This window comes from Periplaneta americana, chromosome 12 (genome assembly GCF_040183065.1).
Source record: "Periplaneta americana isolate PAMFEO1 chromosome 12, P.americana_PAMFEO1_priV1, whole genome shotgun sequence".
In the NCBI taxonomy this organism is placed as follows: domain Eukaryota; kingdom Metazoa; phylum Arthropoda; class Insecta; order Blattodea; family Blattidae; genus Periplaneta; species Periplaneta americana.
The window spans coordinates 147,587,206-147,659,294 of NC_091128.1; the positions used below are offsets into that span (position 1 = coordinate 147,587,206).

Consider the following 72,089-nt stretch of genomic DNA (forward strand, 5'->3'; position numbering starts at 1 on the left):
GGAACTGTAATGATACACAGTAGTCCAGAAGCCTATGTGTTCTAACGCAGGTCATAAAGAGATGAGGGTGTTGGCGGTTCTTTTGTATATTCGGAGAGAGCTGTTTCGGCTGCAGCTCTAATGCAGTCTTATGGGACGGTGAAGAAAACCAGTTTTCTGCTGCCGACTACCTTACGTTGAGCTTCAGAAACTGCCGATCACAGATCCGAAAAGTACACCACAGCTAAAATTCTCGAGCAGTTCAAGGCTCCTACAGACAGTAAAATCTCGAAACGAAGGAGAATGAATTGGAAAAATAAATGAAACAATGAACTAGATTACATAAAAGCACGTTTTACATTTTTAATTTTTTCTGGTCCATTTAAATGGCGGTTCTGCAGCTCTGCAGTCATTATTGTAGAGCCGCCCCTGTCCTGGACTTTCCTAATGGCATATTCTAGAGCGAAGTTAAAAAGCAAGGGTGATAGTGCATCTCCTTGCTTTAGCCTGCAGTGAATTGGAAAAGCATCTGACAGAAATTGGCCTATACGAACTCTGCTGTACGTTTCATTGATATACATTTTAATAATTAATCGAACTAGTTTCTTGGGAATACCATTGAGGTCTAACTACATGCGCAGTTTGAGGGGACGTTTCAACATAGCTCTTTAACAGTTTCCTGGTTGTGTGTCATTATCATCCATTGTACATGCACTACTTTTTTCTGCATTGTTACAAACCCCAGATGAGTCATAAAGTAGATAAAACAAAGATAAAGAAGTACCGTACAGCACAGGGGTGTTAACTATGTTATATATCTATAAACTACTGGAAATTCACGTCGTTAAATATATAAATACTACTCGACTCCATATGAGAATAGACGTAGTTCATCTTTCTTCTCACAAAATTCCGCGTTGCCAGAAGGAGCAATATAAAGAGGAACAATAAATTGTTAATAATAATTATTCGACTTGGAAGGCAATGTTAACTTCAACGTGAAAGAACTGAATAAATTGCGTATTATAAGACACTGTCATTTTCTTGTAAGAATGACTCTAAATTTCAATTTCCTTTTATTTAATGAGCTAAAAATCAATCACATTTATTTTAAACTCGTATTTTATCAAGGCATAAGTGCCAATTTATTATACCAGCAGTTAGAGAATTAATTTCTGAGACTTCTTCCTTCAAGAAAAATTATTGATATTTTTCTTATTCTGTACGCACTAATTTAATTTGTATTCTCTCCGCAATCAAATTGTACTTCATTTTTAAGTTAAACCTTTGTTTTGTGTTCTGGATCATAGTGGTCAGCCATAGATGTTGGCCAGATGTTCCACTTGTGGAATAGGCCTATATATATTTCGCAAACTATTTGCATTAGAAACATAACGGTATTATTGTAATTTTATTTTGTTTAATTTCTACTACGCTTATGGCAATTGTTCAGTGGCGGTCCCTCTATATGAGCACAGGAGCACGTGAACACCTTAAAAACCAACAATAATCGTACATATTACTGTATTAATATTATTACATCTATTACTTTCCAATGTGTAATGACGTTCCTACATATTTCGTCTCGAGAGAATGTCCCGTTCGTGTGTCGTGTGTCTTTAAATCTCTATTGGACAGATTGACAGCAGTTCGCACAATTTTTCCGTAGCAGGGTGGAATAGCCTCAAGCGAGAATATTTTCTGGTTTGGTACAATGGTTACAATAGCTCTGGCTCGCACAGGTCTTAACGTACTAGTGACAGAGAAAGAGAGATGCTCCATCTCCCTTGGGTCTGGCATCCTGTTCCTTTCTCCCTCTTTCCTCGTTTTCTCTCTTTACTGTTTCTTTTCAAAATACCGATACGCACGGGGGCTGATTCTGTTGTCTTTTGTTCAGCAAAGTAAGTAACACGCGTGTGTAAAGTTGTGAGGGTGTTAAATTAAGAGAGGATTAAAATATTTCTCCGTAGCACAATGACATAAGAGCGATTAAGTACATTGGCTATGTTGGCAGTAGAAAAAAAAAAAAAACTTGTTAACAACATTAGAGTTATTGATAAATTTGCATCTCTCAAAACTAGGCGCATGGAGTTTCTCTACAAATAAATCTAGATCTTCAACAACAGCAGTGAAGGTGAGTCCTATGAATTAATTTTACTCTACTCTTGTTTAATGGTTTTAATTTTGGTGTATATGCGTAGATTTGGTACATGCGTATTAGAACTCGTTTTCTGACGTGTGACTCACCTATATGAGAATAGCCTATATCAGTGTGTTCATTACCGATAATTTTTTTTTTGTGAACACCCACCCAAGAAAGGCACGAGCCGCCACTGCAATTGTTCCATTAAAAATAAATAAGCTTCGTGATGAAAATATTATTTTTCCTGATGTATTCATTCTCTGTAGGCTAGATTTGTGACTGCTCTTAAATCTAGCGAAAACAGCTCGTCGATAAGGACACCTTGTTGCCGAATGAGGTTGTATTTTGCCCTTCAGCATAGCTTTGGATGACGTTAAGTCTTCGCAGACGTTACGAGTTTTTACATTAATATAATGCTACTGGGAACTTTGACCGACCTACACTCTTTCAGTCCTGTCTGGTTGCGATAAGAACTCTATCCGTCTATCGCGCATAAAAATTTAATATATCATCAGTCACCCATGCACTTCAGACTTTAGTCTTCAGCAGTGTTTCCCAAACGTTTCGTTCGCGGATCTCTTTTCGCTTCGAAAAATAATCACTGACTCTCCTCATATTATTGCTCATATAGATACTGGATGTCAGTATGAGAGGTATCAAACATTTAAAATCTGCGCTCAGATGGACATACTGCAAGGATTTCCGCTCCCCCCTTTAGGAAAATAAATATCCCACATATTAAATTTGTATTATCGGTATCTATTTGTGTGCATACGGCATGAAATAAATTTAGTGTACCGCTATGTAATCAGTGGCGATTATAAAAAAAATGCAGATGCGATTAGTTACATACAACAAATTGACACAATCTCAGTGAAGTAGCTAAACGAATTCTCAAAAGAAAGCGGAAGACTGAAATATAGGACACAGATTAATACAGAGGGTTGTTTTTGATCTCTGGAAACGAATTTGAATGACGTCGTGTGCGTCAGGGATCACACCGAAAGCTGAATTGCGGTCAGAGTGACAGATCAGTAGTGAGTGATTTCATAATCAGAGTGCATGGTGTCTCACAGTAACAATGCCAAGAAAATCGAGTCTTGCAGTGACGATCACTCATCAGCTTTTTATGAGAGTTGAACAGTTCATTTCTAGTTGGATATCTTCTAGTTTCTTTCCCCTACTCCGCAATTTACATGCACCCGTCATCAGTTTGCTCCGTAATTTACATAGTGAATTAACGACCGAGCTAATCTTATTCCGGAATCTACAAACTTCGTAAACCGGGAACTCTAGGTTGCAAGTCTGCGACCATTCAGTTCTCTCTCATGTTCTTTCTGTCATCATATTTAAATTAACAATGGAGCAATTCAAATATTTATACTTACTTACTTACAAATGGCTTTTAAGGAACCCGAAGGTTCATTGCCGCCCTCACATAAGCCCGCCATCTGTCCCTATCCTGTGCAAGATTAATCCAGTCTCTATCATCATATCCCACCTCCCTCAAATCCATTTTAATATTATCCTCCCATCTACGTCTCGGCCTCCCCAAAGGTCTTTTTCCCTCCGGTCTCCCAACTAACACTCTATATGCTTACTTCAATAACCATTTTACATATTATATTACACTAAATATGCCAAATTCCTTTATTACTTTACGATATATATATATATATATATATATATATATATATGAGTATTGTTAGATAATAATAGTGCTTAATAAAATTTTAATTAAAAATTATTACATTTTAATTTCACTGTAAAATTGTTTGAGCTGCAATATATATTCTATTTTCGAACGTAAGTGATTGTGTCAGTGACTCTACTGAAGTACTAAGTTATTAAATTATTTCTATGTTAACACTCTTACATATTAATTTATCATTAGTAATGGTTGTGTTGTATTAAAGCTGTTGTAGACATTTTTCAAAGTTTTTTTTTAATCTGCATCTGTTGAAAAGTCCAGAAATTTCATATCGAAGTATTGTGAAAACCTTGCAAGTTTTTATGACGGAGATCTTATTTATGCACAACTGATATCTATTTTGCTGCATAGGCCTATCTGAAAGTGAATATGAAATCTTTGCAAGAATATGCTGGAAATGATCAGGAATATAAAGATCTTAATATTCATAACCTGTATAGTTAGGCTACATGAAAAATGAGAATATTTTGCCAGCATTCCCAAATACGGAAATTGCTATGAGAATGTTTCTGACATTGTTTCTGTCCAATGCATCTGAAGAACGTTTATTTTCCAAACTAAAATTAATAAAAGATAAACAATAAATCGCATAGCAGGCTTAAAAAGATCACGTTTTATGAGTACTGAACATGAAATTTGGCGGAGATTAATTTTGAAGACACAGTTCACTATTTTTCTTCCTCAAATTGCCAAAAAGTTTCCGGTTCTCTCTAGAAACTAGTACAGTATTTAAGTTAAGGGAAGAGTGTTAATAAGTATATGACTGTGGGTGGAATTTGTACCTGGGTTCAACATCAAATAGGTGAATTATTATTTTTATTACCATTACTTATTGCCATTATTATTATTATTATTATTATTATTATTATTATTATTATTACTATTATTATTATTATTTATTATTATTTTTTACTCAGAGGGCCCATATTACTTTCGTCGGAGGCCCACACTTTTCTTGATTCATCCCTGGTGCAAAATTTTTAAAATCTATTAAAAACCATAAGACAAATCATGTGAAATTAAAATGAAACTTTATCGCGTATCAAAGCGAACAAAAATACGTACAATTAACTCGATTAAAAAAAACTACTGCTTACAAAAGTCAATTACATGCAATTCAGAATTAATTTACATATAATCAAATGTAATTTTGCCAGGACTTGTGCATAATTACGTCAGAAGTACATGTAGCTAGGGTATGTACTGGGTGTTCATTTCAAAGTGTGTCATGACATCACTGTTGTGAGTCAGCGATTTGAAGCGAGTTTCAGCTTTTATGTCAGAGAAGTTGTCTATTATTCAAGGCATTCAATCTGAACTTGAGAACGTGTGCGGTATAACTTGAACGTCTTAGCAACAGATGGCGGTCTGTAGGGTCTGTGTGCTACCATAACCTCTTTCGAACTGTGTTTTGCGCGGGCAAGTCGTACGCAGGGTATTTGTTATCATCGGTTGCGTACGGCAACATTCCGCAACACAAATCAAATGCTCCGTGTCCATGTTGACCGTCCAAGTTAATGTTAATAAATACGTAAGTAATCGTCTTAACCCTCTCGCCATATCCCGACAGTAAGAAAAAAACTCACCTCAGTACGTGTTTCCAAACAGTTCACATTCCTGTCACTACCGGCGTTACCGTACCGGCAAGTTGCCGTACTTGCTAGGCAACTTCTCTTGCACATAGGTAATACGCCTCTGCGGAAGTGTAGGAAGATTGAATTCTCTAGGCTCATCGGCTAGCCACATGACGGCATACAGCGAGCCATGACACACTTTGAACTGAACACGCAGTATAATCCAGGTTCTACTGTACTTCGAGCCCTGACTGTCAGGCGCGTGCTACTTTCAAGGTCGGCATAGCGCCAATCGAGTGCAGAGTTTGCAGCATTATTTATAGACATAAATAAATGAGTTTTGGTATGTAAAAAATTTACATGTCGTTAATTCGATGTTAGGGTTTGGTAAGGTGTGAATTACCTATGAAAGATAGCACAAAGCCTCGAGCAATTACTCGTAAATAGGGTGACCAGACATACCGCACTCTTTCAGAGGCCCAAATACTCTATACTCTTTTCTGTCTGAAAATGTCTCCAATTATACTCGTTTCTTTATTTTTTTTTTACAACTTTTAACTTTTTTTTCTAATTTAACCTCTTCCCTTACTATATATTTTACCAGTTTTGTGAAAAAAAGTGTCATTTTTTTTATTTTCGTAAAGAGGTCATTTAATATTGCAGAATCACTGTACATCACTATTTTCTTACATACTTAAAAAATCACTATGATATAGACAATGGGACTCAAACGAGTTAACTCGGGTTAATAAATTTTGACACATGTTAGCAACCCGAGTTAACTCGGGTTAATCAGGGAAGTGGTTAATAATTTTTATTTTTAAATTCCAAATACACTGCTCAGAATGTTGTTAAAAGTTAAACATAATCTAATCTAAGTTTATTTAGGTGCTTTGGTATGAGCCATTCAATTAATTTTAACGCTACTAGTGCAATAAGATCAACTTCTGCTTCCGCGTGCTTATTCATTTATCAGGCGGCATCAGTCTTACGTAGAGGTGTTTACAAATGATTGAAGCGGTTTCAAACAATCAGTGTAGGTATATTATTTAACACATGATCACAGAACTGTACAGTTATACAGAAAAACTCACCAACTTTTCTTGACATGTTACAGATGCTCGATATGTGTCTCTCTAGTGACTCTGAACACAAATCAACTCTGTTATAAAGTTAATCCCACACCCGATGTAGTATGTTTGTCAATTTAAAGAAAGGTGTTAATGATGTGAGCCCGAAATTCTGGCAGATCGGTCGGTAATGGTAGCACAAACACTGAATCATTCACATACTCCATACAAAGAAAAAGTCACAAGGAACTAAGTCGGGAGTGCGTGGAGGCCATAACAGCAGTTCGTGATCATTCCTAATACGACAAATCCTTCAGTTTTGCAGTCTGGCGCATATTCTCTCAACTGTTTCTTCATTTTCTTTTACCGAAGTATATAGCATACTGTTTTTGTGAAGAGATTTCTGATCACTCTACCCGTAAGTCACTATTTCGGACCGTTTGTGCTGCCTCGAAAATATATATTAGGCCTACTTAACCACACTATACCAATTGGTGACGGAAATTGGTATTTTGCCGAAATGAATCCGAGTATTCACCATGAGATTACCTGATATTCTTAGTACTGATGTTGTTATCCCATTTCACCCTAACTCCATTCTATTATAATTCGATAGTATTCCCTGATCGACGGTCTGCTTAAACTTGAATAAACAGCAAGCCTTGGCGTAGTCTTCTGATGTGGGTTGTGAATGCACATAAATGGGAGTCAACAGAAAAAGTCTACAAGGTTGCAATGCGACGTCTTAGTGGCCTTTTCCTATAGCAGATCTATTAATATAATTATATTAACATTAACAGATTGATCAGTTTAATGGACTTTCAAGACAACCACGTTTATCAATTTCACTATACTCCATCTAACGAGTGCAAAAGAAGTCATGTTATAATCCTTATGGGTGCTATTCATAGACATTTCGCTAGCCCGCGCTACGAGCGTGCTAAACTAGCCCCGGCTATCGACTGGTTACTTGTAAAGGATTCATATGATATCATATGGCTAACACTGGTTTATGAATACAAAAAACGTTAGTTCGCTGATCATCTATCGGAAGCCCGCGCTAAGAATGTCTATGAATACGGCCCTATGGAATTACATTGGATCAACTGTATTTCCATGTAGCGGTCGTTACCAAAAAATGCCTTTTCGACTGAGGAGGCTCTGGTGGTTGTTCTCATTTTATGTTGCTATTTCATAACATGGGAATGGTCGATGTGATATACAGAGGGTCGCACCGAAAGCCATGAGCAACACATTGCTATAATTTCAATTTCAACAATGTAACAAAAACGATTATATGACCATAATCTACAGACTTTACACTATGTATTGACATATTGTGACATCATTAACTTCTATCATGTGATCACAGGCAACGTTTGCAAAATGGTCGTCAACGATGATTCGTTTCGACAGCGTGCTGTCATTAAATTCCTTGTTAAAGAAGAAAAATCTACTGCTGAAATTCACCTCAGACTTCAGCGTGCATACGGAGCTGTGTGCATGGGGGCTAGTAGTGTTAGGAGATGGGTGAAACATTTCAAAGATGGGAACACGAGCATCCAAGATGAGCCACGTAGCGGTCGCCCTCGAACTGCCTCCACGGAACGCAACAAGGAAAGAGTTGATGAGTTCTGGGATGCATTTTGGTTGAATTTCTTGAACCTGAACAGATCATAAATGCTGTCCGCTATATTCAGACAGTTTTGAAGCTCCGTCGTGCATTGCGCGAGAAACGCCCTGGAAAGAAGATCATCCTGCAACATGATAACGCGTGGCCTCACACTGATCGTGTCACCGTGGAGAAAATCATAACTTTTGAGTGGGAAACTCTTCCGCAATCTCCCTACAGTCCCGACTTGGCACCCTCCGACTACTATCTTTTCGGTTCTGTAAAGGAGCAGCTGCGAGGCCAACACTACGAGATGCTGGAGGACATCCGGAAAGTAGTACGTCATTGTCTTCGGGAAGATGAAACGGACTTCTACAGCAAGGGAATTTTTCAAACTTACAGAACGGTGGAAAAAATGTGTGCAAAGAAATGGAGACTATGTTGAAAAGTGACAGAAAAGTCTGTAGATTAAGATGATGTACCTGGTTTGTCTAAAAAATAAAAATTAAGATTTATAATAATAACGGAAGTCTGCACAATGTGCAGGATAATATATTATTTTAGCTTTCGCTGCTGCAGAACTTGGTCAGTGAAACTAATCGGTTTTACACTCCATCACATGGTATCTTCCACATAGTTCGTCACACAGTAAACACATGCACTCTTCGTTCGGGTCGTGAAAGCTGGTGTTTATAACAATGAGTTGTCATGACTTTCAGTATGATTCTCGTACTACTCGTGTATCTGATCAGAGGTAAGAGATCGATGCAGCATCTAATGCATGCAGAGACATCTGTCAGTGTAAACTGTTATGCAAGGAAAACTGAATGAGAAATGGCTGTTAGACTGTTTTACAGTTTAACCTCTTTATTAGGGACAGGGTTCTTTTAAATACTGTCAATTTAAGATAAGGGAGTATGATTTCATTTCCATTTCGAACAAAGTAATATTTTATCACTTTTATCACTCTTGAAAATCTATGACTGCTCCAGGTTTGGACTGCGAACGTGTTATCCAATGGCAATCATTAGATCATCGAGGACGCCATTGTCGGCATTGTGCCGTGCTAATTGGAATTAATAAGTTTCTTGAATACAAGATTTATTAAATAAGTACTCATTTGATATCACAACATTGCATGAGGATAGTCGGCAGGAATTTAACAATTTACTAAGTAATATTTTCTTCGATGCATAGTACATCGTATAGGTCTACAAGAAGTGTAAGTAGGCCTACGTTGCTACAGAGTTCAAGTGCCAAGGACGCCTGGAGTCGCGTGGTAAACAAGAGACGATTTCTCTCTGTAAGAACTAAATAGTTATCCATAGGAGCAACACATGTTTCACGCTATTGTTAATTCTTTGGCAAAAGTTTCGACAATGTACAGGCGAATTGTGAGTGACTAGCGAGCTGAAACACGATTGTAACCTGTTTTAAATTAATATTAGTTAGGATTTTCCCGGCCATGAAATATCATTTCGATTAAGTATTTGGTGCTCCCAAAGTTCGAACCTTGAGACTGATTATTCTGATTGTATATAGGGTGATTCACGAGGCTTTACCGCCACTTACGGAGCTTATTTCCGAAGACATTCTGAGCAAAAAATGTCATATAAACATATGTCCTAATCTCAATATTTTCAGAATTACACTTATTTGATTTGAAGTTGTTGAATCTTACCTGTCCCATGCCATCAGTAGGCTATATGTTTCCTAAACACGTGGCCATTGCTCTAAGGATAAGTTCCCCATTAAAATAAGCATTTCCACTTTGTTGGGATGCAGACTGTTCCTTTGGTTAAATTTCCAGTTCTGGATAACAGTCTTTCTGAAGGTACTGAAGATCCCAGTGAACATGGATACTTCCTGGCCAAATTACTTAGCTGTGGGTGAATTATGTATGGTAGTAGGAACGGATGAGTGGAAACAAAATACTGGATTTGTTTAGTTAAGTATGAAAAATAAGTACGTGCCTGAAATTTGTGTAGTAGTTAAATAGGGATGTAATGCAGAAAGTGTACTTGATAGTAAGATTGAGTTTATAATAATTATAATTAAGGAATACTATCTTGCACGAAAACTGGTTCAAGCCAATATTAGAAAGAGACTATCCAATGTCTCAGCTCTCATTACACGTGAACTCTATTCTACGCTCGGTTGCAAAGGAAGAGTCGTGTGAGTCGTTCGTTTATGAATCAAGACAATACTTGGAATCACAGACTGGGACGAATTGTGAACGAACAATGAACGAATCCATGATTCGTAATGTCTGATTGAATTATTGGAATAGACTCCTGAAAAAGAATCGTGTTGCCCAACTCCAGTTTGAAACTCTTATAATGTTATGAATGGTGTTCCCTTTTTTCGATACTTACTTACTTACTGGCTTTTGAGGAACCCGGAGGTTCATTGCGGCCCTCACATAAGCCCGCCATTGGCCCCTATCCTGAGCAAGATTAATCCATTCTCTATCATCATAACCCACCTTCCTCAAATCCATTTTAATATTATCTTCCCATCTACGTCTCGGCCTCCCCAAAGGTCATTTTCCCTCCGGCCTCCCAACTAACACTCTATATGCATTTCTGGATTACACTCTATATGCATTTCTGGATTCGCCCATACGTGCTACATGTCCTGCCCATCTCAAACGTCTGGATTTAATGTTCCTAATTATGTCAGGGGAAGAATACAATGCGTGCAGTTCTGTGTTGTGTAACTTTTTCCATTCTCCTGTAACTTCATCCCCCTTAGCCCCCTTTTTTCGATATTACCAATAATCGCCTGAACTATTGATAGTATTGGAAACAATATGATTATCGATAGTTTCTATAGTTGAAGTCATGACCACCATAACTAGCTAGCTCGTTGCTATCAATAGTATATATAGTACCAGGGGCGGACGCAGGATTTTTTTTTCGGGGAGGGATTTGAGGAGATAGTAAAAATGGAGTAATAAGAAATAAGTTTATATATTCACAATTTGTTTCCGAGTCACAAACATCTACAAATTGGCCTGAGTAGCGTAGTCAGTATAGCCTTGTGTGCTCGAAGTTGCGGGTTCTACCCCAACCCAGCTCGATGGCATTTGAGTGAGTTTAAATGCGACAGGCCTCATATCAGTCGATTTACTGGCATGTAAAAGAAGTCCTGAGGGAAAAAATTCCGGCACACCGACGACGCTGATATAACCTCGGAAATTGCGAGCGCTGTTAAATAAACAATAATTTTTTAATTTTAACATTTACAATGACTGCAATACAAAAACAATGACAGAATGACATTTACAGAAGAAGGCGACGAGGCTTCTTAGACATTTCATCCAGTACTTCATGAGCTTTTACTTCTACATTTTTATATATATACACCAAGGCCAGTCCATTTAATCTGTCTGCTCCCATCGTGCTTCTCAAGTAAGTCTTCAAATACCGCAACGTTGAGAACGACCGTTCTGGTGTTGCTGTAGTTACAGGCAACGTGCAGAAAAGTTTCAGCGCCTTGCGAGTGCAGGGAAAAATAATTTCATTGCACCTGTTCAAAGATGATCTAAAAACAGTAGGTATTAGGTGAAGATTTTTCTGATCAAGGAAATTTCTCCTCCACATCTTCAATTCATTGAAGAAAGACTCTGATGATGCAACAACATCATTGGATCACTGATTTACTACAGCCTGAACAGCAGTTTCTAAATCTCGCACTATGTTTTTAAGCAGCAAAGTTTCTATGTACTTTAGGATTCCCGTATGATTTAAAACCTGTCCTTGAACTGACTAATGAAATAGTCTAAGAAGAGAAGGAAAATTACAAGCCTAAAATACTCTTCATGACTCTCTGTCTTGAAGTAAGAACGCTGTGTTTGTCTTCCTGCAGTTCTTGGAATTTAACATTTTAGCAAAGAGAATTTATGTGGAAAACTCTCTAATTCCTATGTACATTCACAAATTAAAATTAATATTATTTTTGTTTCTTGTTTCGCATTTTTCTCAAAATTTCGGGAGGGGATATATCCCCTTGCATCCGCCCCTGTATAGTACTATCGACATCGTCCATCATAATTTCATAGTCGAAGTTGAGTCGAAGTTTTTCCGGAAGATGTAAGAAATAGGCTTACATTGTTGCCTTGCTTCATACTATCGCTTATCTTTGCGTATTTTGATAATGCGGCAGAAATCTTCCTCGTTGCAAGAAATGTATTACCAAATACTGTAACAGTATTTGGTATTACACTTCGCAAATAAGTCAATGTGAGTTTATGTTTACAACGTATTGTGTAAGTATTCTCAGAATTACTCGTAGTAAAACTGCGTGACGTTTCACAATTACTTCGCAGCAAATCATGTGAGTTTGATTCAAGAGAAAGTCTGACTGTCCACTAAGGTTCCTCGCGTGTGTGTGAGATAATGAGATGCAGAACTTACCGCATTGGTGTACGCAGCGAGTAAAGAAGAGTTTAACGCTATGTGAAAGCCACGATCGGGGATTAGAATATCTATGACATGCTTATTACGCAAGTTTTGAGTGAAAACTATTCGATATAATGGCATTGTAGAGTAAACCGGTTCTTCTATATGGCTGTGAAACTTGGACTCTCACTCTGAGAGAGGAACATAGGTTAAGGGTGTTTGAGAATAAGGTGCTTAGGAAAATATTTGGGGCTAAGCGGGATGAAGTTACAGGAGAATGGAGAAAGTTACACAACACAGAACTGCACGCATTGTATTCTTCACCTGACATAATTAGGAACATTAAATCCAGACGTTTGAGATGGGCAGGGCATGTAGCACGTATGGGCGAATCCAGAAATGCATATAGAGTGTTAGTTGGGAGACCGGAGGGAAAAAGACCTTTAGGGAGGCCGAGACGTAGATGGGAGGATAATATTAAAATGGATTTGAGGGAGGTGGGGTATGATGATAGAGACTGGCTTAATCTTGCACAGGATAGGGACCGATGGCGGGCTTATGTGAGGGCGGCAATGAACCTTCGGGTTCCTTAAAAGCCATTTGTAAGTTGTAGGTTTAATAGATTCCAAACTGATGTTATCTCAAACTCAAGTAATCCGTACGGAATTTTAATAATAAAATTTTAGTTCTTCAATAAAGAAAAATAGTGCTAAATGAGTTTAATCTGTTAATAAAATAACACAGACGTAGGCCATGTCAACTAAACAGCAACGAAGTCTAGAATAGTACATTATGCAACGAGCCTATAATAATAATTAAGACGCGAGTATGTTTGTTTATGAAATGAGCGCAAGCGAGTTTAATAATTTTCATACGAGCGTCTTAATTACCATTATAGGCAAGTTTCATACGACTTTTTATGCTCGACCATATTTCTAACTTGAAATTATTCAGAAGTATTCATTTTATTTGTATCTGACAGAAGATCGAAAGTGACCTTGTTCATAGCTCGTGAATTGTGAGATGTGCGCAGACGCGAAAGTATTGATTTTTTCCGAGGAACAATAATGTCATTGACCTTGATGTAATGTAACATGAACTAATTTTTATATAACCTGGAAATTGATTTAGAATTGAAAAACGAGATGACAAATTGAATTTATTTGAATATTATTTACAATTAACGCTAATTATTATAGTAACAGAACATAACCTTCTGCGACAGTATTGGATTTCCAGCCTCCGTGACGTTTCCCTCGTTGTCTTTCGATTGCATATCCGAGAATAATCGAAAACCTGAACTTTAATGAATACTTACTTACAAATGGCTTTTAAGGAACCCGAAGGTTCATTGCCGCCCTCACATAAGCCCTCCATCGGTCCCTATCCTGTGCAAGATTCATCCAGTCCCTATCATCATATCCCACCTCCCTCAAATCCATTTTAATATTATCCTCCCATCTACGTCTCGGCCTCCCCAAAGGTCTTTTTCCCTCCGGTCTCCCAATTAACACTCTATATGCATTCCTGGATTCGCCTATACGTGCTACATGCCCTGCCCATCGCAAACATCTGGATTTAATGTTCCTAATTATGTCAGGTGAAGAATACAATGCGTGCAGTTCTGCGTTGTGTAACTTTCTCCATTCTCCTGTAACTTCATCCCTCTTAGCCCCAAATATTTTCCTAAGCACCTTATTCTCAAACACCCTTAACCTATGTTCCTCTCTCAGAGTGAGAGTCCAAGTTTCACAACCATACAGAACAACCGGCAATATAATTGTTTTATAAATTCTAACTTTCAGATTTTTTTACAGCAGGCTAGATGATAAAAGCTGCTCAACCGAATAATAACACGCATTCCCCATATTTATTCTGCGTTTAATTTCCTCCCGAGTGTCATTTATATTTGTTACTGTTGCTCCAAGATATTTGAATTTTTCCACCCCTTCGAAGGATAAATCTCCAATTTTTATATTTCCATTTCGTACAATATTCTGGTCACGAGACATAATCATATACTTTGTCTTTTCGGGATTTACTTCCAAACCGATCGCTTTACTTGCTTCAAGTAAAATTTCCGTGTTTTCCCTAATCGTTTGCGGATTTTCTCCTAACATATTTACATCATCCGCATAGACAAGAAGCTGATGTAACCCGTTCAATTCCAAACCCTGCCTGTTGTCCTGAACTTTCCTAATGGCATCTTCTAGAGCGAAGTTAAAAAGTAAAGATGATAGTGCATCTCCCTGCTTTAGCCCGCAGTGAATTGGAAAAGCATCAGATACGGACTCTGCTGTATGTTTCACTGAGACACATTTTAATTAATCGAACTAGTTTCTTGGGAATACCAAATTCAATAAGAATATCATATAATACTTCCCTCTTAACCGAGTCATATGCCTTTTTGAAATCTATGAATAACTGATGTACTGTACCCTTATACTCCCATTTTTTCTCCATTATCTGTCGAATACAAAAAATCTGATCAATAGTCGATCTATTAAGCCTAAAACCGCACTGATGATCCCCAAAAATTTCATCTACGTACGGAGTTAATCTTCTCAAAAGAATATTGGACAAAATTTTGTAAGACGTCAACAAAAGTGATATTCCTCGAAAGTTACCACAGTTGGTTTTGTCCCCCTTCTTAAAAATAGGTACAATTATGGACTCCTTCCATTGTTCTGGTACAATTTCCTTTTCCCAAATAGCAAGTATAAGTTTATAAATTTCGCCATATAATGCACTTCCACCCTCTTGTATTAATTCTGCTGGAATTTGATCGATACCTGGAGACTTGTACTTTTTCAGATTTTCTATCGCAATTTCGACTTCTGAAAGCTTGGGTTCAGGTATAAATGGCTCAGCAGTTTGTATTTCAATTTCGTCCCGATCATTTCTATTTGGCCTATGTACATTTAATAGTTGCGCAAAATAGTTTTTCCATCTATTCAGGATTGATGGAGAGTCTGCAAGCAAGACACCATTCTCATCCTTGATCACGTTTTACCCTTGGCTGATATCCGTTCTTAAATTCCTTTATACCCTTATATAAATCTCTAATGCTTTTATTCTTACTATTTGTTTAATGAATAGATGTACTTTAATGACATGCATTAAAGGACTGCTACCAGGTGTATAATTACTACATTTCGGCATGGTCGAGCATAAATATTATTTTGTTACTGCATTGGAGGTTTTAAGTATTAATATTTAAGTGATAGTATTTTCAATCTTCAGTCTTAGTTTAAGTGAAGTACTTGAATACTGATTTCCAAATTCAAATCTGCCCTTAGTAATATTATTTTACCAAATTCGAAGATACATTTGTATTAAAATTACTATGAGCGCCATGTTATGGTCTCTTCAGTGATTAGTTGGGACCGTATTCTGTCTCAGAGCGTACGGAGATTAGGTTAGTTATTCATGGATTACATTGGTGTGACGTCATATTTGGCGCGTGGCACAGGTACGTCTATATCAGGGGACACTTGCAACTTGTTTGTGCTGCAGTTGACGTTCTATTCGGTATTAAGGATTTTATTCTCTCTCAAGGTTAGGTACCTATTACACATTGCAGATATTCCTGACCGTACAGTCAACATGAAACAGGACCACTGAGGAGAAAATAAAAGGGTTCATTCATTCATTTTACTTAGGCCTACTTTCTTACTTATTTGCTTATTAATTCATTGATTGATTGATTCATTCATTCATTCATCCATTCATTCATTCATTCATTTTACTTAGGCCTACTTTCTTACTTATTTCCTTATTAATTGATTGATTGATTCATCCATTCATTCATTCATTCATTTTACTTAGGCCTACTTTCTTACTTATTTGCTTATTAATTGATTGATTCATTCATTCATCCATTCATTCATTCATTCATTTTACTTAGGCCTACTTTCTTACTTATTTGCTTATTAATTGATTGATTGATTCATTCATTCATTAATTCATCCATTCATTCATCCATTCATTCATTCATTCATTTTACTTAGGCCTACTTTCTTACTTATTTGCTTATTGATTGATTGATTGATTGATTGATTGATTCATTCATTCATTCATTCATCCATTCATTCATTCATTTCACTTAGGCCTACTTTCTTACTTATTTGCTTATTAATTGATTGATTGATTGATTGATTCATTCATTCATTCATCCATTCATTCATTCATTTTACTTAGGCCTACTTTCTTACTTATTTGTTTATTAATTGATTGATTCATTCATTCATTCATTCATCCATTCATTCATTCATTCATTTTACTTAGGCCTACTTTCTTACTTATTTTCTTATTAATTGATTGATTCATTCATTCATTCATTCATCCATTCATTCATTAATTCATTAATTCATTTTACTTAGGCCTACTTTCTTACTTATTTTCTTATTAATTGATTGATTGATTCATTCATTCATTCATCCATTCATTCATTCATTTTTCTTAGGCCTACTTTCTTACTTATTTGCTTATTAATTGATTGATTGATTCATTCATTCATTCATCCATTCATTCATCCATTAATTAATTAATTAATTCATTCATTCATTCTTTTTTTCATGTGTACTCTTCTATACTATCATACCAAAGATGCATATAGGCCCTACAATAACAAAAAAATCAAGCTAAAAACGAAATAAAACCACACGAAAATAAATGCAGACTACAATCACACACACTTTAAATGAGTAATTAAGTATCATATTATAACCTATGGGATGAAGATAAATGCAAAGAAGACGAAGATTATGGTTATCGGAAAAAAACCAAAGAAGTTAAACTTGCGAATTCAGAATGAGACAGTGGAGCAAGTGAACAGCTTCAATTACTTCAGTGTACTACAAGTAGTAACATGAGCTGCTACCAGGAAGTCAAAAGGAGGATGGCAATGACAGAGGACGCTTTTAATAGAAAAAGGAGCATTTTCTGCAGACTCTGAAAACATAACTAAAAAAAAACTAGAGTGAAGTGCTTTGTGTGGAATGTGGCATTGTATGATGCAAAAACATGGAGATTAGGACGAAGTAAGAGAAGCGAATAGAAGCATTTGAAATGTGGATATGGAGAAGAATGGAATGTGTGAAGTGGACGGATAGAATAAGAAATGAAGCTGTGTTGGAAAGAGTGAGTGAAGAAAGAATGACGCTGGAACTAATCAGGAAGAAAAGAAAGGAATTGATTGGGTCACTGGCTGAGAAGGAACTGCCTACTGAATGATGCGCTGAAAGGAATGGTGAAGGAAGAAAAGTTCGGGACAGAAGAAGATATCAGATAAAAGACAACATTAAAATACATGGATCGTATGCTGAGACTAAAAGGAAGGTAAAAAATAGGAAAGATTGCTGAATGCTGGGTTTGCAGTGAAAGACCTGCCTTTGGGTAGAATACTATTAGGTCCCCTACTTTTTCTAGTGTTTATAAATGATCTTGCCCCCCTAATAAAAGATGTAGGTCATCCCATATTATTTGCAGATGACACAAGTATAGTAATTACAGCCAATAACTCCAACACATTCCAATCTTCAACAGAGGAAATTTTCTTCAAAATATGTGACTGGTTCTCAGTCAATAAATTAGTATTAAATTGTAACAAAACTAACATAATTCAATTTAAATCATGTCCAAATTCAACGTCGCAAATTTCTAGCGCAATAATTAACAATAGATCCCTATTAGAAACAACAACAACGAAATTTCTTGGCTTAAAAATCGATAATGTGTTAAATTGGAAAAATCATATTAAAGAAATTACTCCCAAACTAAATTCAACTTGTTTTGCTATTAGATCCATGCAAAAGATAGTAAATATCAATACCTTAAAAAACAATATACTTTGCATACTTCCACTCGGTAATGAGTTTTGGAATAATATTCTGGGGAAATTGCACAAATAGTAACAATATATTTCTATTACAAAAAAAAGAGTAATTAGAATAATAGTAGGAGCCAAATGTAGGGAATCGTGTAGGACTATTTTCAAAAAACTACAAATAATGCCCATGGCTTGTCAGTATATCTTTTCATTAATAACCTTCCTCGTATGTAATCGTGAAAACTTTGTAACTAATTCAACAGTTCATAGCATAAATACACGTCAAAAAAATGACTTTCTTACTCCATCGGCAAGTCTATCGTGGTATAAAAAAGGAGTGCGTTATATGGCAGTAAACATTTTTAATAGCCTCCCTATCGATATAAAAAATGAAACTCAAAACATAAAATTATTTAGGGCCAGATTAAAGAAGTACCTAATTTCTCACGCCTTCTATTCTGTAGGTGAATTCATGACATTCAATAACAACACTTCATGAAATTGATACTAAAACTTTGTGTTGTACTAGTAGACTATATTGTAAATCTCTTCTGTATATATTTCATCTAGACTGTGACTATAAATTAAGATTTTATAATAGTATTAAGTTTTTTGACTTGTTCCATATTCTAGCTGTAAGCATGTATGAATACCATGGAATGTTAGTAAATAAAATACAATACAATACTATGAATTAAATGAATGATTAATTAGCAAGACTAAGGTATTAACGAATATAAACAATAAACTTGCAATTTTTAAACTACAAAAAACACAGACACAAGGTCCATGGAATAAGACATAATTTTCCAATTTAATTTTGAATTGTGATCATTTCCGGCAATCCCTGACGTCATTAGGTAAATAATTCCAGAGACAAATAGCAACTGCTTTAGAGTAAGTAAAATTCCAAGAGGCTTTGTTACTTACGTAAAATTGGGGAGGTACACAAATTTAATTTATTTAATTACTGCAAAATCATTGGTCTTTCCTCTGTGGAGAGAGGCTCGCATTGTGTGCCTATCAAGTGTTGGTCCACAGCTATACACCTTCCCCGCACCGCACTGGATTGTAAGTACGCAGGAAAAGACGAGATAAACCATAATAAAGAAAGAAGAATTGTTGCAAGAAAATTACGATCTACGTCATTAAAATGTAACATTTCTTTACTTTGTTTTAAATTTGGCATCATTATCATTACGCGGATTATAAATTCAACATCAAATGATTTCATGCAAACTGCTGAATAAATCTTCCAACAGGCAGTTATGAAAATACGCGTATGTCGTTAGTACTAATTGCGTCAATTATCTACTTCTACAGTATGAATGAGTGTGCATTATGTTCAAGGATGATAAGTTTTTGCCAGAGAACTCCTACTCTTTGCTCACAAAGCTGTGTTCCCACAGCTCCAGTTATATACAAAATAACATTTCCCAAAGCACGAACGATACTAAGACAAATTGATCTTCAGCAACATAAAGTCTGAGAATAATAGGCTAAAACAGTATCTACGTTTCTATTAAAAGAACTCAGTTCAGTGAAAGTGACATTATGTACACAGATTTCATTTCCTTTCATACAGATTTTCATACATATATTTACAGTGTGACATGTATTGTGGGTCCCTATCACCACGGCATGTAGCGTCCTCAGGTTGCGGATCGAGGAGACGGTCTCCAGATATGGAGGGTAGCTGTGAATATATTGAATAAGCAGTTGCGGACAGCCGATGAGGGGTGGTCCTCCAGCTTGGGGGTTGGGCGAAGGGCTAACAACCCATCACCGTAAAAAACAGCTTGTTACGAATCCTTCAAATAAGCCTCGGAATGGGACTGATTCTCTGGCACGACCACAGCAAAGGAATACGGTTTTGTATCATCTTTACTTTTTAACTTTACTCTAGAGTATGCCATTAGGAAAGTCCAGGACAACAGAGAGGGTTTGGAATTGAACGGGTTACATCAGCTGCTTGTCTATGCGGATGACGTGAATATGTTAGGAGAAAATCCACAAACGATTAGGGAAAACACGGGAATTTTACTGGAAGCAAGTAAATAGATAGGTTTGGAAGTAAATGCCGAAAAGACAAAGTATATGATTATGTCTCGTCACCAGAATATTGTACGAAATGGAAATATAAAAATTGGAAATTTATCTTTTGAAGAGGTGGAGAAGTTCAAATATCTTGGAGCAACAGTAACAAAAATAAATGATACTCGGGAGGAAATTAAACACAGAATAAATATGGGAAATGCCTGTTATTATTCGGTTGAGAAACTTTTGTCATCCAGTCTGCTGTCGAAAAATCTGGAAGTTAGAATTTATAAAACAGTTATATTACCGGTTGTTCTGTATGGTTGTGAAACTTGGACTCTCACTTTGAGAGAGGAACAGAGATTAAGGGTGTTTGAGAATAAGGTGCTTAGGAAAATATTTGGGGGCTAAGAGGGATGAAGTTACAGGAGAATGGAGAAAGTTACACAACACAGAACTGCACGCATTGTATTCTTCACCTGACATAATTAGGAACATTAAATCCAGACGTTTGAGATGGGCAGGGCATGTAGCACGTATGGGCGAATCCAGAAATGCATATAGAATGTTAGTTGGGAGGCCGGAGGGAAAAAGACCTTTAGGGAGGCCGAGACGTAGATGGGAAGATAATATTAAAATTGATTTGAGGGAAATGGGATATGATGATAGAGAATGGATTAATTTTGCTCAGGATAGGGACCAATGGCGGGCTTATGTGAGGGCGGCAATGAACCTCCGGGTTCCTTAAAAGTAAGTAAGTAAGTAAGTATATTTACAGTGTTGGCCTACTCGTAAGCAAATAATCTGGTTGGGGTTTTTCTTCCGAGGTTTTCCCACTGTAAGGCGAACGCCTAGTAATTTCATAGTGAATCCTCGGACTCTTCGCCAATTAATGCCACATTAGACAACCTAGCAGTTGAGACGGTGTCGCTAAATAACTGATTAAAAGAGCACTATCTCAATATTCATAAGCTACGATATATCTTCGTTGGTTGTACAAGGTGAAGCGTAAGAAATGTCATTAATTTCAGGGGGTTATTCCTTGAGATATTTAAAACAAAAAAGGTTTAATACAATTTTTCTTTCGTACACTACTTTTTAACACTTGAATATAAATAATTCATTGAATGGCGATCTTACTCGCGTTAATTGAAGAAGCACCGAAACAGCTGTAAGCCGCACATGCTTACACAATTAACACGAGTAAGATCGCCATTTAATCAATTATTTACAATTTTTCTCTTTTTTTTCTTTTCCAGATAAAAATTGTATTATATAAAACTTTAGGCCTATATAGCGTGATTTGGAAAAGTCATTGATTTAATTCTCAATATGCTCAGTCAATTTAAGAGAGCACTATACAGCAGAATTTATAACCCTAACATATCTATCTCAGGTAAAATAGGGTTCTCTGTAAAATTGGAGTATAATAAATATACAGCAGAATCTATATTATCCGTGGTAATGAAGGGGGTGGACTGGACGGTTTATCGAAAAAATCGGATAACCCGTACCATAAAATATTTTCATAAGTCCATACTACAGCCTCATAATATTCCTCCGTAGTGTTGTGTTTAACATGCTAGATAGTGAATCAGTAGTTCACTAATTCAATTTTGGTTTATAAGGGCCAAGGAAGTTCCCTATGATGATTGTTTGCGAAAGGATAGGGGTAGTAGAGGGCTCCTGTTGTAGATCTACATACGTTATACACTTTATCATTATTTTCCATTAAATCGTGCACAATTGTAACACCAATCACGTATTCTGATGCGAAATGAGCCGCGGTTTTTCTTTTCCCAAACCTCTCAATTATTTGTATTTTTATTTTGATACTTAGCAAAACACTTTTGACACCCGTGGAAGATATTTTACATAGAAGTTATAAAGTACGGGCATTCGAGCAGTAGGACAAGGACTGAATGCTGCACAGATTTGCTATACAGGGTGTAACAACTTTAATGTTTAGAATTTCTGGAACATGTTCCCTGACACATTCTACGTTGATTAAACCTAACATACCTATATCCGAAATTGAGAGGTTACAGAGATAATAGAGCTGGAAAAAATAGAACTTCTTGCAGCTCCAAGCATTATACCGTTTATACAAAGCCTATTTCATGGCAGTACTAAGTAGAGATACATAAGAAACATTTGAAAAGCAGTGAATGAAGGAAATTTTACTTTTAAGAAAAATTAAATTAAAATTGTTTAGGTTGCTAAGGAAACGAAACAGACAACAGTTTAAAATAACAGTTGTGAGAAAAATAAACCGTATTGTGACTAGTCTTTTTATTGAGTTTTGACCATTAAAACATGCCTTTTGTGTACACACATCAGGAATATGCCGACATAGTTTATGTGTATGTACTGTGTGATGGCAATGCAACAGCAGCTGTTTTGGCATATCAAGCACGGTTCCCAAATCGTAGGATTCCTAGTGCACAGCTATTTTCACGTGCCTATTGGCAAATTTCAAGAAGTACAGTGTTTGGAATCTTAAGGACATTTTTTTTTTCAACTTTGCACTGCTTCTTTCATACTCACAAGTAGTTGATATTAAAATGTAATATGGTAATAATAAAAATAATGACATAGACATGTCACTTTCGGAAATTGGTGTTACTTCTTTCAGTATTCAGCGATAAAATTAAACTCAAAAATTTAACTTTGGGGTACAAATACTCCTAACCTATAGAACTTTGGATATAGGTATGTTAGGTTTAATCGACGTAGAACGTGTCAGGGAACATGTTCCAGAAATTCTAAACATTAAAGTTGTTACACTCTGTATATTATGCGGAAGTTCTTAGGACTACCTATTTCTTTGAAAGCAGGTAGTGACTATTTTACAAGTTTGGAAAAACACTTTCAAGTAACATTCTTATTGCTTGCAGTAGTACTATGTAAAGGTAAAGGCTTTTAATAAAACACTCTAGAAAAAATAGGATTATAATATAAGGTATAGTACTAAGTTTCTTACATGTTTATTTCCGTAGTAAAGAAAGAAAGAAAGAAAGAAAGAAACAAACAAACAAACAAAAGAAAGAAAGAGAAAGAAAGAAAGAAAGAAACAAAAAAAAGAAAGAAAGAAAGAAAGAAAGAAAGAAAGAAAGAAAGAAAGAAAGAAAGAAAAGAGCAACAGAAAGACAGTCGGATATTCCGCCGATCGGTCAATAGGATGACGGATAATCGGGGTTCTACTGTTTTATAATTATAAATGAATGAAAGAATTTTAGTTTTTTTTCCTTTAAATGTGCAGACATTTGATCCGAACAAATGTAACATTGAAAAATTAATTTGTAGAACGAAAAGTTATGGTTTTGTTATATAAAACAATTTTTATCGCGAAAAGGAAGAAAAACTAGCAAAGTTGTACCTATTGAACTTTTTTGTTTGAAATATGTCAAAGAATAAGCCCCTGAAAATAATAACATTACTTACGGTTTACTCTGTACTCGTATATTTGCCACCAAAGTGCCCAACGCCCGTACGGTGCCGTTTCTGATCCTAAATCAGCGGTGACCAAAGCGGGTGTCGTGATTACATCGTGTAATCACAGACATTCAAACGGGTACGAGGAGTTTCCTGTGTATTACTGTGTGTTTCATTCACGTACTGAAGGCAAGCAATGGCGGTATCACAGTCTACTATATACAGTCACGAAGCTTGAGTTTTGAGGGTGCTAGAAACAATAGACTGTGACGGTTCTATTTTGCATTGCCTGTAATGAGACGATATTAGCGATCCTAGTGGTGAGCAACTATCTAATGTTTGCATATTTACTACGTATTGAGCTTCGCGACTGTATATACTAGACTGTGGCGGTATCATGTCGCTCTACAAACTCTGTCTCTACAAGCAGTAAGAGGTGGTTTCGTAAAGAATGAGAAGGAGAACTTTTTTGTTGTTCTGTCGGACAAAATGTAATATGTTTACTTTGCTCAGCGGTTCAATTAGGAGTAGGTAGAAACATTAATTGCCAAGCTGAACAATTTATTATTATTATTATTATTATTATTATTATTATTATTATTATTATTATTATTACTGACCACTAAGTATGTGATTCTATAATTCTCCTGTACGTGCATGAATATTGATATTTTTATATCTTCTCCCTAGAAGGATAAAATTATTAGGTGAGGGTAACTCTTATTAGTTATTCATTTAATAATAATATTGTAGAAAAACTGTTGCAATATTATGTGCCAACGAACTGTTAAACGCCAGAAATTGACATGTCTTAAATCATAGCCAGGAAGAGAAAGATGAGATAAATAAATGTAAGGAAGTCAGGTACTTAATGGGGTTTTAAATATCTCGTGCTCTAAAGCCTTTTAATAGAACAGAATTTCTCAAAAGAGTAATGATTAAAATAGCTTAAGTAACTTGTCCATAAGAAGTCTTTAATTTTGAATAACTACGAATTTCTCGACCAAGTATCGAGAGAAGAATTTAGACAATTCCTGATTACATTCAAGAGGAAGGTTAAAAAAAAGAAGCAAGAAAAATCGTATATTAGTCACTGGTTCTTGATGACAGCAGATATATTACTGATACAGCAAAGCTTGAGATTTTTATCCGCGGGATTGATCAAGATGTTAGCACAGGAACAACCACTGGTTGTAGTTTTCATGCCAAGTACCTTTCCTCCGTCTCCTTCATAGGCTGTCTGGCGCATGTAATCACTGCAGCTCGAGTTTTGGTCACCGCTGTCGTAAATAATTGCTACGCGTAAGAAATTTAAACACACAAATCACACTTCTCATATCGTTGTCCTATCTTTGCCGTATATGATTCCATTAAATCTATAGAGTGCCGTGATTTGTCATCCAATAAACAGTAACTGCATGCACATCCTCGTCTCATTTCTCCCATGTAATCCTACGTAATAATAATATGCAGCATAGTAAAGCTGTGCACCTGTCGACAGGTGATTGCACCCACACGTAGTTCTATGCAAAGATATGCATAGTAAAGCTATTCATCTATAGATTTTTTCCACTGTCGAAGGGGTGAATAATGACCTTGGGTTTCTATACATATTTTACTACATAACTGCTTTTATCTCGGACACTGCCTTAATAAAAAAAAACTAAGATGCGGTTGCACAACTGATCTCAGGTTACGGTGCATGGCCAGTTGCACCACCCTTTCTCTACAAATACAGCACGCAAATAAAAATGTAGCATACTTTTGCTTATGTAATGGTGTAGTGATTTACTTAATTATTTTTGCAAACTATAAATACTGTAAATTATAGAGACTATAGCAATTATAGGATGATAGTGATTGTGGTGTTGTTAGCGGTGGTAATGGTCATGATGTCCTGGTAGGTATGAAAAAGAAGTAAAACTTCAGGATATTTAAGCTACTAGGCCTATATCGTATTTGAAAATTTTAAAGTAACTTCTGGTTCAGTTTTCAGAGAATATATGAATTCTCATTCTCTCTCTCTTTCACAGTTCCTTAACTCAAACGGCTAGGGAAAGCAATGAGTTCATTCATTTTAAATAATAATAATAATAATAATAATAATAATAATAATAATAATAATATGTCGTTATATCGTTATATAATATACCTAATAACTCGTACGTTGCTTTCAATGATTATGTAATAATTCCCATGTTTATCTAAAAATGTATTATTCTTACGTCCTTGAATGTTTCTCACAGGTGAGTAGATGTTGCGCCTGAGTCGTGGAATCAATGAAAATCACGGTGATAGTTTAATTTCACTCAACTGTTTCTTATATGAAAGAGATTTTCATCAGACTTTATACCGTAGTAGTTAAACGTAATGTATTTGTTTTGTATACAAGATTTCATTACATTTGCATAAAAGAAACTACCCCATTATAGAGGATGAATTTAGACAAATTTAATAACTTTGGAATATGTATGATAAGAACTTTCTTGTGTTAAATTTTAACGTACCTTGTTAACATGTTTCGACCTATTTTCAGTCATCTTCGGAACTGGTCGTTGTTGGTCTTGGCGCCTCTTGTTTTCTGTGTGGGTGCGTTCGTAGTGTAGAGTCAAAGAGTGTATGTGTTTTGAAATTGAGTTGTGTGTTGAGAATATCGTTGGGGTGTGTTTTTGTGTGTCTGTATATTTCATATTGTTCTAATGTGTTGAGTTTCTGGCTTTTTGGTTGGACGTGCAGTATTTCCATGTCTGTGTTGATGTCTCTGTAGGTGTGGTTGGCATTTGTGATGTGTTCTGCATATGTGGAGGTGTTTTGTAATTTTTTTATGGCTGTGATGTGTTCTTTGTAACGTGTTTGAAATGATCTGCCTGTCTGTCCTATGTAGAAGTTGTTGCAGGTATTGCATTTGAGTTTGTGTACGCCTGTGTGGTTGTATTTGTTTGTTTGTGTTGTTTGTGTGTTGAGATGTTTTTGTAGAGTGTTATTTGTTCTGTATGCGATGTTGTAGTTTAATTTCTTGAATGAGGTTGCAATTTTATGTGTTTTTTTGTTTTCGTATGTTAGCGTGGCGTTTTTTTTGTGTTCTAGTGTTTGTGTTGTATTCTTCTGTTTTTTGTGGTTTTGTTTTGTCTTACGTATTATATTGTCTATTATGTTAGGGTTGTATCCGTTTTCTTGTGCTACGTATTTGATTGTGTTTAGTTCTTCGTTGTAATCCTGTTGGTTCATTGGTATGTTGAGTAGTCTGCCGGAACCACAAAAAACAGAATAATACAACACAAACACAAGAACACAAAAAATACATCACACTAACATACGAAAATAAAAACACACATAAAATTGTAACCTCATTCAAGAAATTAAACTACAACATCGCATACAGAACAAATAACACTCTACAAAAACATCTCAACACACAAACAACACAAACAAACAAATACAACCATACAGACGTATACAAACTCGAATGTAACACCTGCAACAACTTCTACATAGGACAGACAGGCAGATCATTTCAAACACGTTACAAAGAACAATCACAGCCATAACAAAATTACAAAACACCTCCACATATGCAGAACACATCACAAATGCCAACCACACCTACAGGGACATCAACACAGACATGGAAATACTGCACATCCAACCAAAAAGCCAGAAACTCAACACACTAGAACAATATGAAATATACAGACACACGAAAACACACCCCAACGATATTCTCAACACACAACTCAATTTCAAAACACATACACTCTTTGACTCTACACTACGAACGCACCCACACAGGAAACAAGAGGCGCCAAGACCAACAACGACCAGTTCCGAAGATGACCGAAAATAGGTCGAAACATGTTAACAAGGTACGTTAAAATTTAACACAAGAAAGTTCTTATCATACCTATTCCGAAGTGATACAGTGTTAAAAGTTGTGTAATCAAGATGTATTAATAACTTTTCTTCTATCTTACAGATTTTGATCAGTAGTTACAGGTAACATATTTTTGTTTTGTATACAAGCTCCCTTCACGTTTGTGTAAAAGAAATTACCCCATTACAGGGGTTAATTTAGACAAATTTTCTCCTTCTTACCGATTTTGATCAAACTTTGTACAGTAATTACAGGTAACATATTTGTTTTATATACAAACTCTCTTTACGCTTGTATAATTTAACAAGGTTGATTTGATTGCTATTGCTAGTATTTTACAGTTACATGTTGTAATTGAATTTCGGCAGAGTTGTCTGTAATTTTTATGGAAATTTGAGGAGGATAGCAGTAATTCTTTGCTTGTACAGTTTTCCAGTACGGAGGATATATGTTTGCATTACAATTAATTTCTGCTCTTCGAATTGATAAATGGAGATAATTAATTTGTTTTGCGTAATAAAAGCCAAGGTTTTCTCAGGAGTTCGTGTAATAGGCTTTTTGGCAGCTGAGATGTAGGCCTACAAATACGGAAATAAAATTTAGAGCTCCCATTGTGCAAGTTTCATTTACAACACACTACGCATGTGCAGTAAACAGGAACCCCTTTATATATACTACTTGTGGACAGTTGTGTGAAATTGTTGCCTACATACAGGTGAACTGCCATCAAGACTCGCTCCAAATTTTTTATTCCGTATCTGTACGTTCGTTTTATTTTTGTGACACGCCTTGGTGTAATAGCTGTAATTTCCTTGACAAGATCTGCAGCATCTCTCTTTCCTTGATCTTTCAACCTCATCTGTGTAAGGAAGTGACGTTCCTCCTTGTTTTGAAATTGCAGTGTGTTCCTAGCTTTCCTTCTCTTAGACCTTTCAGAAGATTCAGAAAAAGTTTCCTTGGTCTACTCCGAGATAAATCTCTTTTCTAGTACCGGGAATTGGTTCAGTATTCCTACTAATGTGGATACATGATATATATATATATACAGGGACATCATTTTATTTTTACTAACATTTTTAATATTAACCTGGCTATACCTTTAGAGAACCGGAAACACCGTTCGCTACCTCCTTCCACGACTGGAGTTCGATGATACCGGCGTAAAACACAAACAAATCACTTTACTAGGTATAGGAGGGAAGAAAAGTACTTCATCCATTTACGTAAACTAGGAAATATCGCAATTTTGAGTTCGATAATTTTCATTAGGTTTTTGTTTAATCAAAATGCAGTACTGTATTAAGAATAAGTGTTTTTACTCACGAACTGAGCTATTCATGCGAACGTATTCATTATGCAGTGTATATTATACTGTCTACAGCACATTAGCGTACAATATAGAGAATGAAGTTCAATTGAAAAATAATCATAATATGGATATTTAAACACATTTTTGAAAATGGTGGCCGTTCATTTCGATACAGGCTTCAGTTCTTTTGTGCATATTATCGCACTATAGACTATTGCATCTAATTCCAATTGCCAGTTTCGTCCTTCGTACTAGTAACTCATGTTGAAATAATTCTGTACCTACTCTACATACTGTAAATTCAATCTTCACTTCTACCCGACCCGAAAATATAAAATTACTCAGACATGCTATCTATTGTCCGTCCAAGTGGTTATGCCGCAGGATTGTAGAAAGGGAGGAAATCACGTGACAGTTAATTACTTAACGAGGCCCATTTATTTAAGTTATTTTAAACAGTTGTATAATATTACGTAAACGTCCAATTCGTAACAGAAATTAATGTTTTCATAAAAGAGCTAAGACAACCCTGCTTTTACAGAGGGGCTTGCAGAAGCAGGTGGGGGAAGCCGAGATGCGACGTAGGCAAACGGACAGTACCTGTGCGAAAATATGATTCAATATTGAAAGTTCTTTCGGCATTGGAAAACGCGAACATATTTCTGGAACGTACTATACTCAATAACTCAGTGCTGTTTACTATATGCGGCCTTGATTCTGTCTGGAGAACAGTTTAAACTTCATTAGTAGAAGGGGTGGGAGTGAAGTACATTAAAAATCTCAGGTACAATAAAAATTGAAGTAAAAATAAAATGATGTCCCTGTATATATAATTTATGTAACTTCGCAGCTAAGATGCTGACAATCTTCGAATCCACGTATGTCTACGAAATTCTTTTAATGAACCGGATGAAAAGTATTGCGTGTACGCGTCTAACAGGTAACTGATCTCGTAACTGATTTACGTTTGTGTAGACTACACAGTGTAGTAACAGTTACTTATTGGCTTTTAAGGAACCCGGAGGTTCATTGCCGCCCTCACATAAGCCCGCCATTGGTCCCTGTCCTGAGCAAGATTAATCCAGTCTCTATCATCATATCCCACCTCCCTCAAATCCATTTTAATATTATCCTCCCATCTACGTTTCGATTTAAGTGTGCTTAAATGCGACAGGCTCCCCAAAGGTATTTTTCCCTCCGGCCTCCCAACTAACACTCTATATGTGCAGTAATAGTATTTATCCTAATATAAACAGACTCGTTGTTTAATGCAATGGCATGTCACATTAGTTTTGTAGGCCTATATCCCTAGGCGGAAGGGAAACCAAGTTCATGTAGTTACCCGTTGAAGTAAACACAGGAACTACATCCGAAATATTGTTGAAGGAGTGAACTCGATCATCTATACCTCCCCTCCCTTATACCCATGTCCGTTCTAGGCAATTCGAATCCACGATCATAGCTTCAACTCCATGTTATAAATCTGCGTCTTAGCCGTTGTGAAACATTAAGCGAAAAGTGATCATAATAATTTTATTCTACATAGGCTACATCTTGATCACACAACTTTTAACACTATATCACTTTGGAAAATTTAACACGAGAAAGACACATTATACGTTTTCCGAAATTTTATTCTATTAGTTCACACCTGTGGAGTAAAGGCTGGTTCACAATAAACCGGGAATGGAAACGACAACGAGAACGAGAACGTAAATATTGTTAAAATGAATGTATTTAAATGTGGGCATTCACAATTAATGAAAAGTGTACCGGAGCCCGGAAACGGGAACGTGAAAATTAATTTTGAATGTTCACATTTAAATACATCTAGGCCTATTTAAGAATATTTCCGTTCTCGTTCGTTTCCGATCCCGGTTTATTGTGTATCAGTCTTAACGGTTAGCGCGTCTGGCCGCGAAACCAGGTGGCCCGTGTTCGATTCCCGGTCGGGGCAAGTTACCTGGTTGAGGTTTTTTCTGAGGTTTTCCCTCAACCCAATATGACCAAATGCTGGGTAACTTTCGGTGTTGGACCCCGGACTCATTTCGCCGGCATTATCACCTTCACCTCATTCAGACGCTAAATAACCTAAGATGTTGACAAAGCGTCGTAAAATAACCTACTAAAATAAAATAAAAATTATTCTATTATAATGTTGTAAGTATAAAGCAATGATTTTCCGTTTGTTATATGTCAAGGCAAAATTAATGTATATTCTATTTAATTTTTCAGTACAGTAGGCCTATACGAAATGAAAAACAGTACTGTGATGGAAAAAATATAAATTATTTACCAGTACTCTTACATTTATAATTTTTGACACAAAGGGTGTAACTTACTAATCCGTCTGTTTTTTATAGTCGACTTTGCTGAGGATTTTGTTCGTATTCAGTACCGTATTTATGATCGGTATTGTCTTTAAAGAAGTTGGCATAGCATGTATTTTCTCTTTACACAGGCACTTCGTTTTAATGTATTTCAGACGCGTTTAAAATTTCGCGCTCTTCCTGCAACTCGTCGCTCAGATGTCGCTGTTCCTGCTGACATTTTTTTTAGCTCCATCACCAGGAAAGCAATTATCAGGCATGAGAGGTCTCCCTACGCTCTTGCTATCAGTGGTTCAATGGTTGTCCACAGCGTGCGTTCAAGGAGAAAGAATACGCCAGAGGAGAGAGAAGCCGGGTTTTACATGTGTGTAGTAATCAGTATAGAGTAGAGTAGGCAAGAAGTGCACGTTTCAGTCGTTCACGACGATCAGTATGACAGCTGATGCGGAGCATGAAACGCGAGTGCGTACACGCCGAACTAAAAGTGTATCTCGCGCTGAAGATTTGCAGAAAGAAGAGGCCCGTGTTCGAGAATCTCAACCAGATAGACCGTAAGTAACAGCTTTTCATTACATAATTCAGATTTCTGTCACTCGTATGAAATGGGCGTTAACTGATCTCCACATCAGAACGGAAACATTCGACTTCAAATGTAGGAAAACGCGGATGATTCAAATTAGCCTAGATGTGTGTTCGGTTTTATAGTGTAAATATATTTTATTTATGCATGTGTGGAAATATTGGAGTATTTATATTATTTAAAATTTGGTCTATTGAAAGGGCCTACGTGCGTATAATTATTACTTTATTATTACACACAGTGGTAATTGAAATGAATTTGAGTATCTATGAAAACTTCACATTTGCATTCCTCTTAATAACGTTTCTCGCATTAAGAAACCATCAAACCAATGACTGTAGCTTATGCAAGCCTATAGAATACCAGTTTACACTACACTTACAAAAAGAACTTTTTGTAAAATAATCTCCAAAACTAAAATTTTACCTACTTCTAGTTTTAATAAATAATAAGCAAAACTTGAATCTTATTATTCTGAAATTCCTTATTTATCCTTAGTTTTTTTTTTTCAGAAAAAATATTCCTGTTCTGTATTTTCAAAAATTGTAAAGACAATTTATTTTATAGTGTTGTTCGGTATTTAAGTTTATTTAAATAAAATTGTTCAAAGTCTTGTATTTATGAATTGAAAGGGACTACTTTAGTTAGGCCTACAGGTTTAAATGCTTGAAAGTATGAATAAATTTTGGAATGAAGGAATATAGCCACACAGAATATATCACTTCCGCTATTTTAACATGGACGTTTTCATAACAATAGATAATTATTATTTTATAAAGAGTAAAAAAAAAAAACTCTCTGAATTTCGTAAGATGTTATAATTACTTGATTTTTTGTACACTCTGTATCTACCGGTTTGTCGGCCTAGTTTGGCGCAGTTGATATAGCGCTGTCCTTCTATGCCCGAGGTTACGGGTTCGTTCCCGGGCCAGGTCGATAGCATTTAAGTATGCTTAAATGCGATAGGCTCATGTCAGTAGATTTACTGGCACGTAAAAACTCCTGCGGGACAGAATTCCGGCACACCGGCGACGCTGATATAACCTCGGCAGTTGCGAGCGTCGTTAAATAAGACAAAATTTAAAACTTTTCTACTGGTTTGTAGCTTACCGTTACGGATTTACTTATAAAAAGTACTAGCCTAGTTTAACTTACAAGACTTGGTTGTAATTAAAATTTCATCCCAATCAACTGAATTTAGCATTTTTGCAAAAGACTTTATCTTAGTCGTAGCCAGTATTTGTTATGAGTCATTGATTTTTATTCGGAAATTAATTATGTTTACCATCTATTGTGAGAGATAAAGCTTTTCGAACTATGGATTAGTTTGACTGTTGATAAGATTACCAATACGGGTAGTGTATTCCACAAAACCAAGAAATTTAGAAGCATTATGTTTTGTAAAACACCAATATGGGAAGAACGTAGTACCTTACATAAGATATAAGCTATTACCGTAGAATGCTAGTGGCTCAAAGGTGAAAGCACATGAAAGTTACATAATTTCATATTGAGACTATGAGGATTCACGTGAAAATACTTCTGAGAACTATTACGACCCATTCCTATGTAAATACTGTTGACTGATAAATTGAGTTTAGTAGATTACAACTAAACCTACAATTTTATTACTGATCTTAGACTAAATTAAGTTATATTACGTAAAGCATCAGCTATGGAAACTTCTTTAATCGCGAATGTTACACATGAACTTATGGTATTGCAATAATACTAGGTAATTTCCAACTAGATGCACAGTATAAATTTAATAATAATAATAATAATAATAATAATAATAATAATAATCTTTGTCATTGTGTGGGGAAACTTCACTATAGAATTGTCAGTATTTACAACCTTAATGCAATACACTTCCTTACTTTGTACCTATAAGATATATAATTAATACTTCAAAGCATACAGATATATAATTTAAAATATTAAATGATATAAGTATTACTGTATTTACAAAGTTTTTTAAATAAGACTGTTTTACCAAGACTTTTATCAATATTACAGATATGATCTATAAGATTAAATAATATCGTATCCTATAGGTCAGTGTTCCGCAACTGGTGTGTCTTCACAAGGTGAAAGGTTGAGTAATTTTTCCATTAGGTTCGGTATGTTTGCAAAGTGCCCTGGGTTCGCTCTACATTTCTTCTGCAAATTTAATTTAATTTCGGATGTTTCGAGCTATACACACAAATCTAACTTAATGGAGTGGCATCTTACGGAAATGCAGTGCTTTTTTTCTGGCGGAACATGCTGGAACAGCACTCTGGCACTTTTTGTTCTATCTTTCATTATGTAATTGATAGATATGTCAATAATTACATTTTTAACATAATTTTTCTTTGAACTCCACTTGGGCCTTGAAAGCCTTAAAGTTGGACGAAAATGAGATTAAAGATGACTAAATTCCTGTGCACTGGACAGTAATAATCTCCCATCTTATATATATATATATATATATATATATATATATATATATATATATTCTACACAATTCTGCCACCTTTTTCTCCAGAAGAAAAGCATTGTGGAAATGTATCAGAATATTCTATAGCCAACTAAATTCATTGGCAGATCCATCACTTTCATGGCTCAAACACTATGCGCTGCTTGAATGCCGCTATGAATCCCAACCTTTCACACAATCTTGGTGGATAGGCTATAATATAGACTTAGCGAAAGGAGACAATTGCTGTTAGGTTTACCAGTATATAGATCAGTTCTTAATTATGACCTTTCACATGATATTTACAGCCATATATTCTGATGTTCCGTTGAGCTGGTTGGCGGAGTTTGTATAACGCTGGCCTTCTATTCCGAGGTTGCGGGTTCGATCCTGGTCCAGGTCGATTGCATTTAAATGTGCTTAAATGCGACAGGCTCATGTCAGTAGATTTACTGGCATGTAAAGGAACTAGTGCGGGACAAAATTCCGGCACACCGGCGACGCTGATATAACCTCGGCAGTTGCGAGCGTCGTTAAATAAAACATAACATTTAACATTCAAGTTTTGTTACCATATGTATTATAGTCGGTTTAGAAAAAAATTTCAAACCCCCCTCCAGCACCAAATTCTGGCTGCGCCACTGAATTTACCATACCTACTTTTAAATTGCGGAAAGTGCGCCAAGATCTCTCCACATTTTTTTTTCTTACCTGATATAACCTCTGATTGAGGTTCTTGCTAATACATCTATTATGAGGTAGTACATCTCACTTGATGTTATGACATGTCAGAGGAACAGCATTAATTGTTGCATACATCTGAAGTCTGGCTAGTTAACTAATTAGTCAGCGATGTATGTATTGGGGAGAGAGAGAGAGGAGCTGGCCACCCCACTCCATTATTTTTGGGCTTAGTTGCCTCAAGTGATGGGTTATTGGTGTCTGAAGTTCGCACTGTTGACTGAACACTACCTGATATGACGTAACCACGTATTTATCAAAATATTCATTTTACTATTCAGAACTGTTCTTTTTAATCTTGTGTTAAGAATCCAAGATTCGCTTCTTTATAAAGCTTTCAGTAACACGTTCTTGTAAGGTATATATTTTTGTGCAAGTTTTTACTAATCTATTTATATTTTGATGTCTGTAGGCCCTAAAGTTACGGTAGTAGAATCGACAAAAACAACCAGTTGGCTAGGTCTGCGAGACTTTCTCAGGTTTTCCGTGATATTTCTTAGGAGTACGCTCCGAAAGAAATGAAATGCTGATATGTTTATTCTTCCATAGTTCATATTTGTTCCAATATTCACAACCCAATGACAGTCACTTCATGGCTTAAAACGTTTTGTTTTGCCTAGTGCATGAATTGCAAATTGTAAACGAGGAATGACTATTACAGACTATTCCACAATTAAGATATTGCATGACTTGACAGCTACAGAAAGTTGTTTTGTGGTTTAGTCACATTTGCAATCGCTTAGTCATACTTAGTGATAAGCTGCCTTCTTCGTGTGTTCAACAGGTTAAGTTCTTTCCGGTCATTTCCCCTCAGACGTTCTTTAAACTTCCTCGAGTGAGACAGTGTAAATACAAGCGAGATAAGTAGTCATTCACCTTCGAGCACATACAGTCCAAAATAGATTTCTGATCTCTTGCGCAAAAATTTGCGCACATTATTTCATTCACTGTCTTGTTTACATATTCTTTGTAGTTCTCAATGTGTAAACCACATTATGACTTTCATTGTCTCGTTATTGTAATACCAAGTTGTTAAATATACCGTAGTTAACAGAATTGTAATAAAACATGTGGCAGGTATGGAGTTCAGAACTAACAAGACAAAAATAAAAAGCAATCTTCTCAGATAGGAAGAATCTGTAATACAATAATATACCTAATCTAATTTTATCGTAGGTACCAATGAAGTTTAGCTTCTTTCCCATGGTATCCCTATTTGGTATAGTTTAACATCCATATTCTTAGTTATAGGATTTTGAGACATTTCTTTGCATTGTCCTTTACATTATCACAACACAGATTTTCAGGCTTTATGCTGATTTAGGCTAGAAACTTTTATCTAAATTTTTTTAATGTTGTACAATCTAGTTTATTTTACTTAAAAGTAAGTACGTTGAATTTTAATTTTAGATAAAGTTGTATTCTGCTCACAAAATTCAGGCTCTTAAGTAATAATTATATCACTTGACATAGAATTTTTAAATAACTAAAATGTGATTTTAGGTGCCTAAAATAAGCATTAAGGTTTAGGAAATTTATTCTAAAAAAATAGGCTTTAACAAAAAATCATTTTTTAAATTAAGTTACAAATTTCCTAAAATATCAGTTATAAAATTGTGAAGTCTATTTTTAAGTGCTTGTAATCTCATTAAACTATATATTTATCTAAATTTAATATATTATTAAGTTAAATAAAAATAGAACGCTACCACCACCACCACCACCACCACCACCACCACTATTACCATTACTGCTACTAGAGTTAGTTCTGGTAAATTGTCTGGTACATGTCAAATATGCTTTTGACGAGGCATCAGAATTTGACTTTTTAGCAATTAAATAAGCTGTCTAGCACCCATGCTGTCTGGCAGATACCTTTTGGAATGCAAAGAGAACAGAGTTGTATTAGTTTTTCTTTTATAGTAACTATTATAGAGTGTTAGTTGGGAGGCCGGAGGGAAAAAGACCTTTAGGGTGGCCGAGACGTAGATGGGAAGATAATATTAAAATGGATTTGAGGGAGGTGGGATATGGTGATAGAGAATGGATTAATTTTGCTCAGGATAGGGACCAATGGCGGGCTTATGTGAGGGCGGCAATGAACCTCCGGGTTCCTTAAAAGCCAGTAAGTAAGTAAGTTTATAGTAACTATTTGTCTATAAGAGTTTTAGCTGATTTTCGACTTTTGCAGTATTCAGCTTTTTATTGAGAATTGTAGTTAGGCCTATGAGAAATCTTAAAAAAAAAAAAGAAAAAAAAAAAAAAAAAGAAAGCTTCATTTTGTAATTAATTGTGTATTATGGTTTTTTGCTTATGTTATATGCATAGCTGAAAATTCAATATTTTCTTTATTAGCAAGCACATTATTCAAGCTGCTTTTTGTTACTATAACAATACATACTCTATGGAGTTTCCTTTTCTGATACCAATAGTAATCAACTTATTCGATGAATTTGTTCTCCAAAGATTTAAAATGTCTCTTGCGACTAAGAAGTTTACGTCCATTTCTTAACACTACAAAGAACGCACATTTTTTTAGTTCACTGTAGCCTATATCTATACGTATGTTTAGTAAGCAGTCCGAAGACTGGGTAGAAACAATAAGACATAACACAGGAGATAATGGAGTAGGATGGCCAGATCTTTCTCCCTCCATTGTATACATCACTGACTATACTGTGTTCCATAATATCTGACAGATGATGTAAACATTGCTGGCAAAGAAAGAGAGAAGGATAATTACTAATCAACCAGTGACAAAGGTTATGTTCCAGGCTTATCTTGAAGTTGGCGGAGGTAGAACTCTTCAGACCGCCCAACTTCAAGATAAGCCTGGAATGTGACTACCATTGGTTGACTAGCAATTTATAAAAGTATAGTAACATAATTCACTCGTCAGATTTTTTGATGGATGCAACAATTGTTCTTCTTTGACACATATCAACTGAGATGTACTGTCTGATAATAGATGTATCGGCCAAAATCTCAGAGGTACAGTATACACTATAATGAAATTATAGTACTGCAAAATCAGATTAAACAAAAACTGTGGTTAATATAAAATGAATTTAGTACCTAGGTAACTTTGAAAATGAGATTCTTAATATTACATATAATAAAACCCTTTGAAAAGGATATCAAATTATTTAAAGTGTGTATTTCCGTTAAATAACTTATCAATATTAAAACAATAACAAATAATTACATCATATAAAATTTGCTAATTCGCAAATTATAAATAACTTTAAAAAATTTTATATGATGTAATTACAGTATTTGTTATTGTTTTAATATTGACAAGTCATTTGACGGAAATTCACTCTTTAAATAACATGATATTGTACATTGACTTATCGGAACACAACACAATGGTTTTTAAGATACATATGAAAAGGACTATGTATTGGTTGTATCGTAAGTATTTTTATGGTAATTGTTACAGATGTCACAAACCAAGAGATTCGCTGTTCTCATGGTCTTCAGGATTCGACAATTTCACAGGTCTTGTCAACTGGGGCTTCCTTCTCCTCACAATGGGTGGGATAAGACTTCTGCTAGAAAACTTCATCAAGTGAGTTTGCATAGCTTACGTAAGTTTTCACTGTTAGCAGACTTGACATTAATATATAAGACCTAACTGTTCTTGATGTTCTTTCCTTAGTGTTATGTCATTTTTCTTATGTAGATACTGACGATGCCATTGAATGCCTGTAATTCTATTGGTTAATAAAGATCTAATGTAATCTAATCTAATCTCTGCATGGTTTCGTTCTTTTAAGTGCAAATTACATTATACATATTGTAGGCTACAAACAAGTTATTATTTTATAGTTTGACAATTTCTTGAAGTATTGTAATATTAAATCCATGGTTTCATTGTTTTAAGTGCAGATTACGTTACAAATATAACTTTACAAATAAGTTAGTGTTTGATGGTGTCTCGAATTTGCTATTTAAAAAACTAAGATAGGCCTACTATTGCAAAGATTACCATATACATTCTCTTTTTCAGCCATTCTATTTTAAAAAGACATAAACATCGTTTTGAAAATGTATGAAACAAATGTATTTCAAAATCCATGCTGAAACTGTAATTATTGTAGACATACAGTATTTAATACATACTGGTACTGGAAGTGTAAACACATCTACCAGTACGTAGATATGAGAAGTACGTATGTTAACTTGTGTGTATAATTAAATCTAACCTACAGACTAAAGGACAGATTACATAATGATCAATATTAATGACTTTGCACTGGATATTAGCCATACACAACTTCACTTGCGTGTTTACATCGGTGTAAATATCTTGTGGACTTTAATCATTGGGTGATGAATTAAAATTACACATGCTGAAAATTGAACATACTGGATACCGGTAGTGAATTTAGGCACATACCATTGGGATTTCAGCATTAAGTTTATATATTGAAATACTATACTCCTAGGCTAATTGAGCTAAATGAAAAATTTCTTTGCAGAGTAGGAAGTAATCCATCCAAACTATTAAAAGTAATTTTTTTTCAAAGGAATCTGAAATTAATATTATTTTAACCACTAAAACTGCATTAATTTGTGATGCACACTAATATTTGTAGACTATGAATAAATAAATGACACATAAATACAGAAAATAGTCTTGAGCAGTGTGAGGCTACAAAATGAGATGAAGTTATAAGAAAAAAATTAACAATAAATGACTTGTGCTAAGGATGAACAGCTGGTTATAAAGGACAGTTCTCACGATGAACAAATTGGCAGAAGACACTTGAAGACTGTTTAAAAGAAGAGCAGACCAATAAAATTATAGGTAGGGTACAAGTTTGAATTCAGAAGGAACCAGTTGTAAATAATGACGATGATAGATGAATTAAACAACTTAATGTATTTAACAGGTAATCCTCTGTTTTGTTATCGGTACTGGTAGAAACTGTTCCCCCCCCCTCCCCCATGGAGGTCTTTGTTTGAGACGCACTTTGTGTCTACTGGCACATAATTTTTCCTTTTAGGATGATCATGTCAAATTCTTATCAGTATCTTGAAAGAAAAATAAACTTACTTTTATTATGGAATGGGAGAACTGTCTGTTCTGCTTCCTGGATATCTTCTTTTGATATTTGACTTGCTTCTTTTCTTCATGTATGCCCAAACTGTTTCTGTGTTCTAAGAACAAATATATAATAACTGTTAATAAATATCGTTCTTTAAAATTTTTGAACATTTTTTCACAATACTGGTATTGTTAAACTAATGTTGTGGGGCGGTTTTGAACACTATTTGTCATTATTTTTCTTAAAGTAACTTTACAGCATGGATCTATCTCCTTTACCATGTAAAGGCATCTGTCACCTAATCTGTGTCACCATAAGCCGCATACAATTAATCATTATATCTAATATGTCGGTTACTATTTTTACATACAGGGCTAAACATTTTTCTTGACATTTTTCTTTCAAATATATTAAGTTTATTTCCTTGTGTTCTTGTTAAAGTTCAGCTTTCACAGCCATATGCGACAACAGGTCTCAAAAGAGTTTTATGTATTTTAATTTTTGTCTGAAGACTAGGGTATTAGGAACTAAATTGTTTTAAGTCCAAAATATCCTCTGTTGTCTAATGTTAACCTGTGGTTAATTTCTCTATCCGTTTTATTGTCATCTGTAGAGTCCGGATTTTTATGTAATTACATATTTTTTTCCTTAATATGCATCTCTGAAAACTAAAAATAATGTTTGTGAATTAGGCTACTAAGAACATATTTATTTTTAATATTACACATTTTTTACGTATTTTGCACAGTACTAAGTACAGTGAAGCCTTCTCATTTACGGACATTGAAGGGACGTAACAATCTGTCCGCAACTGGGGGGTGTCCTTTATTGGGAGGGACGCTCCCCAATCCAATAGTAAATTTATAATATGCATTATGTATCCCTTCACGCTTTAAATGAAATGTATGACTGTAGTTTAATTCAAAATACGTACATTGTACTACAGTAAATTCTTTGCAACTTTGAACTGCAGCAGATATGACTGAAAAAGGAAAATACAGTACTGTGCCATGCAATTTTATTCTACGTGTACAGTTATGCTGTACTGTAATTTATAGTTTTCAACTTAACCTTTACGTTTAGGTGCCATGTCTCTCGAAATAGAACAACTGATTGAAGTGAAGAGCATAATACTACTAACCCTTTCATTTGTCGAATACAATTTCATGATCGCAGAAACCTTGGACCCATCAGACAGGTTAAATTTTATGATTTTATTTATCCATCTGCTTCTAACTAACAAGGGGTAGCCATCTGGGCTATAGTGCTAGCCTACGAGACCCTTATTGCCTTCTTTCATGTTAAGGAATTTCTGTACAGTTCTCAAGACCAAATTTTCCATTTTTGTAACACATTAGGTCTTGAAATCCAAGTTCTGTCCGCAGTCAGGAGGTAAAGCAAGCTTTAGGACTGTGAAACAGCTGTCCGCGTCCGTGTCTGAGAGTGTCCGTAAACGAGAGTTAAATTTATCTTTATTTCTATATTATTTCAGTTGGGACATAAAAATCTGTCTGTATATGAGGAGTGTCCGTAGCTTGGAGATGTCCGTAAGGAGAGGTTTCACTGTACATATTAAGATAACTTTACATTTTTACATAAAATTAACATCCATGCCAAATATTGTTTAATTAAATGCCTGTGAAGAAAATTAATCAATATTTCAGCATAAACGAAAAACGAAATTATAAAAATATTTACACAATTTTAAACTCAATGTTGAGTACATAATGGGATACACAGTTCAGTATTCAAGAAAAGACAACCACTTTGGTAGTCGTGAAAAAATTCGAAGCAGTCCTTGAAAGAAACCGGGGCCATGCCAGTCCAGTTTATTTACCATTATTCAGATAGATTTTCATCGGAAAAACACGGAACCCTCCAGAAGACACTGCTATCAGCCACATCCATTTGTTTAAATATGCACCAGTAACCTCATGCGATGTCAAGAGATCATTTTCGGTGTATAGGACATACTGTCCTAATATCGATCGAACTTCAACTCTGAAAATATGGAGGAATGTCTTGTAGCACAAAAACTATATCTTGATATATATATAAATGTGCAATTTGTATGAAGTTAATCTTATTTAGTTAAAATAAAATTATTTTTTGAAATAAATAACATTTTATTTTTAACTCCCTCTGCAATTTTGATATTACATATTTTGAGGTTTTTAGTTATATATTTATGTACATATTTTTATGGTCAATATTACATAAAAGTCCCGATTCTACTCGTCTGTAATTATTGTGCCTAGGTATTTAAATTCTTTCACTTTTCCCAAATGTATATTTATTTACACAAAAAAGTTCATTTTTGTTTGATTTATTTATTTCCATATGTTTTGTTATAATTTCGTTAATTTTTAGGCCGATGTTTTGTGCAGCATTTTCCAGTTTCAAAAAATGTTTCTTAATTGCTTTTGATGATTTATCTATAATATCTATATCATTGGCATATGCTAAAATTTGGACTGATCTCTAAAATATTGTTCCCCTGACATCAAAATCTGTATCCCTTATTATCTTTCCCAAATAGTGAATAGTGTACCTACAGACTTACTTACTTACTGGCTTTTAAGGAACCCGGAGGTTCATTGCCGCCCTCACATAAGCCCGCCATTGATCCCTATCCTGAGCAAGATCAATCCAGTCTCTACCATCATATCCCACCTCCTTCAAATCCATTTTAATATTATCTTCCCATCTAAGTCTCGGCCTCCCCAAAGGTCTTTTTCCCGCCGGCCTCCCAACTAACACACTATATGCATTTCTGGATTCGCCCATATGTGCTACATGCCCTGCCCATCTCAAACGTCTGGATTTAATGTTCCTAATTATGTCAGGTGAAGAATACAGTGTGTGCAGCTCTGCGTTGTGTAACTTTCTCCATTCTCCTGTAACTTCATCCCTCTTAGCCCCAAATATTTTCCTAAGAACCTTATTCTCAAACACCCTTAATCTCTGTTCCTATCTCAAAGTGAGAGTCCAAGTTTCACAACCATAAAGAACAACCGGTAATATAACTGTTTTATAAATTCTAACTTTCAGATTTTTTGACAGCAGACTAGATGACAAAAGCTTCTCAACCGAATAATAACGGGCATTTCCCATATTTATTCTGCATTTAATTTCCTCCCGAATGTCATTTATATTTGTTACTGTTGCTCCAAGATATTTGAATTTTTCCACCTCTTCGAAGGATAAATCTCCAATTTTTATATTTCCATTTCGTACAATATTCTGGTCATGAGACATAATCATATACTTAGTCTTTTGGGGATTTACTTCCAACCCTGTCGCTTTACTTGCGTACCTACAGACTAGGAAACAAAATTTGGGCCTCCTGAAGTAAGCACTGAGCATGCACAGTATGTTATAACTGGAACTTGGAAAATTCAGGTGGTCCAAATTTTGTTTCTGGGTTTGTACACGATTGGTAATTCGTATGTTCTAATTATGTTACAAGTTAATATTTATTGTGATTATTAATCTTTCTACTAGGTATGGAATTCGCGTGGATCCTGAACAATGGCTCATTGTGCTGACAGGTCGTCATGAGGGAGGTGCTGATCATCCCTCTCTGATACTCCTAACATGTATGTACTCAATCTTAATTCTGTTGATCGTGTGTTATGAAGAAAATATACAGTAAATGGTCATGTACGTAATAAAGAATTTAACATCAATATTTTGTTGTTGTTGCAGATTCAGTGGTTCCTGTTGTTCTGTGTCTTCTAATAGAAAAGGGTTTATCTGTTGTAAGTTTTCTTTTAAGTTTCCTAAAACACATATTTTTTTCAGAATGTTAAACAGCTAGTAAAAGATGTTAATCTAATTTATTTTTCTCAATAGGAAATAATCAGTTATGCTCCTGGAATGATAGCTCATATAATTAATCTTCTGGTGTTGGTGATGATTCCAATGGTAGTGATACATGTCAAGCCATCAGGTTTCAGTTTAAGTAAGTAATAACAGTTTCCGTTTACAAGGATTGAATGTGAGGACTTCAATCACATTTGAAACTAATTTTAACATTAATTTTTAGTGACTGTTCTGCTTTTAAGTGGAGTTGCACAGTAACAAGTATAACTTCATATTTTGTAATCTTCATCTTACGATGTTTGGTGACGTATACACGTCCGTTGATGTGACATATTAAGCCTTTGGCGTGAGACGAACTCGATAGCTCAGTGGTAGAATGCCTGACCGGAGAACAGGAAGTCGCAGGTTCGATTCCCTCTCGAGGTTGTGAAATTTTTCTTTCATACCATGGCATGATTGTGACTATAATAGTATTTAAAATTCATTAATATGTCACATCAACGGATGTGTATACGTTACCAAACATCGTAAGATGAAGATTACATTTGTAAAGTTTCTTTCAAACCCATAAGCAGTGCTGACTACATCAGACGCTATGGACAGTACTCTATAACAGAGTCGCCAGTATGAAAAGATAATTCCAAGCCTTTGGCGTGAGACGAACTCGATAGCTCAGTGGTAGAGCGCCTGACCGGAGAACAGGAAGTCGCAGATTCGATTCCCGCTCGAGGTTGTGAAATTTTTCTTTCATACCATGGCATGATTGTGACTATAATAGTATTTAAAATTCATCATATTTTGCATACAGGGCATTCCTATGCAGATTGGTCTTACTCCACTGTCTGCCTAACAAAATCTGTTGGTGGGTGTTGAGTGGTCATGTGCCAGTGGATGGACAGGTGAAAATGCGTGCGACCAAAACATGAGTTCAGATGTTACTGAGGACTGATAACGCAACAACAGTTGGGATTGCTAGTTGAACAGTGGATTTTAAAGATCATTCTTCAAGAATGCTGGCAATATCTGTACTGAGGACTGATACTACTGGCAAATGCCACTTAAGTTTCCTCGGGACTGTTCTGCATAGGAATATTCTGTATATCAAGAACACTTTGTGATGGTAGAGGGAAGATGAATATGCATATTTCTGTTGACTCGTATTTTAGAGAGAAAATAATTCTGTGGCCGGGAGGAAAAAGATCTTAAGTCAATCTTTTGTTCAAATGAGATTTTTGTATATTCTGAGAGCGAAAAAAATTCTCTACAATCTGGTAAAACAGCTAAAGTCAAATAAGACTCCTGACTGGATTTATAGAGCGTTACCAAATGTCCGAAGTACTTTCTGAATTGAGCACACACAGAATAAAGGACTGAAGTATATTTAATACTTCATTCCTTACAGACCATCACACGTTTACTTTCCATGCTTCCGTATTAAAAAGGTCTAACTTGTATTTTAGCCATTTTATCACATACTGTTGCCCTTTCCTTTTAAAACTTTAAGCGCCAGGATAAACAGTCCTATAACTGTTTAAGACCCATTTTTCATTCCTAATAATTTACATTTCTCATTTATTTTGACATGAAAAAGGTCTTGTGTTCAAATAGTCCCTTCTACTCACTTTGGGTTGTAGTCTTAAAAGGAATAATAACAAATAATATCCAGGAAAAACCTCTTAATTTAAAAAAACTCCATAATTGACACCAATTTCAATCTTTCTACTGCTCTCCTGAAAAGTATAAAATTTTTACTTAAGATCTTTTTCCTCCTGGCCACAGAATTTTTTGTGTACTATGAATATTGTTGAGAAAGAAATAATGTAGACTATTTTAAAGCAAATTGCATTTATTCAGGTATGGGTTCGTTGTAGGACTTGATAACTTCAAAATAGCAAATGGCATATGTACAGAATGTTGATAAGTTTATAACAAACCTTGGAATCAATATATTTAGTTCATAGTTTCCAGTCAAATGACTTCTCTTAAATAATTAAAAACAAATTTCACAGTATATAATAATTTGTTTTTAATATTATTTTTGTTGCAAAACGTTTTCCACCTTATTATCATCTTCAGGTTATGTAGTATGATATCCAAAAACATCTTTGCTATCTTCCAGTAAGTCTAATGTTAAATCAATATCCAGTATTTAGTTTATGGCTTCTGTTCAAGTGGCGTATCTTAAATAATTGAAAAAAAATTCACAATATATAATAATTTGTTTTTAATATTATTTTTGTTGCAAATGTTTTCGCTTTATTGACATCTTCAGGCTTTGTAATAAAATATATAAAAAATATCATATGAATTATAAGTGAAACTTAGAGCGATGGAGGGTATCAAACAGAACCAGTTTCGCCAATGAAGCCAGACTCTGCAGCTTTTCAGTATGATGCTGCATGTCCTTGAACTGGTAGTTTCATGCCTTGCAATTAGAAAACTCTCTGCTCGTTTGTACAATGGAATGCAAAGGACTAAGTTGTAATTTTTATTGAGACACTCTGTTAGTTCTTTTTTACTTTAATTGTGTATTACTGGTACATTTCTTTATATAGCTATTAATTATATACCGGTACTTGAAGGTTCTGGAAGTGGTCTATAATCAGGTAGTTGTAAACATTGCAACATCGTACTATTGTCTGTTTTAACACCTTCAGAGATGCTTGGTTTCTTTTATACATTTTTTAATATTCTCGGTTCACCATCACTTTTACCATGAGTATATTGAACCGCTATTATAAAAAAAAAACCAAGGTACGGCCCTCAGAAATTCACTGTTTAATGGTCTCTGAACATTTTAAATTACATTATCATGAAAGAAAATCTCAAGTTGAATATTAATAAAGAAAATAGACATAGAATTTATTTGTTAATTGTGAAATTACTAATTTTCTCTTACGAAAATGCTTGATGTGTTCATGAATTCAATTGAATTATCATAGAACATAAAGGATTTATTTAACTTACATTCCTTTTAAATTCCCCAATAAAATCATAATAGAGATACTGTTCTATGATATGAATTTCAATTAATCTATTATATCTTCTAATCATTTTGACTGTAATTTACTTAGAATAGAGATACTAATTATAACTAAAATTTCCATTTTTCAGTTGGTGCTACAACCGTGTGCATGATATATTCCATCTTATTCTTGAAGCTCTGGTCATATATCCAAGTGAATTTATGGTGTCGTAACAGAAGATCAAGTATGTCAAAGTCACATTTAAGAAGACAGTCTCTCTCGTTCCATAATAAAAGTAAGTTTATCTCTCTTTCACGATACTGATAAGAACAATTTATTCAAGGAAACAAATGATTTACATAAATTGCAGAAGAATTTTGATGCAATTTAAGTCATGGTTATAATAATTTGGAGTTAGTATATTGGGTATGAAATATTTACCGGTATTTGCAGTAACTAAGTTTCCTGTGTCCCAATATGTACGAAATTCGTTTGAAAATTGACCTCATTTAGAATTAAAAAATACAATTTTTTGATTGAAACTTTTTATTTTAAATCTGTGGGCCTTAGGCTAATATTCCACATAGTCATCCCGTCATTTAGGCACTTGTCATACCGTATGACAAAGTTTTTGAATTCTCTTTTCATACATCTCTGTAGTTCTGTTCAGAAATGTAGTGACGTGACTGCCTCTTTCAGCTTTTCCTCACTTACAACGTGTTTTTCTGCCTAAAAATCCTTTAGTTTTATGAAAAGATGAAAATTCCTATGGACCAGGTCCGAACTGTAGGGCTAATAGTCCAAAATTTCCCAGTTGAAACTTTGAAGAGTTTAGTTTTCTTGGTGATGGACCAGGTGTTGTCGTGCAGAAGGATCACACCACTAAATAATGGCCCCCTCTTGCGATCAAATGACCTGCCACAATTGCTTCAATATTGCACAATATGATTCAGCGTTTTCTGTAATTCCTTATGGCATGAATTCAATGAGTGAACTTTTCAGTTCCACAATAGGGTATAGTTGACATAGCTTTCCAAGTTCAGTGTGTCTATATGAACTCATTGGGTTTGGATGGTGAATGAATGTGATACATATTTTCTATTAACATTTGTACTTGGGTGTATTGTAGGAAACAATATTTCGTCTGTTCGCAAATGTAGTATAGAAAACGTTTCATCTCTCTGTCAACAATCCATCTCCTTTCCTTGGGTACCGGTATCATAAAACATGACACTGCACCTCTTTAGTTTTGTGTGTGTTTATCATGTGAAACATACATAGAATCCATCTTGCACAAATTTTTCCATAGCTGAGATGAATAACAATTTCATTGATTGTGATGTGAGAAATGCGTAGAAATTGTGATGCATATCATCTGTATTGACAGATGGACAGTCTTCCTCCCTGCTTTAAACATTTGATACATGGCCGCTTTGTTTATTCATCCATATCATTGCCATAAATTTCCTTAATTTGATGATGAATCTCCCATGGCCACATATTTGTTTTGCTTTCAGAAATCGAATCGCAGATCTCACTTCACCCACACTTGGTGGGATTCTTTATTTTCCTTCTCATTTTAAACGCTGATAGAAACACAAATATTACAAACACAATGAAACTCAGGATATGGACAAAGAAATGACTGTGACTTCTGTTGGCTGGGTCCATTTACAATAGAGGACGCAAGACCTGTCCTGTGTCCTTATCACGTGACGTGGCTATATCACCAAGGGTATGAAGGGGGAAGATATGTTTCAGTCTGAGATGAACTTCCATATCAGTAGATTCATATAATATTAACAATCATGAAACAAACACATTCTAATGACTCATTCTTTTCTTCTCACACAGCTCATATGCCAGGTATTGCCTCCTCATCTATACCAGGACGAGTATAATGCTCAAATGGGTGCTAATTTCTGAATGTGCTTCGTAAATGTACAGAATTATATAACTGTGATTTAAAAAGTAACTTGCTATAATAGCAATAAGGATAATTTATTTATTTATTCTGGTGTAGTTAAGGCCATCAGGCCTTCTCTTCCACAACACCAGGAATACAAATACAATAATAGAATGGTTAATTTTGGAGAAATGGAGGGATAATGACAGGAGAAAATTGAAGTTCCGAAGAGAACCTGCTCAAACTATCTTCTTCCACCTCTAATTTATTTGAATTTACCGTATTTACTCAAATATAATACTTGAACTGAAATTCAATTATGAATATTATTCATGCAATTCTGAAGATTTTTTTATTAGTAATGTTCTACAGTGTGTTTTTATGCAGACTAGTCTTACTCCAGTCCCGTGCTGTGGCGTCGTGGTCTAAGGCATCCTGCTTCGGACTCGCGTTATGGAATGCACGCTGGTTCGAGTCCTCATGGGTTAAGAAATTTTCTCATTAAATTTCGGCCAGTGTATGGGACCGGTGCCCACCCAGCATCATGATGCACTTGGGGAGCTACGATAGGTAGCGAAATCCTGTTGCGAATACCAGCTATAACAGCTGGGGGATCATCGTGCTAACCACACGATACCTCCATTCTGGTTGGATGATCGTCCACCTCTGCTTCGGCATGTGGGCGTAAGGCCAGCAGCCGGCTGGTCGGTCTAGGCCTTTCATGGGCTGTAGCACCACGGATTATTATTATTATTATTATTATTATTATTATTGTTATTGTTGTTGTTGTTGTTGTTGTTGTTGTTGTTGTTGTTGTTGTTGTTGTTGTTGTTGTTGTTGTTGTTGTTGTTGTTGTTGTTGTTGTTATTATTATTACTCCACCCTTTACCTAATAAAATCAGTTTGCAGGTGGCAAATGGTCATATGCTGGCAGATGGGCAGGTCTGTTCATACAGAAAAGTTTTAATGAAAACGCATGTGACTTAAGGTGGTATGTGACAGCATTTTGCCATCACAGCTCTGAACTGTGACAGCTCTGGAAAAATCGCTGTGATAGATAATGGCGAGTTTGTCACAGTTGATTTTTTGTTTGTGTTTGGATGATTCTTAGTGACTGCAAATGTTGTATCGACCTGGCATTCACAGAGTCGTTTATTAAAGATGAGGGCAGCCAATACATGCCACTTTCCAATGGTAATATCATCAGTCGTAATGTAGAAGTCACTTGTTGCTGCAAGTCCCAGTTGTCAGCAAATGTTGCTGTAGTTTCTCTAATGATGGGCGCTCTCCACTTCTGTAATATTGCAAGCCAACAGAACATGATAACCTGGGATCAGTCTGCATAGGAACACTCTGTATAATGAGAGAAAATATTACTCTCGTTTATTAACGACATTTTGTCTTGTTGAATTTTCATGCAAATGATTTTTAAGAAGATAGTGTTTAGTAAAATTTCAGAGCCAATGTGTAATGAAGCAAGATCCAACTTTTCCGATGTTTTAATAAAGTAAATTTTATTTTCAGATGAATCAAACAGTGTGCCAAATGGATTTGTCGATCATGAAGAAAAGAATGCTGAAGCCACTTTAATTCATTATCCTGATAATCTGAATCTAAAAGACATTTTTTATTATATACTTGCACCTACTCTTTGCTATGAATTGAACTTTCCTAGGACAAACAGAATTCGCAAAAGGTAATGGAATTATACGGACATTAATTACATTCATTTATAAGGCAATTTTGTACTTCGTAATTTCTCAAAAAATAGTACAGATAATTTAGATTATAATTCACTGCTTCAACAAAAACTTCAGTATTACTTACACAAGGAAAGAGATGTTCTGAAGACATAAACAATAACTAGAATTTGGGCTAGGCTGTGATCCTAACCTATAAAGGATGATTATATTTGAAGTTAATTTCATGCTATTACATTTTTACAATTGGTGAAACGAGTGTTGAGCGGATTCCGCCGATTTTGGAATAGACACAGACGTACTTGAACTGCCAACATAGAAAACAAAAAATCACACTCAATCGCTTTCACCTTCATCTTGACGGGATAATAAAAGCCTAAACAAACCTAACCTAACCTAAGTATGTCGGTGTCTATTCCAAAATCGGCGGAATCTGCTCAACGCTCATTTAACCTTACAATTTCTTATTAACTGCATTAACATTGAGAATTTGATGGAAGTGTTTCTTCTACTGTCGCTCAAATTAGATTCGAGAAATTATTAAGTCTCTATTAAAATGTAGTTACGTGAGTTTCACTTTTATGTGAGCAGGTCATACATAATGTAACTGATATTTTCCTAATGTTGGAAATTCTGAACACTCTTTATTCAGTAGTGAATTATTTGTTCACAGATTTCTAGTAAAAAGAATTTTGGAAGTTGTGGTTGGATTTCAAGTGGTAATGTGCCTATTTCAGCAGTGGATTATTCCATCAGTAAAAAATTCACTGATACCATTCTCGGTAAGTAAAATTTGTAGTGTGATTATAGAAAGACAGAGATATTGAAAAGAAAAGGTGGAAATACAGGTGGAAAACAAAATGTAGAACAATTCTTTATTTAATTTTTTATTAAGTGTGGATGCTATAAAATTAATATTGTCAAAAGTCTTTGTTATTTTTGTTTTTAAATCAGTGATGCCAATCTAATAAGTGCAACAAAGTTTATGTGAACAATCATTGCAGTATATCATTAGATAAATAATATTTATGAATTTTAAAGCAATAAACTTCAGTTGTTAGCAACAGATTCTCTATGAGGAATAAGCATTAACTTGCTTGCCTTTATTCTAATTGCAAACATTTTATAAATTTCAGAATATGGATGTAGCCAAGGCGACAGAGAGGTTGTTGAAATTGGCTGTAAGTATTTCAACTGAAATTACTTGTACATTTGATTCTTAACCGTTGTTCTCCTTTTTTATTTTATGTAATAATTCTGTTTCGTTGCAGATACCTAACCATTTAGTGTGGTTAATATTCTTTTATTTGATGTTTCATTCATTCCTAAACTTGGTTGGTGAATTGTTGCATTTTGCTGATAGAAACTTCTACTGTGATTGGTGGAATGCCAATAATATTGATACTTTTTGGAGATCTTGGAACATGCCTGTTCATCGTTGGGCTGTGAGGTAAATATTTAAAAAATATTAGGCTTCATCTTTGGTGTAGAATATGCATCTAGTATTTTATCTTAATTTAAATATTTTATTTTTATTTTTCGTTCTAATAGTTAGTACGAGGGGGATCCAGGAAATAACGACCATTTTGTTGTAATAATTAAAAAAAAAAATATTTATTTGAAAAAAACAAAGTCTGTTACATTACTGAAGCTTCCTATACTTCTCTACATAATCACCACCTACATTTAAACATTTGTTGTATCTGTTCACTAGCTTTAGAATTCCCGTGTTATACTCCTCTGCCACCAGTTCATTAAGCCAGGTGTTCACTGTCTTCTTCAACTCTTCATCACTTCCAAAACGCATACCACCCAGAAAGTCTTTCAGCTTAGTGAAAAGGTGAAAATCGCTAGGAGCAAGGTCTGGACTATAGGGCGGATGATCAAAGATTTTCCAACCGAATTGATCCAGCAATTCTCGAGTTGAAGCAGCAGTGTGCGGGTGGGCATTGTTGTGAAGAAGCACAACTCCTCTCGAAAGCATTCCTCGCCTCTTGTTTTGGATGGCTCGCCGTAGTTTTCATAAAGTCTCACAATAACGATTTGCATTGATCGTAGTGCTTTTTGGCATGAAATCCAGCAAAAGAACACCTTTGTGATCCCAAAAGACAGTAGCCATGACTTTTTGTGTTGAGTCTGTTTGAATTTTCTCAGTTTCTTGGGTGACGAGGGATGATGCCACTGACGTGATTGGCGCTTGGTCTCTGGGGTGTTGTGAGACGCCCAGGTCTCATCACCAGTCACAATTTGATCAAGAAAGGCGTCTCCATCTGTGTGATATCGCATCAAGAATGTCAATGCTGAGGCCATTCTCTGAGTTTTGTGTTGTCACTCAGTTGCCGTGGAACCCATCGTGCACAGATTTTGTGGTAGCCAAGATGTTGCGACACAATTTTACCAAGCAAAGAACGAGAAATGTCAGGAAAGGCAATATGCAATTCGTCGAGTGATGTGCGCCTGTCTTGCAAGATTCTGTCATTCACTTTAGTCTTCAGGTCTTCTGTGATGAGTGATGGGCGTCCGGGTCAAGTTTCATCGTGGACATTTGTTCGCCCAGTGTTGAACATTTCGCACCATTTTTCTCACATTTCTTTCATTCATTACAGTATCACCATACGCTTCTTTCAATTGCCGGTAAATTTCTGCAGGTTTCAAATGTCGGGCATTCAAAAATCGAATCACACTCCTCACCTCACAGTCGGCGGGATTATCAATCACGGCATTCATTTTGAAGTAACACAAAATGCACAATGGCGACTTGTTGCAACCAGTACTCACAACATTATGAGAACACATGTTAAGGAAGCCAGTTGACCTTCAAACAAGGAAGGGGAGTCAGCTGCGCGGCGGGTATGCGCGAATGGTCGTTATTTCCTGGATCCCCCTCGTACTTATATTAATTGAAGACCTATCTTTCCAAAGGGTCTAAGTGCCAATTTTTTCAAATTTTATTTTATTTAATCTGAGGGACGTATATCCATATAGGCATATCATTCTAAATATGCTCTGTTGTAGCTCAACAGTAAGTGACTCATTCGTGCACCAGAAGATAGTGTTGCATTTAGCAGTTAATTTTAAGTCAATATCGCAAAGTTGTGTCTGGCACTTATTCCCTTAGGAAAGATAGGTCTTTGATGTTTTTGGCACTGCCAATTGGGCAGCTATCAAGCTTCACTCTTTCCTATTTAATTTGTCAGGAAGAATTTAACATACAAATTTAAATATCCTGTAAAAAAAATATTGAACATAATTATTTTCTTTGAGGCAAGATTGAAGAAATATAAAAATGTCATTCTTCAGAAAGCTAAAGCTGCAATAATGTCTAAGTGAAAGAAATTATTTATCTGTAACTGAATGATGAACCTCTTTGTAGTGTCCATGCGTCCTGTTTTGAATGGGACTATACTGTTTTTCTTTGAAATTAATTTCAAATGTAATTAAAACTTCAGTGGTTTTACAAAAGTAGCATAATATCGAGAGGAACCTAAAACAAGCTTCAGTAAGAGTTGCTTCTTGATGTTCATTGTTAATGGAATTAAACAATAGTACACTGGGAAGGGAGATTCTTTAAATTAATACGCACATGCTGCCCATTGAGTGAATAGCAGCAAGCACATTTCTTAAGTCGAGCTTCACACATTTATTATCCAATTTTCTTGTTTTGTTTTATTTTTAGTTTTTGCAAACACTGAAGAGAAATTTATTTCAAGTGCTGTAACGTCACTTGATACATAATTAATAGGGGTGTGATCTATGGTGATTATTTTAACCTGATTTCGGTGATAAAAATGGTTTAACTTCGGTGAATATTTCGTAAACAGAAAATAAGCAATTTCGCGCATATTTGGGACCCTAAAAACTTTAATAATAATAATAATAATAATAATAATAATAATAATAATAATAATAATAATAATAATAATAATATTTAAAAAATTGCTGGTGCTGCCCCTTAGAAACTAACAGAAAATTGTTTGCATCACTTTGAAACTAACATCTTGATCTCACAAAGGCAGTTGTTGTGGAAAAGAGAAATAAACATTGTCTGCTTGCTGCTCCCTGGAAGTAGTCCCTGAAACTATGCGTATATCATTGGCAAATGTCACACACATGTAATGCTGAACGATCAAATGTGTAGAAATGTTCATGTGTATTTTATAACGAAAATTTTCGCGTTTTATTTGGTAGAAAATCTTTTTTTTCGTATGAATTGTCCACAAAACCTGTTTTTTGTTGAAAATGTCGTGATTGTGCAATAATTTCGTGAATTTCTACAAATTTAGCAGAAATTCACGGATATATTTCATTTAATTTTGAACTTTCATTATGGGATTTGCATTTTCCATGCATGAAATTAAGTTTTTAACACATTTCGCTTGTATCATTAATACCAAAAATTACACTCTTGATAATTAAATTTACAACAATATGCTACTTTAAGTCTCATGTGCTTATTTTGAGGGAGGGAGGAGACTATTCTATTTTTAACTTAAGTACTGTGATCACGTCCCTTTTTGTCTCAAACAATATAGCCAATCTGCAGCAGAAAAAAACAGTATTAAGTCTTAGCTTCTTGAGTGTAGTGTTCTGCTTCATTCCCTGTGAATGTTTGGAGAACTGTAACAATTTGTTTTTGAAATTATATAAGTATGTTTGTAATACAGTTTTTTGGATCGTGTATTCAAATTCATTTCAAATGATTAATATACTTAAAAGAAATTGACATTAAGGCTAATACGGACTTAATTTCATTTGTTTTCAGACATTTATATAAACCTCTAGTGGAGTTGGGTTATGGCAGAATGGCAGCAAGTGTAGCTGTTTTCTTTGTTAGTGCATTTTTTCATGAGTACCTTGTAAGTGTACCTTTGAGAACCTATAAAACATGGGCATTCATGGGAATGATGGGCCAGGTAAGTTAATTGTTTGAAAGTAATTTTGATCTCTAGAACATAAGTTAAATGTTTAAGCAAATAGTATAAAGATTACATGTTAACAGGGGAAAACATCAGTTTGCCTAAGTAGTGATATAAAAAAAATTGAAAAAACATCAGTTATGGTTTGAATTATAGTAATTACAATCCTTCTTTTACACTCTCCAATGGATAAGGAGAAAAGTGATGTAAATTGAGGAATATGGTTTATTGGTACAAAATTACAGTAACCTAAAACATAAAAACCCTCCCACAGAATAAAATTTTAGTACGTTTCTGTAAACAAGTAGAACATCACACTAACACAGACTATAAAAACGTATTCAGTGTGACTCCAGTAGGAGTTACCGCCTCTTACAGAGTTTATTTCCAAAAATATTTTGAGCAAAAAGTGTTGTGTAAATATGGTTTCTATTCTCAGTATTTTCAGAGTTACACTAATTGGAAGTTGTTTGTAATTTTTTTTTTTTTTTTTTAAGGGTAAAAGAATATTACGAATAGAGAATGAACTATTCAGAAGTATAATTTCTTTAATTGGTTAGTATTCTGAAGCTAAAAATATGTTGTGAATGTTTTAGTTGCTTCTTACAAATTGTTCTTTCAATTTTTAACTACAAAATTATATTATTCTTACATTCTTATCACAGCAATAATTGTTACAAATAATACCACTTCTAGCGACTTGATTCTGTACAGTTCAGTTTTGCATTCTAATGTACAGTCTTGGAGTTTACAAGAGTGGCATGATATCGAGTGTATCCAATATGTCGTAACACAAACGTTTAGCTTATGAAGAAACAATAGCTCAGATCATTTCGTCATGAATTCTAATAGTACATTATGTAATGAAGGTAATTAAGAAGTGAGTATGGATATTTATGAAACGAGCACAAGTGAGTTTCATAATTTTCATACGAGCTTCTTAATTACCATTATAGGCGAGTTTCATACGACTTTTTATGCTCGACCATATTTCTAACTTGATATTATTAATTTTAATTGTATCTGACCTTCAGCAATGTTCCGTATTTTGTGAGATGTGCGCAGACGCGAAAGTATTGATTTTTTCCGAGGAACAGATGTCCACATTGACCTTGCTAGGCCATAAGAACCTACAGAGATAACATTGAAATTAAATTAGACATTGAAAAACGAGATGACAAATTGAATTTATTTGAATATTATTTACAATTAACGCTAATTATTATAGTAACAGAACATAACCTTCTGCGACAGTATTGGATTTCCAGCCTCCGTGACTTTTCGCTAATTCTCTTTCTATTGCATGTCCGAGAATAATCGATACTTGCGGTTTTATAACGGTAGAAAGCTGACCTGTCATTGGCTGAACAGTTGTAACCTGAGTCGTCATTGGCTGAAAGACCTGACCTTTAATGAGTAGGTGTACTTTAATGACATGCATTAAAGGTCTGCTACCAGGTGTATAATTACTATGTTTCGGCATGGTCGAGCATAAAATATATTATAATACAGTTTCAAATTGCAAGATATGATGTGAACACTGTTACATTGAAAATAATGTAGATCGTAAGAAATATATTACCTTCACTAATTGTTACTTTTATTAAATAGGCATAAAAAAGAAGGAAGAGTTCTGCACAGAACTTTTTATACTTCATGCAGTGTTTTTTGCAATCAACGAATTAGCATATATGACACAGTATAAGAAGCATGCTCATTTTATACAGATTTTTGAGGGAGAAAACTTTCACTTTATATTATAATTAATTTACAATATTTCAGATATAAAGTACAGGCCAGTTACTTTATGGTGACAGCTCTGGTCTGGCGACGCAGTGGTTTGGGCGAGTTCACTGCTTGTTCGAAGGGGTGTTCATTTTAGTCTTCCCCTGGCTGTGCTAGCGGTCACATCTCGGGAGCGTTAGTGTGGGCATACAGTCGCGCTAAGGACTTACTACACCACCACTGTCTTGTATATTGCAATTTAGTGTGTTTGTTACGTACATTTCAGTTAGTTACTTAAATAATCGTAGTGCTTCTGTTTTGTATTGTTTAGTGTGTAGTATTTATTGTCTAGATTCACTGCTATTTTCTGTTTGTGAAAATGCTGCCTGTTAGAAGTAAACTGAAAGGTCGGGTATTGCATTCGCAGTCGCGAGAAGTCATGAGCAACGTGTAGCGCTTTATGAAGATAGCATCGGAAGAAAAAACGTAACAAATGTTGGAAAACTTGTAGCAGAGTTTACTGCCGTGTCTGAGAACTGTGTTAGCCAAATAATAAGGGAGACTAAAGACATTGATAATCGGCGCCAAAATCAACTGTGGACAACTTTAATGAAGCTGTCATAAGACAAACCATAGCACGAGTTCTGTATTTCACAGAACAGTGGCCCACACTTAAAAAAAATATGTATTATTGAAATTGAAAGACTATCGACTTTCAGGGAGGTATCTCGACTTTGAGGAAAGTTATTATGAAATTAGGATTTTATTAGAAAAAAAACACAAAATAATCGCTAAATTCTGGTGGAGCATCACAGCATTAGGGTCAAACGTTTGCAGTATTTGAGGAAAATAAAGAAGTACAGGGAAGAAGGCCGCTCCATCTTTTATATGGATGATGATGATGATGATGATGATGATGATGGGAAAGGTAACAGTGAAGCACTGGTGAACATTACCGGTATTTCTGCATGAGTATATTTCATTGTTAATTAGTGACTAACTGTTAAATATAGTGATTCGATTGCTGCTCATTGTATTTCCACATTAGTGTTTATTAGTGACTATTGTTCCAAACTGCTGCTCATTGTATTTCCACATTAGTGTTTATTAGTGACTATTGTTCTGGAGTATGAAGTGAACACAGTCACAGGAGCTCAAAATTATGCAGACGCTGCAACGTGAAACTTCATTTCTGATATGACTGTATATCCCTCCCTCCATTCGCTCGTCTTGGATCGGTCTCCCTCCCACAGTCGAACCTTCTCCTTTCTCGCGTCGACGAGCTGTCACCATAAAGTAACTGAGCTGTAATACTTAGATGTATTTAGTTTAACTAGGAATGAATACCTTCCAATCTTGGTCAAAAACCCAGAAATTAATCTCCAGAGGTAAATGAAGTCACTTGAAATCTCTTCTAAATCGGAATCTCATGCAATAAATTGTCCTCCGTACTATGCAGTGCATCACTAATGCCACACTTCTTAATTTCAATTTTCAAAGCATCCCATGAAACTTTTAATTGTTGACAAACTCGGTGTCAACGTATAAGATGCATCCTACTTTTCACATATGAGGAGCATCGTTTCAAAACATATGTGCCCCTTACAATTTTTTTACACGAACGACGAAAAACTGGATTACTCGTAAACCGGAGAAGTTTTCAAAACACTACACAAAACCATTTTTAAGTACTGGTTTAACAGTTTACAAATATGACGACTTGGAACCATCAGACTTCACAGCATGAAAGATAAATAAATAAATAGAAAGTAACAAATTTAATTTCGTCCACTGGGGGACTTAATACGTTTTGAAACGATACTCCTCATATATTTTCAAAGGAAAAAATGCGTCTTATATGCCAGCAAATACTGTAAATTCCACTTGCATTTAAAATGAATGAATATTACCCAGTTTACATTAATTGAAATGTTAGAGTTATTTCTGTGGTAGTATGTCTGCCTCCAGACTAGCTGGCCCGGGTTCAATTCCTGGTGGGGTAAAAAATTTTCATGTAAAATTTCTACCTTGGGACTAGGAGAGATGGCGGTGCACAATTTCTGATCACTAGATTGTGCACCAATATGCCTGGGTTAAAATTCCAAATCTCTTAATCTCTTCGCAGTGCATATGAAAAGAAGGCATATGTCACTATTGATAGTGATTCGCCTGGTCGCCCCCTTGGTGTTATTCAACAGGAATAGGCTATGTGTTGACACTGGGTTTCCCTTTATACCTTCATCTTCATTATCACTCATTCCATACACACTACACTTACACATACACTCACCTTAGTACACGACATAACTCTCCACAGATACACATCATGTACAGCGTGGCCCGCTGAAATGGTGTGCAACTTGAAAATGGGTCACAGTCCTGCCATCTATCCGCAATATGCGGAACCCGAATCACATAAAGTGAAATGGGTAGGCATTAGATACATACTTTAATTGAAATCATCATTGTATTTGTTCCTAGAACAATGTTCACCACTTAGAAGTTCGTTTAATAACAGTTGTTTAAATGCTCCAAATGACAAATAGTGACTTAAAACATACACTGAATATTTAGTATATCATAAATATGTGTGTATGAATTTAGAATAGAATAAGTAAATGATTTTCAAGAATATAAGAATATATTAATTAGCAAGTTACAAATTCTGATTTATTTTCATCCTTGTTTTTGTTTCAGATTCCTTTATCAATGATCAGCAAATTTATGGAAAAGCGGTATGGTCCACGATGGGGTAACTTGGTAGTATGGGCATCTTTGATACTTGGTCAACCTCTGTGCATTATGATGTATTATCACGACTATGTTATTACACATATTGGCGAGGATTTGATAGATAGGTATGGTCATGTCTGAATAATGCCTGATGAATTTGTTGTTGTTTCATTGATATATAAAACTTAGAAGATAGCCGTCTAAGTTCTAACTTCGTACAATTTTTTTAGAAAGGAATTAGGCTAGTATTGACAATTAAATAGTATTTATATTATACTGGAGTCTATTTAAGGAATGAACTGTTACTTAGTCACATAATCTGCTTATTTTTTTAATAGATTATGTGATAGGGCAGTTATGTAAAAGCCAATTTATACAAATTTGTGTGTTTGCATTTCTGATACATTTAATTAATTTTAGAGAGTTTAGTCACAGTTTCACATTTACATCATCACAAAGTACGTGCTGATATTTATTATTTACTTAAGATATCATTCTGGGATCAAGGCAACATAGTTACCTAAGTGAAACAAATTGATGTAATATTATTTTATACTTGTATTTAATGTATCTTGTATAGTTTGGATGTCGGGTAATTTGTGTGTGTTGAATTATAACCCTCTTAAGCTATTGTCTCATTTTCGATTAGCTGTATACAGAAATTAAAAGGAATGAAGATACAGACGTATAAAGAATAGCCTAATCATGGATATTAAAATATTTTTTGTAGAGGTAATTGAACAGAAGCTGAAAAAAATACATTCTATGCAGTACGCATCTCTTGATGTTTAAATTTTTGCTAGTTCTTCAGACTAATTGTAATTTTTTTAATGCATTTTTCGTCAGCCTGCTTTGTCCTTTGTAGAACCGGGATTTACAGACACTAAAAGTAAAAATATTTAATTTTTATTGTTTATAAACATATAAGCAATGTTCCCACTCATTTCAGATGCTATTATTGTCATTCAGTATTTTTCTTTGCTACCGGTACCATTAACACTCCTAATCACCACATACAAAACAGTGCGTGGTATACAAGATGCATTGTCTAGTCCTTGTAACTCAGTTTTCTATTATTACATTTCGAGGTCTTGTGAATCAGGCTTAAAAACCTTAAAACACATCATTCAACTGTACTCAGTGTGATGCTTAACTTATAATGCCTATAAATCCGATCTCTGCTTCTTTCGTAATTTATGAAAAGTAATTGACAGTTTTCTACACATATTATACTACGAACTAGTTAAAATTACAGATTACTATCTTGCTGTACTGTAAGGCTACAAAATTCAAATAGTAAGTTATCAAAAACACATGTAGAGAACTTTCACATGATGTTTCGTCATCTAAAATTCATTTGAAATAGAAAACTGTAGTCTACTGTATCTGCATTTCAATCTTAATTTTACTTCTGTTAAGTTTAAAAAATGGTGACAGAAAATTTAATTCAGATCACTTTTGATTCCAAACATTCATTCAGTTACGAAAATTCATATGATGATAGTACTTCAATATGCTGGGTGCATTTACTTCATTAAATATTTTTTTACCAATTTTTTATTTTTACTGCTTCCTTGTAATTAAGATTTGTGTGCATTTATATTAGTTGACATTTCTCTACTATTAATAGAATGTATATAAAAGTGATGTATTTCTAATAGTTACCATTTTTCTATCATTAGGAATGTGTATATATATTTTAAAATCTTGTATATATAAATACTAGTTGATCTTGGTATTTTTTAGAGGTGTAATTATTTGAAACACTTCTTTGTAGTGTCAGTGTTGATTATACAGATTAAATTGTAAAAACTTGTGTGATTAAGATTAGAAATTTAATTTTATACATAATGTGTAACAATCTTCATATGGAGACAAAATACTCGATACTTGTCACAATTCCGTAACAATGAAATACGTAATTTGTGAACCATATTGTTATCACGTACGGTAAATGGTAAAAGTCATCATTATGATAAAATTTTATGTGACTGAAAGAGGATTGGTGGAGAAAATGAAATCAATACCACAATCACATTCAACATTCCATTTTGAGTATAGCGAGATATAATTGAAATTGATTGAGAAAAGTATATAATTGCTATTGTTAATGAAGTGTTAAGAATTTTTTTGTTACTGCCCACTTGATCGTCAAATCAGATGTATATTGATGAATACCAGTAAATAAAACTGCCGTTGAAAATTATAAAACAAACTCTCCTGGACTGCAACATCTTGCCAATATAACTTGATAATATGTTAAAATTCAATATATACTTAATATTTTAAGAGATTTATTTCTATAGCATTGTTTTGTATCTTGGGAGTAAGAAGTTACTATTAATCTATCCTTCAGTAAAACTTTTTGTCATTTGATGCTTAGGAATTGCTCTAAAGACAACGGTTATCACACTATAGTTTTCTTAGTTTACGAATACAGTAATACTAATAACTATCTCATGTCTTGCTGATGCGGCATGGTACTGTTTCAGGTGACATGAAACTGAAAATTCATGAAAATGGAGGAAAACATCTAATTTCTCTAGATACTTACAATAGCAGAATATTCCATTAGCATAAACTTATTTTTCAGCAGTTTGCTTAACTGGTTAAATATATATTTTTCCTTAATTATGTACCTTAAAATTGTTGCATTTGTGATATTTAATTTTGGGTGCGTAATACTGGCATGATCTCTGATCTCTTCTTGAGTAAAACTGTGTATATATTTTCTTCAACTATATATGTTTTTTCCCTTGCCAGCAAAATGAAAAGGAAACCCTAACTAATTGTTCAGGTAATAAGACTTGTTTCTAGGTGGCATTGAATTAAAATATAATAGATACTGAATATGCACAGATAGATGAGAAAGATATCTATAATGGACAATTCTTAAGACTGCGAAATGTTATTTGTACTACATAGTGTTGCTGTTTTAAAACGAAAATAATCTTCAGGCAATCCTCTTTGTAGCATGTAATGTCCTTAAATTGATTAATCATTTAGAGCACTTTAAATTAAATTAAATATGTTTCATAGAAGACGTGTAAAATTTCTTGATAAGTCATTAGGAAAAAAAAAATGCGACATATAAATCGTCCAAATAGTACCGTAATGGAAATGAGTGACAAGTGATTGAAGGTGCTCATTAAGCTAAAAGTATCCGTAACTTGTTAATTTTGTTAAAGTAATAATTAACAATGTAGGTTATGACTTCCAATTAACTGTTTACAAGTGTAAATGGATTGTAGTTTTATCGAAATACTTACCGGAAAGCAATATTTTATAAGAAAATGCATATATTACATAATAAAGTGAGTCTAGCTACAGCTTATAATGTATCTCGATTCATTAGTGATAAGATGGTTCCAAGCATAGCGAGACAGTATACCTCAATTTGCTTCCTTGTTATTTAATGTATTTTTCAAATCATATTCCATCCATTGCCATTTAATTGGGTGTAATGTTTTAAAGTACAGTTACATTTCTTGTTTTCTATGATCATTTAGTTTTGTATTGTATCACTTAGGTTTTGCTATAGAACAGAAAAAAATGTATCTATATTTTGTATGAACATCTCACATTATTGTTAGTACGTATAGCATATTAATATATATGAATAGTTATAGGTGTAATAAAGTCAACTTTATTAATGATTTGAGATTATATTTTGACAATGGAAATATATCGTTTGTAGATCAATATGAGTAGAGGTTGATATTCTTATTCCATACTTGAACTCCTCGTTCCTAAATTAATTACTGTTGCTGATGTACAGTGTGTTCGAAAAGTCACTACACATTTCTATAACTTAGCCGGATAATTCCCCCTGCCCAACTCCAGTTTCTACAATCCCCCCACCCCACCCTCCAGTTTCTATAATTTCCCTACATTTCAACACAAATTGTGACAGTTGCTGTATTCTGTTGAGTATATGCTATGGTTCTTTCTGGAGAAGACGATTTTTTTGTGAGCTACTGGATATTTTCGACTTTTGCAGAGCCCGTCAAAATAATTGCAGAACTTAGCATAATAGACAAATGTCAATCTTGAAATGGTGCAGCTCATAAAGCCATTTGAAAGGTATTTAAATTCATTTCTTATAAAATTATGGCAGTACAAGAACTGAAAGTGACCGACCAAGATGATTAAGCTACTATGAATGTTTTCAAAATTTCATTTGATAAAGAAGTGCTAATTTGTTTCATGTCATTTTTTACACTGGCAAGGCCTGGTTTCACCTTTCTGGCCACCTTAATTCACAGAACACATGATTATGATCACTGGATAATCCTCACAGTTTATATGCCACACCACATGATTAGGAACTTACAGTAGAGTTTGGGTTGACAATTTCAGATATTGCATTGTTGGTCCATTTTCTTTATTGAATCTATCAATGTTGAAACATTATTGCTTTGACAATCTGTACAATTTCATTGGCTGGCTTGAAGATAAAATCAGTCTAGATGTCCAATGAAGAGATGGGCTGAAAACTTTTGTGGACCGTAACGGTCCTTCTGGGACTATAACCAGTATGGCTGATAATGATCAGGGCGGTAAACTCGTATAGTAAACAGAGCAATCACCATGTGAATACCTGTACAACAGCAACTGTAGCAGAAGAAGCCAAGTGCTCTGAGAGCAGATGATGATGTATGATTTCAGTGGTATATGATCTCTACAACTTTTGAATGAGAGTTTTGGAGACTTCTCTCTCTCTCTCTCTCCCCCTCCTCTCCTGCTCTCCCCCCTCTCTCTATTGACTTTCCACTTTACAGCAGTTCGCCTTTGATCCCTGCTTTCCAGAGCTTCCTATTCTTCCATTGTCCTTCTTCACCATGTATGTGTGTATTCCTTCATACCATGTCTTTCTAGCTCTTCCATGCTTTCTTCGTTTGGTCTAATTGAGGATACACTTAGGCCACCATTCTTCTGATATCCATTGTACATGTCCATACCACTGTAAAGACCTATTTTCTATTTTGTCCATAACAGTTTCATCTGCTAGGCCGGAGGGAAAAATACCTTTGGGAAGGCCGAGACGTAGATGGGAGGATAACATTAAAATGGATTTGAGGAAGGTGGGATATGATGATAGAGAATGGATTAATCTTGCTCAGGATAGGGACCAATGGCGGGCTTATGTGAGGGCGACAATGAAACCTCCGGGTTCCTTAAAAGCCAGTAAGTAAGTACAGTTTCATCTGCATCCATTTCTTTCCTAATATATGTTTATTACATGTTGTAATCTTTGATATCCCCATACTTCTTCATTTCTGTCGCCAACATCCTTTTCTGCATTTTTTCACTTATTGTCCAACTTTCTGAACTACTTGTAAGTATGCTTTCGATTATTGTTTTCAGAATATACTGTTTTGTATTTCTAGTCATGTCTCTACTTCGCAAAACACAATCCAGGGATCTCATTGCTTTCTTAGCACATTTACTCTCTTAATACGTTTTTCACACGTACCAGATTTATCGATAATGGAACTCAGGTATTTGAATTTCTCAACACATTTAATTGTGACATAATTTATCTGTAGATCTTCTGAAATTCCTCCAATTACCATGTATTCCATTTTAGTAATATTTATTTTCAATCCACCTGCTTCAAATGATCACCAAAAAAAATGAGTTCATGAGGCTGCAATGGAAGCACTTGGTGTAGAAAATGGTAAACAACACAAAAACCATTTAATGAATTTTGAAACATTGGACATAATAAAAGAAAAGAAAAAGGCACATGAAAGATATTTAAGCTCTAAAAAAAGACAAAGATGATCAAGAATATTTAGCACTTAGAAGACAGGTCAAAGTGGAAGTTAGGAAACAAAAGAAAAAAATGTAGGACAGGATGTGTGGAGAAATTGAGCATAGTATAGGATATGCAAAGTCAGCTCAAGTATGGAAAACGATTAAAAGTATATACAACACGAATACAGTAAAATGTCTTAATTTGAAACAAATGACAACTTTACAAGACTATTTTAAATCACTTTTAACGGAAAACAGAAAATAATTTTTAGATTTCATCTCAATGGACAATGGGAAGGACAACTTAATGGAACCTGTGAGAGAAGATGAGGTATGGAACGTTTTGAAGATGCCCAAAAATTGAAAAGCTGCTGGTCCAGGAGGGATAACAATGAAATTAATTAAATATGAAGGTCCAAATATAAGAATTTTAACGAGACTTTTTAACCAGGTAATTGAGGGAGATCCAATCCCGACAGACTGGAAAATGTCATACATTAGTGCAATATATAAAAATGAAGGGAATAAAGAAGATCCAGCAAATTATAGAGGCATTAGTGTCGTGGAACAATCAGTAGAATTTTAAGTACCATTATTAAAATTAGTTTGGAGGAAGTAATAGGATATAAAATATCAGAAGATCAAGCAGGCTTTACAACTGGTAAATCATGCTTGGACAATATATTCGTGAGCAGACAAATTATTGAAAAAATTATGGTCAAAGGGAAGGAAGTACATATGATATTTATCGATCTTCAAAAGGCCTATGATCCTTATCAACAGACTTTGGGTGTCACTGGAGCAATTTGGAATCCCTAAAGCTCTCATTACTTTTATAAAAAAAGGTTGTATGACTGTAAGGCATGTGTTATAGTCCGAAATCGGGTATCATCAGGATTCATTACAACAAAAAGATTAAGACAGGGATGCGGGATGTCACGAACAAAGTAATGTAATTTTAAAATGAATACCTGTATTAATATTTAATAGTATTTAAAATAAAAATATTTCTTTGACATAATTTTTCTATGTTGCCGTTTACAAAGACAGTTTCTGTTACTAGGCAAGACATGCATGATTTGTTTCTTTTGCTATTGGTTCCACCTGCCCCCCTCTGGTATAGTATAAATCATCCTCCGGGTGAAAAGGCCAACACTGGCCATCGCTGATTTAGATCACTGATGCTACAAATTTATTTACTGTAATATTATTTCCGTATATTGTGGGTCCCTATCATCATGCATGGCGCGTCCTCAGGCTGCAGATAGAGGAGACGGCCTCCAGATATGTAGGGTAGCTGCGAATGTATTGAATAAGCAGTTGTGGACAACTGATAAGGAGTGGTCCTCCAGCTTGGGGGTTGGGCGAAGGGCTAACAACCCATCACCACAGTCTAGTATATACAGTCAGGAAGCTCAATACATAGTAAATATGCAAACATTAGATAGTTGCTCACCACTAGGATCGCTAATATTGCCTCTTTACAGGCAATGCAAAATAGAACCATCACAGTCTATTGTTTCTAGCACCCTCAAAACTCAAGCTTCGTGACTGTATATAGTAGACTGTGCCATAACCGTAAAAAAAGCAGCTTGTTATGAATCCATACAATAACCGGAGGGAAAAAACCTTTGGGGAGGCCGAGACGTAGATGGGAGGATAATATTAAAATGGATTTGAGGGAGGTGGGATATGATGATAGAGACTGGATTAATCTTTCTCAGGATAGGGACTGATGGCGGGCTTATATGAGGGCAGCAATGAATCTGCGGGTTCCTTAAAAGCCATTTGTAAGTAAGTAATATTATTTATTGTAGATTGAACTACATATTTTTAATTAATTGGTTACACATTTTAAGAAAATGTAATTAATTAATGTATTTTCTTTATTTCTAATTTAAAGTAATTAAGTTATTTAATTATTGTGGTAAACTACTGTAACAACTTCTCCAAGTTTTCTACGGTGAGATCCCTCCTCTTGTATGTCAAAATTAATTTAAATGGTAGGAATGATCTGTTGAAGTCACATGAAGTGATCAGTGCATATTTGAACATAGAAATATTTGCTCATTTTGCTAATTGTATCGAATTTACTACAAAGGTTATTTGCAGTTTCACACATAATTATAGCCCAGATTATTGTCCAACACATAATTAAATTTGGCAATCACTGCCTTATATGTATTGTGGTCCCAGAACTTCACTCAGAGAGTCTTTCACTTTCTGCACAGCTGCAAAGAATTCTCTTAACTCTTAAGTACTATGGACCACCTGCTAGAATGATCTGTTGATGTCACATGAAGTGATCAGTGCATATTTGAACATAGAAATATTTCTCGTTTTGCTAATTATATCGAATTCACTACTAAGAATATTTGCAGTTTCACACTTTTGTTTATAGTCCAGATTATTGTCCAACACATAATTAAATTTGGCAATCACTGCCTTATATGTATTGTGGTCCCGGAACATCACCCAGAGAGTCTTTCACTTTCTGCACAGCTGCAAAGAATTCTCTTAACTCTTAAGTACTATGGACCACCTGCTAGAATGATCTGTTGATGTCACATGAAGTGATCAGTGCATATTTGAACATAGAAATATTGCTCGTTTTGCTAATTGTATCAAATTCACTACTAAGGATATTTGCAGTTTCATCACTTTTGTTTATAGTCCAGATTATTGTCCAACACATAATTAAATTTGGCAACCACTGCCTTATATGTATTGTGGTCCAGGAACTTCACCCAGAGAGTCTTTCACTTTCTGCACAGCTGCAAAGAATTCTTTTAACTCTTAAGTACTATGGACCACCTGCTAGACTGCTCCCTGTTTTCCCCCTTCTCTATTTATCTTATCTTCAACCCAATTCCTCCATTGCTTTGTCTACCTTTCAGTTCTGACGAGACCTGCACGGGTCACACGGGTTGTCTAAATTTTTCCTCAAGTGATATTCAGTTCAGTTTGTTTGAAGCGGTCTCACAGACGTACTATAGTAGTTGCGTGCGTCTATTTCACATACATGTTTTCGTTATTTCTTTTAATTTTTGTGTGGTATAATTGTCATGTTTACATTTACACAAGGCGGAAAAAGCAGGACCTTCTAGGCAACGTGGTTTCCACATTTGAAGAGAAGAAACAAATACCGGTATCCATGTTCTCAATGTGAGTGCCTATTTGCTTGGAGTGCTCCAGGAAAATTTGTGTGAGGTGTTTGCACGAAGGTTGAGTGATCCTATGAAGGAGTGCAGTGTTATAAAAAGTGTTGTGCTGTTTAATTTTTAAAAAACTGGAGAGTGAAAAGTAATTATTTTCCGTTCCAGAAAAGTGAACAAAATATTTCACTGATATGTTGAAATGTAGTAAATATCATTATACAGTAGAACCTCTATTATCCGTGGTAATGAAGGGGGTGGACTGAACAGTTAAGCAAAAAAATCGGATAATCCGTACCATAAAATATTTTCGTAAATTAAGTGAATAATAATTGCATTTCATAATTTCCTCTGTGTTCTTGTGTTTAACACGCTAGATAGTCAATCAAAAGTTCACTCATTCAAGTCTGGTTTGTCAACGACGGGTTTTTAAGGGTATATGTACGTGAACGACCACAAATATTATCAGAAAATACAGGCCATAAATTTCTAAAATTTTATAAGGAAATGAACTCATTTTTGGACAAAAATTACAAGGTACCACAACAAGACTTATTAGAACTTAAATATCTGATACAAGTTTAAAAAAGTTACTAATAATATTTTTAAGAATTCACCTTTTACTTTTAAATTAAATTTTCCAAAATTTGAACATTTTCACACATATTATTTCATAACTCCACAACCATTAGGGATAGAATCTGAAAATTTGTACACTGATTTAACATGTATTTATGCAAAAGGTAGACTACAATAATGCCCATTTCTTTGAAAATAGAAAAATTAAGTCACAAAATATTATGTAAATTTTAATATATTTTATATAGGACAAATAAAAAATTAATTGTATTAAAATAAACAATTCTACATGTCTGTGAGTAGTCTACTTTTCAGAAATAAGTGTTTATTATATGTAGGAAAAATATTAAATATGTCAGAGAGACCATAACAATGTTATGTTTACCAAATGATGTACGTAACTGCAGAATTTTTTTTTCATACTCTGATAAAACGTGTTTGAAAAATATTATTAGTTATCTTTTTTATACTTTCATCAGATATTTAAATTCTAATAAGTCTTATTGTGGTACCTTGTAATTTTTGTCCAATTGTGAGATCATTTTCTTATAAAATGTTGCAATTTAGAGCCTCCATCTTCTGATAATATTTGTGATCGTTCACGTACATATACCCTTAAGGGGCAAGGAAATTCCTTGTAATGCTGTCAGCGGAAACATGGGAATAATACATGTCTCGTGTTGTAGATTTACATACTTTATACACTTTATTGTTGATTTCTATTAAATCGCGCACAGTTGTAACACCAATCTCGTACTCTGATGCGAGATGAGCCACAGTTTCTCTTTCCCCGAACCACTCAATTATTTGCGTTTTTTCCGGTACTTAGCACAACACGTTTTCTTTTGATACTCATGGAATATATTTTATATAGAAATTCTACAGTACGGCAACTCTAACAGCAGATTATACTGTCTAAGTGTCAAGCTTTGTAATAACATACTCTAGAAAAAATACGTACTGGTCTAATATAACGTTAGTATTACTTCATACATATGAAGAAGACAGACTATATATGTGTCTGTAGCAAAAAAAAAAAAAAAAAAAGCAAGACAAAGATAGTCAGATAAACCAGTAATCGGTTAATAGGGTGACGGATAATCGGGGTTCTACTGTATTCTGAATTCTTATTATTTTGACAATATAAAAACATGATAATCGTTTAATAAGTTTAAAAATGAAAACGAAAAAGCAGCAAGTGATTACTGCATTTTTTGTTATTTATATTGTTTGTTAGATTATTTAAATCTTCCAAAAGACTTAAATTATTATTATTATGCCTGTTATTATTCGGTTGAGAAACTTTTATCATCCAGTCTGCTGTCAAAAAATCTGAAAGTTAGAATTTATAAAACAGTTATATTACCGGTTGTCCTTTATGGTTGTGAAACTTGGATCTCACTTTGAGAGAGGAACATAGGTTAAGGGTGTATGAGAATAAGGTGCTTAGGAAAATATTTGGGGCTAAGAGGGATGAAGTTACAGGAGAATGGAGAAAGTTACACAACACAGAACTGCACGCATTGTATTCTTCACCTGACATAATTAGGAACATTAAATCCAGACGTTTGAGATGGGCAGGGCATGTAGCACATATGGGCGAATCCAGAAATGGATATAGAGTGTTAGTTGGGAGGCCGGAGGGAAAAAGGCCTTTAGGGAGGCCGAGACGTAGATGGGAGGATAATATTAAAATGGATTTGAGGGAGGTGGGATATGTTGATAGAGACTGGATTAATCTTGCTCAGGATAGGGACCAATGGCGCTTATGTGAGGGCGGCAATGAACCTCCAGGTTCCTTAAAAGCCAGTAAGTAAATAAGTAAGTAAACGACTTAAATTACATATAATATTATTCTCTAGTCATGTATCAATGGTCAGTATACTGCAGAATGTTGTGCATAATAAATTATTATTTTATAAATATATAAAATAAACACATCTCATAGACCCCTTCATAGTAGTTAAGGGTTAAGGGACTGCCTGCATTGTGATGCTAGGACTCTCTATTGTGGAGAAATGAGCCACCACATATATCAGCTCGCTCAGCAATTTTTTTAATAGTGCTGTACTCAGTCTGTAGCTGTACCTGTTGTCTTCTTCCAGTGGAAACATCTTCACTCACATCAAGTCCTGGCAAAACCTGAAAACAAATTTCTTTTTAATACAAGCAGTGGTAGCTCGTGGATGTTACTTATGGAGGTGGTCAGTTATAAAAGTTAAATTGTCTATTTTAATATTACATTTTCGAATGTAAAACAATAATTGGAACATGCCTTTACCTTACTTATTCGAAATGGAATTCCATACAGTGTTTCTTCTCACAGAACTTGTCAATGACTAGTTTAAGTCAGTAATTTCAGCTACCATTGTGTTTTATATTGGGACCAGTGCCCACCCAGCATCGTGATGCACTTGGGGAGCTACAATAAGTAGTGAAATCCGGTTGCGAATACCAGCTATAACGGCTGGGGGGATCATTGTGCTAACCACACGATACCTCCATTCTGGTTGGATGATCGTCCACCTCTGCTTCGGCATGTGGGCGTGAGGCCAGCAGCCGGCTGGTCGGTCTAGGCCCTTTCATGGTCTGTAGCGCCACGGATTATTATTATTATTGTGTTTTATATTGACAACAATGCGAGCACTTAATTTGTCTTCTCCCATCCCATATGATTCCTTAAA

The 72,089-nt window shown here is 34.9% G+C and overlaps 1 protein-coding gene across 2 annotated transcripts; it reads left to right on the plus strand.

The window, feature by feature from the left end:
• Positions 1-31,531: 31,531 nt before the first annotated feature.
• Positions 31,532-60,194, plus strand: mdy (diacylglycerol O-acyltransferase). Of its 2 annotated transcripts, none has more exons than XM_069842208.1 (12): positions 31,532-31,855; positions 38,529-38,657; positions 43,645-43,739; positions 43,849-43,901; positions 43,996-44,104; positions 47,080-47,226; positions 50,362-50,533; positions 51,211-51,319; positions 51,674-51,718; positions 51,809-51,987; positions 55,300-55,450; positions 59,876-60,194. In XM_069842208.1, exons 1-12 carry the CDS (start codon positions 31,737-31,739, stop codon positions 60,050-60,052), a joined length of 1,485 nt encoding a protein of 494 aa, XP_069698309.1. In that variant the 5' UTR covers positions 31,532-31,736; the 3' UTR covers positions 60,053-60,194. The 2 variants fall into 2 exon arrangements, with proteins under 2 accessions (XP_069698309.1, XP_069698310.1); XM_069842209.1 differs by lacking the exon at positions 31,532-31,855 and adding an exon at positions 37,985-38,077.
• Positions 60,195-72,089: the final 11,895 nt, after the last annotated feature.

Coding starts and splice junctions, on each gene's coding strand:
- mdy (XM_069842208.1), top strand. CDS start 31,737: ATGACAGCTGATGCGGAGCATGAAACGCGAGTGCGTACACGCCGAACT. Junction 43,740..43,848: donor CTCTCTGATACTCCTAACAT/GTATGTACTCAA, acceptor TTGTTGTTGCAG/ATTCAGTGGTTCCTGTTGTT. Junction 51,320..51,673: donor ATTCACTGATACCATTCTCG/GTAAGTAAAATT, acceptor TATAAATTTCAG/AATATGGATGTAGCCAAGGC.